The sequence below is a fragment of the Colius striatus genome, chromosome 3, assembly GCF_028858725.1.
Source record: "Colius striatus isolate bColStr4 chromosome 3, bColStr4.1.hap1, whole genome shotgun sequence".
NCBI classification, from domain to species: domain Eukaryota; kingdom Metazoa; phylum Chordata; class Aves; order Coliiformes; family Coliidae; genus Colius; species Colius striatus.
The window spans coordinates 29,481,253-29,553,341 of NC_084761.1; the positions used below are offsets into that span (position 1 = coordinate 29,481,253).

Genomic DNA, 72,089 nt, shown 5'->3' on the forward strand with positions numbered 1-72,089 from the left:
CACTTTAATTAACTGTGGTAGAAAGAGTGAACATACTCAGGTGTGGAGAGCAAGTCCCATTTTTCTCTACCCACTCTAAATTAGAGAGGTCAACCAAGTGTGCTTTTATAGTGCCTTTTTTGTACACTTCCTTCCATGCCACTGAAGGAAGATGAATGTGGCAGAGTTGATTATAGAAGCAGTATCTCCAACTATGCAGCTTCTGGCTTTCTGTAGCTCTTTACCAAGTCTATCATCTATTACCACGGGCTATATAGGAACACTTACCTACTTGTTTTTTCTCTGGATTTTCCTGGCAATTTTACAATACAGCTCGATGTAATCTAGATCTCTACTTGCAGATCTCCTAGTAGGCAAGCACAGATTTTCTGTTATGTTCTGGTAAGTAACTAGGTATTCTAAATGGTGCTGCACAATACCATATATCCACATTATCAATGTATTTCTTGGATAGTTGGGGTTTTTTTTATACTTCGATGTTAAAATAACCCTCTGTTATCTTTTAAAGTTACCAGCTGCTTCGTCACCAGATCTATACCTCAGTTGGCATCACTATAAAGGTTTTTCTTCAAAATATGGAAAATCAGTGCAGTTTTATTTGTTGACACTACTATCATATTAAAGCTACCTTTGTGAGTCTACATAACACCTACACATGTATTGTCTTGAACTCACAGTGACGCCAACACAATATCTTTGCTTGCAATTACATTTTGTATAAATGAGTCTGTAACTGGGAAATGAGAGTAAATCCTATTCATGACATCCCAACACAAAGACTCTGTATATCACAATGTAGTAAGTGTCAGACAGTTCAGTGTCTGAGGGTAAAATAAAACAGGAGAGTAGTAAAAAAAACCCTACAAAGTACGCAACAGGACATAAACAGAGGTGTTTCTTCACCAAATAAGGTTAGGTGAGCTGCTGTAAGATCTGAGCTCTTCCCATCCAGATACAGTCTCCAAATCGTAGTCACTTAAAGACAATTGGAATTGTAAATCCACTATTTTTAAAGGTAGCTTTCTTTCTCTATCAAAGTGAAGAGGATTCGGTTGTTCAAAAGAAAAAAAAAACAAAACACAAAAGCCAAACCAACAGTGTCTTATCTGCATATAGCTGAGAACAATCCTCTAAGAAATATTCCTTTAACTATAAAATGAAACTAGAGGCATTTTGTATCATTCCAAGCAAGGAACTCTTGCCAAGTGGCTGTCAGATGAGAATACTGTGCAGTATACTTGACAGAAAAGCTACTGTAGTAACAAAAAACAACCTGAGATTTAGTACTGGAATAATTCAGATGTCCCTCAAAGAATCACACAGTAAGTGCACTCTGTAACAGAGATTCTGAGTTTCTTATTCATGAATACCTAGACCTTCACAATTATGATCATGTACCCTATTGTTTCAGGTGCTTCTTAAGCTTAGCTTTAAGAGTTCTACTTAGGCAACCCTGAAAAAAGTAAATAGGTACTTTACGAGTGGAAAAAACAAAACTATGGAAGGAAAAACAACAAAATCAAGTTCTCCTTAAATACTGGGAAGAATAGGACTGTAGAAGTATGAGACACATACTACAGAAGTTCTCTAATCTGCACGATTGACACATTTTTTACAGATTCAAGTCAGTTTTTTCATTTCTAATTCAAGGGCTATCTACAGCACACAATGTAGTTTCTTTCTCCACTTAGGCCTCCTCCCCACTCTGCCAAAGTTGTGAACTAAAGTACAGGCATGATTTATTTAATTACCAGGATTAGTCATTCTGATGCATACTGTTTTGCAGCGTACTGTTATTAAATAAATGCATTTTTATTAATGCAAATGTTTTAGTTGAGACATGCTATAAACTGAAAGGAAAACAAACATTTCAGTGATTAGAGCAACAAAATATCTAAAGGTGAGGTGTTAAATACAAGAAGACCAAAGAAGGAAGTCAAATTAGCTTAAGGGCTTAACTACACCCCTGGAATGAAGTATTCATTGTTGGGAATACAGAGCAGTCTGACAGGTCTAATGTATAAAATTCTTGTATTTTACAATAGATATTTAAACTATTCCTACTCAGCAGGCCCAAAACGATTTCACTGGGGGGTACAGACGCTATTGAGCTGAAACAGCAGCTGTTTTGCTCAGCTCGCTTCACACCATACCAGAATCCCGGGGAGTATTGTACTTGCATGTTAGCACCCCCCTCACACCTCCCTACCTAAAAGTAAACTTAATTGTAATATCCAAGTGAATAACTCAGGAAACAGTTTGCATCTCCATGTGCACCATTTAGCCAACTTTCAAAGATACTAAAATGGGCTTTGAGGTCTACTTTCCCCCCTCCAGTGTTGCCCAGGCACACACCAGTGAAGTACAACCTCCACACATTCACAAATTCCCATATTCATAACTACTAAAATTAAGGTCTATAAAGAAGACAGTTTCACGTTTAAGTTTCCATATGCCTATCGAACCTTTTCTGAACCCTGTAAAAACTGCTAAACTAAGTCAGGTCATCTGAAGTTTATTAAGGCATTTGTGCATTTCTGCACTGAGTTCACGAATCTTGAATACAACATTATTCAGACAATTTAACAAGATTAGCCAGACTGCTTTTTCCACTTTCTGTCATTTCTTCTTCCATAACAAGCTAGCTTGTAGCTAAGGGGAGCCAAGCTCTTTCAAAGCTTTATTCTTTCACAGCTAGAAAAGTACAGCATTTACAATTGGGAGCTATCATGTCAGAAGCACAGTAGTTTCTCACGGGTCATTCAAAGTGTGCTACACAAACCAAAAACAAGAAAATAGAAAGGAGACAGACTGGGAAGAAAAAAGGCAAATTAACAATTCTAAGTTTTAGTTAAACTCTGTTCAACCTTCTGCTTCTCAGATCCAGTCAGACAGCTAATAAGCCTCATGGAATTCTGGTTCTTTAATTAACACACAATTATTTCTTCAGAAGGATTAGAAGTGTCACCAAATGCTCAAGAAGTCAGTTTCTACACTCAAATTAGATTACTGCCTACATTTAGGAGCAAGGGTTACTGCTCCTTATTCTATTTGTAACAGATTTTTTTTAGTGCGATCACATCTTTAAAAGAGATAAAGGATACCTGCATTTTCATTGCAACAAGCTGTTCTCTACATGTCTACTTAACACTCCCGGCCACTAATTCAGTCACTTGACATGAAAAGATAACAGCCATTAACATAAGCATCCCAGTTACTCATTAACTGTTTGAAAGCAGAACAATCTGTGAGCAACCACCTCTCTGAATGTTAATCCAACATTTCATAGGCCAAGGTCTGATATTCATTGCTCCCTGGCAAGGAGTTGATCATCACAAGCAAAATGCTAAACAATGCAAAACCAGTTGCACCAGCAGCTTACACCATTAACTTGCAGGACCAGGAAAAAAGTACTGTGAATAGTCTTAGTCATGTAGATTTCCTCTTCGGAGTGGAGTATCACAACCATCTTCTCTCCTCTAAGCAAGCTAGCTTTCTTCTTCTCCTTCCAATCACAACTTTGTCAAGAAAAGCAGCTCCATGCTGCAAACTAATATGCATTATCTCAATATATCATATAGGGAATTAGAGTGCACTATGCTAGAAAGGCTTTAGGAGATTGACAAATCAGGCTAGCTTTAAACTTTAAACCAAAACAGCACCAAGTACACTCAATGGCAGTAACATGCTAATGTTTAGTCCTTACATCTTGTTAATCATTTTCACTGCATGCAAAACTGTTAGCCTTTTACATCTCCATCCTAAACAAGCTGTGAGCCGCACTATATAGCTGACAGCATTTCCTCATTGCATTGCTGAACAGAATCAGACCTGACTGACAGCTCCTCAGCTAGGAAAGCCAGGGCTGAGACAAACTTACCTTCTCTGCCTTTCTTCTTCCTTAAGGTTTCTGTTTAACTTGCTTCCCCCCACTGCCCTCCTCCCCAAAGAAAGGCTCATCAGCTTCCAACAATTCTTATGCTGGGTTTGCCACTGGGCATTTATCTTGCAACATTTTGTTACTTAGATATTTATGTACAAATACAGTAATCTTTTTTTCCCCTTTGGCAGACACATTGGTTATATGTTCTATATAGCTATGCCACCAGTGCTATAAAATATTCACATACTGGTTTCTGTTAACCGTCTTAGCATACTTTTATTTCTGCTTGCAGCAAGCTAACATTAATTACATCCTGATTAACACACTTGTGTCAAACTTTTGCTTTACCTACACCTGGATATAAAACTCTCAGTCTAAATAGGTGTTCTTTTGCCTGTGGTGGTAAGGAATTTCTTCTACAACCTATGCTATACATAGCTTATCTTCATAACAGAGAAAGTTTAATATATGGGTAAAAGTTATAATAACCAGAGTACAAAAAGGGGAAAAATATTTTTCCCCCCAGAAGTTAAAAGATCCCAAAGATAACTTCAAAAGCCATGTTATCTCTGATAATGAAATCTAGATAAAAAGCAAGTTTTCTCTACTGTATTTATACTATCAATAGTCAAGAGTTCTTCCTGCCTAGCACTGATTCTGTCTGCTATTTTATACTACTACCTCCCATTATTCCATCCACAGATATTCTTCAAATCCATAAAATATAGTAATAATAATTTGTCTAGTATATTTTCATTTTGACTTACTGTGATGACATCAACTGTAAGCAAATACACAAATAGTCCTTTCTACTATTTGTACTTTGATATCAGTTGTTTTTCCTCTTGCTAATTTCCCACATCTGTAAACATTTTATAAACACAGCTCTTACTAAAGAAAAAAGAACAAGTCTTTGGCCCATATTTTGAAGGCTGATGTTTATTCCTACCACTCACACAGAGAATACAGGCATGGAGTCTAGATAACTTTGAATGTTTAAAATAAATTAGATATATTTTCCATATTTTATTATCTGGGTGTCATAGAAACCATTAATTTAAAGCTACATACATTTTCATTAACATTACACCAACTTCATTGTGGCCTGCCAACAAATTTTCAAGCTTAAAGTCCTGAACCTTGTTGAGTTTGCCCAGAAAAACATCTCAAGACTGATGAAGGCACAGAAACAAAATTTTTTACCTGAGTCTAATATTCCAGTTGTGGAGGCTCTAGCAAAAATGCACCGAAAGAGATATATAAGTAAAAAGTAACTGCTTTGATGTTAGCTTATTTCAAAATAAGCTGATAAATGTACTTAAAATGTCCCTGTAAAATGAAGGCTTTCACTCCAAACAAAACTCAACACTTACTCCACTCAAGCCTCTACACAGAAACAGTTGCCCATGTAATTAAAAAAGCCAACATACACAATCAATCAATCATCTAAGTTTGCCATAAAAGTACAGTGTAACTTATATCCCCTAAGCCCACCCTTAGATCTCTGTTGCATCTCAGTCCCTGACCCTGCTAAATCAGGTGCTGATGCCACCAGAGATGGCCACCGACTTCTGTGAATATAATTCCAGCCAGCTGAAGTTATAGTCTGGGAGTCCTGGGCACATGGAAAGGCAGATTAAAAGGTCTTCTACCAGCTCAGTGCCTGGAGGAGTCTTGTAACCAAGTCTATAGACTGTACATCTACCTCCAAAATCATCAGCCTGGTTCCTGAAGTCAGGAATGATGCCTCCAGGCAACACTCTGACACTCCTGGGGGTTGAGCCTCAAGTTCTCATGATCCCACCACAAGTATTTGTATATCAATTCTGCCTCAGTTTCTGATGTTTGGTAATCTACCAAACCCAGAAAGTACATGGATCAAGCCCAACAATCAACTGAAGGAATTATATAAATCCATTCACTCATTTTCAAGCTCTCTGAACCCCACTAAATACAAGAACTTCCCACATACCATGGTGGAGAAACGGTCTGCCTTCCTGCACCCCATGGCAGCATGTTCACAGACAGCAGGGCCTGTTACTGTGGCTGTGCATCCTCTGAGGTCTTCACTGTGGCCATCGAGCTCTTCTGGCGCCAGCACAAGGCTAGAGGAGGGACACAAGGGATTTCTATAAGGAGTAGAACTCACCTTAACCTGCATCAGTTATTTTTAGGGTAGGGAGAAGGAAACACATTAAAAGTCTCAATGTAACAAAATTCTTTTTGTATGATAGCTCTATAGCTTTAGTAACTTGAAGTCAGTCCTGTGGCTCACCCTTGGAAAACCCCATTTTCCTCCTCCTCCACTTTCTGCTCAGCTTCACAGAGACAGCAAGAAGGATCATTTTGGCTGAGAGTAAGAGCCCCTAAGCCAGTTACTAGACCTGGGCTCAAAGCTCCTGTGCATCCAACAGGGACTGATAAGCCTTCAACTGACAGAGGGCCCAGGCCACCCATAGGGAGGACAGAACACCTGCAAGTAGCAAAGTAGGGATGAGTATTGCCATGGCACTGGGTTTCATTACAGTTCTATCTTGACTGCTGTTAGCCCCTGGCTTCCCAGGGTGCTCTTACCTCTCAACCAGATACACAGAAACAAAGACATCAACATAAAGAAACATATAAGCATAAAAAAAATCCAAAACAACAATAAGAAAAACACACAAATCAAACATACCAGGAAACCTAGCTAGCACAAAGAACTATCAGATGAGGTGGCCAGTACCAAAAGAATTAATGAAAGGCAGCAATATCAAGAATTTGCTTCAGGAAGTCCCTAATACCAAACCTCCCCCCTCCTCAAAACTTATGCCCCAACTGGGGCTGTTTAGTCTAGAGAAAAGGGTATCTCATTAATATTTACAAGTTTATAAATGTTGGGTGTCAGGAGATTGGAGCATCCCTTTTTTCTATAGTAGCTAGCAACAGGACAAGGGGTAATGGGATGAAGCTGGAACACAAAAAGTTCCATTTAAACATAAGAAAAAACTATTTTACTGTAAGGGTGACAGAGCCCTGGCACAGGCTGTCCAGGGAGGGTGTGGAGTCTCCTTCCTTGGAGGTCTTCAAGACTCGCCTGGACATATTCCTATGTGACCTGATCTAGGTGGACCTACTTCTGCAAGGGGATTGGATTAGATGATCTCTAAAGGTCCCTTCCAATCCCTACCATTCTATGATTCTATAGAGAGTAAAGCCTCTCTAGCTGCTTTATTAGAGGTGGAGCCCTAGCAGCTTGTTAAATTCTAGCTTCATTTCACATGGGTTGATCAATAAATAATTGCTTTATGCTTTCATGCTGTGTATATCCAACTTGCGGAGCATTTTTGTACCTGACTACAGGCACTCAAATAAACTAGCCCAGAATGGGAGTGATAACCACTTACCTGTAGTCAGGTGTTAAAAAAAGCCACTTTCCCTGAGACAGGAATTGTGTTTAGCCACCAGCTTTCTATTATCTCCATTAGGTATCACTATACCATTCGGAGATATAAGGCACAGCTGAGCTCTGATAGGCCATCACAGCATTTCACTTAGCTGTAAGATAGGGCCCACCAGTGTTGGTCCTGGTATTGCTTGCCATGTGAAAGCAGGGTACCAGATTCCCCTGCAGCTCAGGTGCCTGCCTAGTCATGGATGCTACTACAACACTGGACAGTCATAAAAACAAATGAACCATCCACCTGGAGGCATGTGTAATTTAGCCACTGAGTTTGAAGGTGTGAAGGATCATGGACATGGTTGCTACAGTTGTCACACTAAATAGAAATAACTACTGTGAGCTGAAGGCTGCTCCAGGATTTTTTTTAAATTGTAGTGGTTTAGCCCGATGTCCACCAAGTCATAAAAATCACTCCCCTTCCTAAACTGGACAGGAGAGAGACAGAAATATAACAAACAGCTTGTAAGTTGAGATAAGAACAGAGAGATAGCTCAGCAATTAGCATCATGGGCAAAATAGACTCAGCTTAGGGAGAAAAAGGTTTGATTTATTAAAGGAACAATAAGAGCAGGGAGATGAGAAATAAAATTGAATCTTAAAACACCTACTCCCACCCCTTCCTCTTCCCAGGACTCTCCTTCCTTCCCCGGACTCTCCTTCCTTCCCTCTAGTGGCACAGGGGATGGGGGGATGGGAGTTATGGTCAGTTCATTACAGATGGACTTTGCTGCTGCTCCTTCTCAGGTGGAGGTGTCATCACACTTCCCACTGCTACACTGTGTGTTCCCTCCCAGAGGAGACAGTCCCTCACAAACTTCTCCAGTGTGGGTCGTTCCCATGGGCTGCAGCTCCTCACAAACTGCTCCAGCATGGGACCTCCCACAGGGGCAGCACCTCACATCCTGCCCCAACATGGGTCACCCACCGGGAGAACAGTCCTTCAGGTACTGACTGCTCCAGCCTGAGTCCCTCACAGGATCACAAGTCCTGACAGCAAACCTGCTCCAGTGTGGGCTCCTCTCTCCCCGCAGATTCCCAGGTCCTGCTAGGAACTTGCTCCAGGGCAGGCTTTCCAGAGTCACAGCCTTCTTCAGGCATCCGCCTGCTCCAGTGTGGGGTCCTCCACCGACTGTGAGTGAATCTCTGCTCCATGATAGCCCCCGCCATGGACTGCAGGGAGACAACCTGCTTCACCATGGTCCTCACCACAGATCACAGGCGAGTCTTTCTTCCAGGGCTTAAGCACCCTCCTCCCCCTCCTTCTCCACTGACCTTGGTGTCTGCAGAGATGTTCTCACATCCTCACTCCCTGTTGCTGCTGCAGTTTTGCAACTGTGCAGCAACTTCTTCCCCTTCTCAAATATGTTATTCAGAGGCGTTACCTCCATGACTACATGGCCAGGCCTGAGTCAGGTTGCAGGGTCCAGCTTAGAATTGACTGGCCCTAGCCCTATGAGCTACAGGGGAAGCTTCTGGCAACTTTTTGTTTAAAGAAGCCACCTCTGTAGCCCTCACACTACCAAAAACCCAGCCCAGGCCAAAACCACTAAAAAAATAATAATTAAAAAAACACGCAAACTAATCTCATCTTCTGGTTCTTTATTTCTAAATATTGACCATTACCTTTATTTAATTCTATATTTCCTCAAAATATTGCACATGAAAACTTATAAAGTTTCTGTAGTACCTTGTGGGTGCCTCCCCATTATCATTTCTTAGACTTTAAATAAAAATTTGATTTATGGCCTTATTCTACAGCCACCCACCGGAGAGATTTTGAATTCACTGAGAAAATCTGCAGCAGTAAATGTTATTAATGTACATTAGTGGTTTCTAAGTCAGGCAATTAACTTATAAATGTTTGCAGGCTCTTTTGTCACTTGTTTCATACCATAGTCAGGCACAGCATTAATATCCAGTACCAAGTCTAATAAGATTTTCATTACCTTCTGGGGTTAATAATGAACACAGCAGGGACAAAATCAGTATCACTGTATTAACTATCATTAAATAGGGTATCTAAGCATCAGCATCATAGCGAGTGAAATGCTTAGTATATATAAAAATTTGTATTTGTCTACTTATCTCATTCAAATTCTAACTTTAATGTTAAGCCTTGGATTTTAAAATTAGTAACATGCAAATACATTGTGCATGGTCAATTAAACTGAACTTTACTGTTTCACATAATTGCAGAAACTGTGAAAACCAGAAGTAAACTTATTTTCAGACAATTTCAAATAAGTATTTTGGGTTCTTTTTCATTAATGAAAAAAAAAAAAAGAATCATTTAGTTTTAAATACAGAATTCTCTGAAGACTTTGACTCTACATGTGATCATTTCAACTTAAAAACTGAAATCACACTACATACTATGATAATAAAATAAAATGTTATTGTTTCATTAGCAACATGCATCTATGTAATTAAAAATACTTACAGTTATAAAATCTGAGGCATGTATTATGCCTTGTGTAACACACGGAAGGCTGTGGTTGAAGGTTCAAGGCATATTCTCCACTGGCTAACCTTGGGTGCTTAATTTAAGTGTTTGTGTGGACAAGGAGGCTTCATATAACCTGTCACGCCAACAAAGAGAGACAAACTGAAACCACCATTTGGTGGAAGGAAAAAGAAAATGTGTCTTTGTTTAGGAGGAAGTCAATAAAAGAGAAACGGGAGAGGACATACAAGTGATCCCAGCTCCCCTTGTGCTCTGGTGAATGAACCTGCCGTAGCACTCTGATGATCTCATCTGGAATACTCTGGGTGAAATGGAGAAGGACAGAGCTAACGTCTCCTGCAGTCTTCTCCCACTAAGGACTCAAGATACAGGTAAAAGCATGAGCCCACAGGCTGCACAGGGCAGACACAATCCAAACTCTAGATGATGGTTATGCATGGCTCTTCTCTGTACTCTTCTCTGTTAAAACCTTGATGATGGAAAGAGATATACCACACAAGCACTGAATAACGTCAAAATACACAAGTTTGCACAGGTTTTGTCTGAGAAAGTTGATTTATGGCCAACCCCTACTTGAGAAGATCCGGTTACCTAGTCATACTGTTGCAACAGACTGCAGCCACTCCAGTTTAAAAAGTAATATTGCTGTTCTTAATGTGAACCACACACCAACACCATAATGACTACTAGTGGGCATTTATTAGCAGATTGAGAAACAAGACAGTCTATAGGCTTAAAACACGCGACTTCTTAAGGCAGACTTCTTCAGAAAAAAATGAGGTATTACAACAGGGAAATACAATAAGATCTCTCTTGCAGCTTCGTAATCTGTATTTTTCGAGATTGGATTCACAGGTGAAATATACAGAGCAGTAAGATAAACTTTCTAGGTCTAAACCTCAAGCATCCTTGAAAAGTAAACATCTTTAAAATACACAAACCCAAATAGTTTCATAAGTATCACAATTTATCTTCCCACATAAATGAGAACAAAATTAGTTTTAAATATCTCAGAAGTAATTTTTTTCCTCCTTCAGAATCAAATGAGGCTGGGGACTTTCTGAACAAAGAAAGTGAATGACAGAGAATACCTACAAGCATCTATAGCCACATGCATTTCTCATTTACATCTTTCTTTTTCTCCTTCTTCCTCAAAGTAATTAAAATCTTCCTTTTGCTGGAAGGCCCAAGAGGAATCATCACAGGGGAGTTTCTCTTGAGAGACAGCAAGGGCCTGAAGTGAAGCAGTTTCCTCTGGGTATTCAGTTAGCATCATCTCTCCTATACTACTGGCAGTGCAGGGCTCCTGCTAAAACTTTTTTGGCGTTGCCTCAGAAAGCACTTGTGGCAGGTGGAAATGCAGTTTCCGTTGCTCGACAGACTGAATCTAGGTTTGTGCCTCTGCCCAAGGACTGACTCACTCGACTGATTTCCACCCTGACTGACCTAGCCTCATTTTGTCTGCAAAAGTCAAATTGTACTTTAGGTAAGTACAGCTCAATTTGGGAGATGGTAATTTTATTTCTGCACATCCACTCAATTAATCTGTTCCTGGATTGTCAGTGATAATAATTCTCCAAGAATTACTGATTAAGTCATGCACTTAAAACTTCCTGTTGTCATCTGAGAATTTTGACAGTGACTCTTGTCATTATGGCTTGTTACCCTTTAGCATCACCACATCCAAAATAAAGATTTTGGTTTTGCTTGTTCATTCACAGGACTATATATATAGTAGAGGGACTACCACTTCATATTCTTCTTCTTATTTGTTAGAACTTTCTCTACCTAATTTTCGTTCTGGGACCTTTACAAACATGCATTGCCCCTGGTATTTATGGTATTTTCTGCAATTCCTCCTCATCTGCAGTATTACTGATGAAACTATACACTGTCTTTCCATTTTGTAAAAACCTTTAAATCCTTCCCCAACCCAAACTGTTTAAGAGCTTTCACTTCTGGTTAAATCAGATAGGCTAAAGCTCCGGTTTTCTATTTTGTTTAATCCTAATTAAACTCCTATCTCACATACAAATTATGCCTTTGCTTTTGACTAATCTAGAAATACTCATTTTCCTATATATTTTGTTCTGAAGGAAGCTGTCTTTAAAGGTGAGCAACTTTGCTCTTCAAACACTTTATCAATGAATACCACGCAGAGATGTAATCTGCTTTCATATAGCCCCGCTTGCATCAATCCAGGACGAGGCGTTTTGTACTACCTACAAACTGGAAGATTATTTATGACCATTTAACCACTACAGAACATAAATATTCAGATTAGAAAATTTAAAAAGTGAATTGAGAAGATTAAAAAAAAAAAACCTCCAAGGTGGAAAATTAATCTTGATGTAAAGCTTGCTAGTTAAGCTGTGTTCTTGCTATATAGCCATCATTAGCCAACCCCTGCAGTTTCCAGATGTTTATTACAGGATATGCCTGGACAAATCTTCTTTCATAAAAGCTCTTTGACACAAAGACATTAAACTTTAAGTACCTTAACACAAAAGCAGAGCTTTAAAAGCAGAGGATTTACTTGAACTTTTTTATATACAAAAACAGCTGGAAAGGGAATAGAATGGCAATGAAGTAAAACAATACTTAAAGACAACCAGTTAGTAAATCTCCATTTTCTTCTCTCTTAGGCAAAAAAGTGAACTCTATACACCACCAGGACCGTGTACACAATAGTCTTATTAAGCTCACCATTTTCCAGAAGATTAAGGATCTGATCAAAAGAACACTGAAATCACTGGAAATCTCACTATTTGCTTGAACAGCTTTGGATCTGGTCCATACTGACTCCATAAGAATAACTGCTTCTAACAACTCAGCTTAGAGCTCTAAGAAAACAACTCTGGTTATAACCTCCATAAAAATACAGTAAAAAGGAACACATGCTTTCTTTCAATTTACTTTACTTTCCATAATTTTTAAAATGGAAACTGCTAGCATTTTGCTCCACAATATAATCCAACTCATTTGGTCTGAGGAAGCAAAAGAAAAATACAACAAGGCAGAGAAGTTTGGTTCCCTATTCTGAGATGTATCATTATTGTGAAAATAACCACTATTTTATCACTCAGTTTCGGAACAAAAAAATATTTCCCAAAAATTGGAGGGACAGTGGGACGTACTTTTTATTTCTAGAATATGCTCTGTGTATTTCTGGGTTCCAGGGTCCTAGTTCTGCATTTCTTCCATGTCTAAACTACCTACGGGCTTTTCATCACAATTTCACATGTTCATGAAATGCAAGGTCAGATTTCTGTAGACAACTGTTTTACTTTCACTAGTATGCATACATGTATGTGCATATATGTACAATACATATATATTGTACAGAAAGGCCAAAAACTAAACATAGCATCAAATAATAAAAACAACAAACACAGTTCCAAAACATTTTAGCTAAAACTTATGCTTCTTGGTTACCAACCATTCCTAAATTCAGGCAAGGTTTTTATTTGCAGTAACTGCCACAGAAGATATGTTTCTATTGTTCCTTTAAGAAAACAAACAAATTAACAACAACAAAAAAAAAAACCCCACGTGATCAAAGAACAGCTGTCCACTGCCTGACAAACACATGCAAATTTGTAAGACAAATGAAACCATGTCTACAAGCAGGACCTCATCTTACACCAAGTGCAAAACTCTGTGTCAAAAACTCCAGTGTTTTAAGTGGACTAGAACAGATGCTAAAGTTATAATGGTCTTATAGCCAGAAAGGTTAAAGCATTTTGTATTTTTTTTTTACCATTCTCAGAGATTGAAAGCTATTATTGCCTGATGCAACATTTGGCAGCCAGATGGTACTGAGGAAACCTCTATTCTAATTCTATAGGTATTTTAATATATTTATGCTAGGCTTTTTAGATTGCTAATACATGATTAGCACCTTCTATACATTACTAGATAGATTATACCATATACATGCTGTTAGATTACCCAGCAATAACAAGCTGAATCAGGTTGAAGGAGATCAGACAATCACAATCCTAATAGATTAGATAAATCAAGCAATATGAAACATCTACTGACTTCTTCCAAGTCAAGACAGATGTTACAGGGGGCAAGCAGTAAACTTGCCACTACAAAAATGATATCTATATATTCTGAAGACATTTGAATAAGCCAAATGTCCTTATATTAGGCTGTATTTTGACTGTGCCCACAGCACTTTTCATGCAGTGCTGGAAGCTTTAAGACTGCATTTATCATTCTGCCAAACCACACCAGGTTCTTACAAAAAGTTATGAAACTTCTGCTCTTAGGATGCCCAAAGAAGATACTTCTACTTCCATTCTCATTTCTTACAGAAAATCCTGTTCTAATTAGACTCGTGTGCAGTAATGAAGTAAAATTCCTCTACAGGACCTTCTTACTCATGGATCTAATTCATTTTTTTCATAGGAGAAAAAAAAATATAAATATAAAAAATATATACATATATAAAGATTGAAGCATGGAAAAATAAAGCAGTTCTTCCAAATCACTACCACTAGCAAAGCAAGAACACAGTCTTGTCTCATAATTTTGGTACTACACCAAATGTCAATTTTTGCCATTCCCTAAAGCGCATAAGCTCTGGAAACTGTCTTATTGCAGCAATTGCCTCTAGGAATGTTCAGAACCAAATTATTACCCAGAAAGCTCATTTTGGCAGGAAAAAATAAAGTTGGATACAAATTTTCTTTCTAGCCGCATTTTTTGTGATTTCTCAGATTAGAATATCAATCAGGTATTATCTTCTTTCTTCCCACAGAGACCATAACACAAGGTGTTTATTTATTACCTACTGAAAATTTGAAAAAAGAGTATTAAAATTTACAGTTTTATATATACAGTTCTGTAGCTAAAGGACTTCTGATGATGTTATAATTTTGTGAATTCTGGTCAAGGATTTTCAGTTACTATTTTTCAATACTGCTTTGTACGCCTATAGTTACATTGCAAAATCAATGTGTACAACTATTATTTGGTTTTTCTTTCTTTACTTGCAACAACAACTGCATTTCTAAGACTATTTATTAGCACTTTGGTAATGCCATAAAAGCTATTTCTTCCTTCCTAATTGTGTTTTTGTTCCTTTGTGTGCTGAGCAAAATATGACAAAGGGTCAAAAGTATATATACTGTCTTTCCAGCAAATTGAATGTTATAAAAGAATTTCCAGGTTACCTCCAGATTCTTAGAAACTACAGAGTGGTGGAAAGTGGGGGACACAAGTGCTTCCCAGATCCCTGATGACCAACATTAAAGTAGCATGGGAGAGCTGCAGTCAGCTTTCTAACACATTCCTACAGAAGAGGCTGTCGCAATTAATGCAAATAGTAGACTATAACCAGTACTAATGGTAAGTTGTTCCAAAATGTTCCCACTCTGCTCTTGACACTGCCTTTTACAGGAAACAACAATCCCCTTTCACCAAGTTTCCCCCGATTGCAGGGAAATCTGTGACAGGAAAATCACTGAAAGCCAGCAAACTCTCAAACGCTTTTCAAAGCTTAGAAAATCCAAGCCTTCCTACAAGATTTCTACCATCTTCCCACTGCACCCTAAATCACATTTATATGACTCATTTTTCTATTTTACACTTCCCACAACTTGGGTCCTTCCTGCCTTGTCTCCCTCTTCCCTCCTTTCCCTGAAAATCTCTTTACTTTCACACTTAACTCATAGTTATCGCAGAGCCTGTGTTATACTTTTCTTCTCTAAACCGATTACTTCTCTAAGTCAGCTCTCTGCCTTCTAGAGTGAGACGCTCCTCTCATGACTGCACAGCAGCACAGATTACTACACCACAGTACACTCCATCATTACTTTCATTTGTCATAAGTACAGCTCCTCTGTTTGCATGGGCATTACATTGCTTTTTTTGCAGCTCAGCTGCAGCTTCCCACAGCTGTAGGATTTGCCGGACCATCCCTTTGAAGCAGCAGCTGCTGCAGCTCACAGCTCTCTGGGAGTGCCAAGCACAGCAGGGCTGCAGAAAGGCTGCTGCTGGGGAAAGGATGTTCTCCCTCCTCCGGTGCCTTGCACTGGTACTTGCTTGGGAGCTGGGATGAGCAGCCACCGAGGCCATCAAGCTGCCATGCTGAGCTCTGCCACTGCAGGGTGACCCTGCCAGTCATGGGGGTAATGTTTTACTGTTTTGCTTGGAGTTGGTCTGCCTCTCCCTAGAGCTTGGAAGTGCATTGAATTAAAAGACGTTGCCTTTCACTAGAGGCGGGATCAGTTTGTATTGGCCATCGCTCCTGCTGAAGTCGATTGCAGCTGCATTCCCCTCTCCTCCCCACAGGCACATCCTGCAGCACTGTCATTTCTTTCCAAGCTCAACATCAAGGTTCATGCAATTACATATAAGCATATGCATAAGATTGTATATGCATGCATTATTTGAAAAAAAAAAAATTGCATAGTAAAGCCTGCAAAATGAGAAAATACCAGTATTAAAGGAAGCAGGTGTGATTCAGCAGCTTGCTATGAGCATGTTAGGAGACAATCACATGTGGCTGCAGACTTCTTTAGAGCATATTGTGTCAACTATCCACTTCCTATAAAATTGTCATCACCTCCAGAGCTCTCCTCGTCATACCAAGTGCTTCACAAGTATTCATCCATTCATGTCAAAATACACTTGGCAATACTTTTATAGCCCTTCTTAAAATGGAAGGATGGGGGCATACGTTGCATATGTGAACACACAATAGCATATGGCATTCAACATATTTGATTACAAGATCTTCCTTGTGCATTGTATTCTGTGACAGAAGCTGAAATCCTGCAGGTACTAACCAGCTCTGATCAGCACTGCTCATTATGTACACTGTTCAAACTTGGAGAAATATTCTTGGAAAAAATCTTGTCCCAGAATAAAAATGAGGTACCATTCGAGTCCCTCATTCCAATGAACAAAATTGCAGGACTGATGGGCAGTTGACAGAGATCTTTTAGTAACAGCAGACAGGCATGTTGCACAGCAATATCATGAGTAACTTTGAAATATTTCTTTAGTCTGGTGATGCAACGCATATACTTTGTTAGCAATTTTTCCAAAGTTTTGCTGAGTGAGGAGTATCATCCCCGTCACCCATAGTTGCAAGATCCTGTTGATCTGAGCAACCTCTCAGCTGCATGAGGCAGTGGCTGCCAGGCCGACACAGCCCTCAGAGACCCCAAGTTTAGCATAGTCTTCTGTGGAGAGAGACAATCTTTTGGTTTGATTTCTTAATTGAAAAACTGTAATTGTAGCAACACCAGGCCCCAACTTGCATAATGAATAGACTGTGGACTGTTGAGATCTACAGCACAGACTACTCCAACTTCACCTAAGTAATAGCGAGCAGTTGTCAGCTTTTTCATTTGCATATGTAAAGCCTGCTGATAAAAGGGAAAAGAGAACACACAGCTTTTTTGTTGTTGTTAGGCTGCAGGAACTTAGGAAACCGCTGAAAAGTCTTGTAGGATGTTTAGCTTTGTGGTTACAGTCTGATTGCTTTTGCTTTTGAGTCTAAATACTTTTTTTTGGTCTCATCATTTGTTTTGCTGCATTTTTACTTTTATATTAATTTCTGTAGTAGTTATGGCCCCCTTCTTCTGCTATTCTGTATGTTGTTCTAAATGCATGCTTTTCTTTCTCTACTTCCTCCTGATTCCCTACCACCAGTGGGAGTAGTAAGTGTATGGATTATAAGTGTACATGTGCTTCAAATCTATATCCAGCTCTATATACAGAGAAGCCTGCAGAACCCTGGTAATAATTATTCTGAGGGGAAAAAAAAAAAAAATGGTGCTCATTCTCCACAGTAATTGTGTGGAACATATGAACTTGCACAGTTTCCATCATGCAGTCTAGCCACTAAGCAGGAGTTGTGAGAGGAGATGTCTAGTACAGATTTTTCAAGGACAAACTTAGAAATTTCTAAGAGTGTGTAAGCCGAGGCTTTTTGAGGCCTCATCACTTTGGTGTATCTTCCTAAGAATGGCAAAAGGCATTCTTGAGACTTCCATCTGCTAAAGCCACTCTTCCAAAATGTGGAGGTGGTAAAATTTTTCAATTGAATATTGGAATATTTTCAGCATAGACAAAATAATGTGTTTTCCTTGATTATTGCCCCATAAATGACTAAACAGCTTTCCAGATGGAACTTCTTCAATATTTAAATTGAGGTGGGTAACACTACAGAAAAGCTGGCACTAGCCAGGTTCAAACTGAATAAGCAAGTACCTGAATATAGAGTCTTATCAGACGACTCAAATAGCAAAAATGCAGTCTTAAGTACTGGAAGTGAAAGTACTTCTCACTAGAACAGGTATAAAAATACAGATGTGCATTCTCTTCCTACACGACTACTATATAACATTGTTTTTCACATCTTTCTTCTTTCCCTTTCTAGTCAGTGCTACTGTTACCTGCTGTGTAGCTGGTATGATGACTCAGATGACAGAAGTATGCTGGAGATTATATATACATGGAACACTGAGGCCCAAGAATGCGATTCTTCTAGGCAGACAATCTAGGGTTTGGCTTTTATTATTCTGCCAAGCACTACACATGCAGTATTATAAGAACAAAAGTTTCGTATTTTTAGCTACTACTTTCAAGCTGAATCTCAAAACAAGCTATGCTTTAGTTCAAGGCTTGAACTTGCTATTGAAAAGGAAATCAACAGAGTAATTTTCTTTATCATGAGTAACTACATCTACCTACGGCTTTGAGTATATAGTAAGAAGTTTATCAGAGTCACAAGCAACTGGAGTTTCCCACTGCAATTCTGTCCTCATTTATTCTAGTAATCATTCAAGCTTAGCAGTGTTTGTTAAATTCAGATGCAGGTCAATGAAGTTCAAAGAAATGGGTGCAGTCGATTGAGTCATAACATTAAAAAAAAAGTAAAAAAGAAATGTATACAGAAAATAGTGGATTGATGATGCTTCTCATGATAAATGTGACAATATTTTGCTTCTCGGCTGATGCAACAACAAGTTTCTATCTATGGAGTACACTGTCTTTCTGAAAATTCTAGTTAGATGAAAAATAACTTGTCTATTGGAAAGTATTTTGTCAAGAAATATCTTCCATGAGGTAAATTAGATACAAATATCAGCTCTCATCCGCAATTCAACAGTTAATTTTAAAGGATTGTGCATTTTTGAGTGACTACCTTGGGTAAAATAATTTTGTTGGTTTATGATGTATCCGCAGTACTGAAATATGTGTTCAGTTCAAGATTGTCAAATTTGCCACTAATTAACAGATTAAAAATAATGGGACATGAGGCAAGCTTGGTCTCAATGTATTGTTGGTTAGTGTACATGCATACAAAAACGAGGGTTTTGAAGTGATCAGGATCTTGGCTGATCTGAGCTGGTCGGAGTTGCTAGAAATTGTTAAGAGCTTAACCATGAAAAAAATAGAATTTTCTTATAATTATTTCTATATAGACTTGAATCAGCTAAAAGCACAAGTCATTGAAATAGGCTGAGATTTTTTTTTAAAATTGTTTTCTTTTTTTCAACAAACCTTATGATGGACTCTGACAGCTGGAGATGGTAGGATAATAGCAATGGGCTGCATCAACTCACTGTTTCCCACTGAACAGGCTCTTGCTGTTTCAGTGGTCTCCCTGAAATCTGTATGAATGTTTGGGGGCAAGGACAAAGAGGCAGAAGCTGGCCTTAAGAAACCCCTGTAGGGTGCAGCCACTGCAATTCTGTTCTGGAGTTCAGTGCATCTACTGCAATTCCTATTCAGAAAGACTCCCAGCACCTTCTGTAGAGGCTCCATCATATCTGATCGCTAGTGCAGTACGGAGCATGTAATGAAGTAATACTTTATCTTCATTTATTAAAACAGCTGTCTAAGGTCATAAATACGATGAGTTGTTTTTATCACCAGGAGCCCTCCCATGAGCATGAGGATGATGATTAACATCATATCTCCAGTTCTGCTTGCATTTGTAGCCTCACAGCAGATGCTCGGCTCGGGTGCTGTTTAAAAGCCATCAGAAAATGTCTTGATCACTAGTGACCTCTGCAAGAACTTTGGTGGCTGCTACATCGATCTGACCCAAGGAGTGATCCTCAGGCAAACGTGAAGGGAGGATTTTTTTATTGATTAGCCAAATGGTCTAGCCTTCTTGTTTTGTCTCCTCATTGGCAATTAAGAGTGAAATCCACTGAGGGACTGGTGGCAGTGAACCTTTTCCTCTGACACAAATAACCTTAATCAGGCCTCTTAGTTAATTTCTGAAATTGTTCTGTATCGACTTCTGTTTGAAGCAGGATTTTCATTCTATGGCCCAATCAGTAAAACGTACACTGTTAGCAAAGCAGACTTTTTCTAAGGGTGACATCTTTTACTTCTTACTTACATTCCTAATCACATCACTGATTCCAGTAATCTTTCCTGCACTAAGAGCTGATATTGTCTCAAAGGAGAACCTGGTGGGTTTTGTCAGGGATTTTTTTTTTAAACGTAGATAATTAAAATTAAAGCAAGTAATGACAATCTAGGAGATTTCAGGGAGGACAGGTCCAATTCTCAATGTGTTTTTAACATGCAGACAATAAAGAAGCCACAATGTTACTCAGTCTAAAACTAAGACTGATACTTAAAATAGAAACAGAAGATCAATCTGGTGACTCAACTAAATAATGGAGATTAGCTTTCTACACCCAAAGCTATGATTGTCCAGGTTAGGAAAGCAATTGTTTAATCTGAAACACAGTATTTGTGCACTTCCTTACCTTTTGAGATTCCCTTTGTATCTGAAAAATGCAAATACTAGACTTCAGTATGAGAAATTAAGCATTTCCTCCCTCTTCCCCAATAACTGCTGATTTAACCCCTCCTCAAATGAATGTACTAATCCTTTACCTCCATCTTCCCCATCTCTGTTTTATACTCTTTCAGAATTTGTTTGTCCTTCTTAACATTGAGTGATATTTTGGACTAGAAATCATTGAGATAATTGGGAATGTTCTTAGCTTATGTCACTATGACTTCATTGCTGCTCTGTGATGAAGGGTAAGAGAGTTTCATTGTGAGAGAGGGGAAGCCCTGGCCTTGGGACAAGAATGCAGGCTGAATCTAAGGGTAAGACCCATCCCTGTCTGACAGCTCTTGCTTCCCTTACACAGATGCACTCAGGTTTTCATGTTCATTCAATCTCCCAGTGCAGGGGTGTTAAATGCAAAATTTTTAATCTTTAAGATGATCTGTGATATTTGGTAAATGGTGATGCTAGGGAAGTTCTGGATGAATGTTATTTATCATCTGTTCTCCTTGCAAGAAAATGCCCCTTTGTACTTGGGATGCCAAAGAGCATTTTGGCAGGGAGGAAAGGTTTGACTTACCCAGGTGCTATCTTCGTCAGCATGGTGAATTTAAACCTGATGTCATCTATTTACATTTCTAAATGGCAGCATGGAGTAAAATGCAGCAATATGAAAGATTAGTCTTCATTTCGCAAAGTAACTGCCAAATTAAATGATGACAGATGGAAAAACTAAAAGCCACAGTGTCAGGGGTCTGATGATAGCCCTCTGCTTTAGCAAGAGGTAAATATATAAACCTCAGCTGGTGCCTGCAGATGATACATGTCCAGTGTAAAGACAGCCCTCGGACTTTTGATTTAATCAATACCCCCTATTGAAGAGAGCAGCATACGGCATTAGAACTAAAGCAGTGTTATTAGAAAATGATATACTGCCCATTAGGATGTATAATTCACGTCGCCTTCATTGCTCAGACCGTCGTGAAAATCCATAAATCATTTTCTCGTTCATGTATTGCCTAAGTGCAATTTGTCATTTTGCATTAGAGGAGCTGTCTCAGATCACCGATGCTTTTCATTCACAGCTCGAGCTTTAACACCACGCGGAGCCGGCGGAGGAACCCGCTGCTGCCTCTATGAATCTCACCCAAAATGGAGACCCCGGTGCGCCTTGAAACGTGGGGAGATGCGTGAGGGAAAAGGGGGTAGCACCGCAAGCTGCGGCCGTCACAGAGTGAGCCGCGAGGAGGGAGGGAGGCGTCTCCCCCTGCGCCTATACTTGTATATGAACACATATATGTGTCAATTCCCGCGTGGTTATTGCCCCCTGAAGCAGTCCGTCTTTACAGAAGCGTTGCGTGGGTGTCGCGCCTCGAGCGCGTGTAGGGAGCGCCCCGACGCCGCTTTCGCGCTGAGGCAAGGACGTGCCGCGCCTGCAGCCCGGACCCCCTCCAATCCTTCGCCCGCCCCGCTGCCTCCCCCCTTACCTCCGGTTCCCGGAGGCGGGCTCGGTCGCGGCCCTGGGAGAGCGGGCGGGTACCCCTTCGCTTCCGAGGTTTCCCCCCACGGGTTTCGCCTGTCGCGCCCGGCGGCCCGAGTCTCTCGAAGGCGAGAGCGATTGCCGCTTCAGGGGCTCCGGCGGTGGGGAGGGTTTAGAAACTGGTTGCTTCGGGTTATGTTAAGTCACAAGCAGTGGTCGTTGCTCTAAGGGCAGGTGAACGCACCGGGGCTCCCGAGGTGCAAGAAGGGGACAAACTCTGTGATCTGTGTTTGAAGTTGGTGGCAGCGCAGGGGAAGATGAACGGACGAGCTTCTAGATGTGAAGGAAAGGCAGCGAGCCCCGCAAACCAGAGCAGCCAGGGTGGGTTTTTTTTCTGACGAAATCCATTTTACTGGAAAACACCCACCGAAATCGACCCGCCAGCTGTACTTAGATCTGCCATAAGCGCTGAGAGGTGGGCGGGGGGTGTGGGGGAGAAGGAAGCTGCGGAGGACGGGATGTTTTTTGGTGTGGCATTTCCATGCCTGCCGCGCCGGCGGGCGGCAGCGGTGGCTCTCCCGCACACACACAAACAGTTGCTGCTTTCCTGCCCTTCCCTCGCAGCACCACCCCACCACCCCCACCACGCGAAGAGGCAGCACCTTGTGCCGTTACATCGGGCTCCAAAGCCGCAGCAGCCGCCTGCGGATGTGAGCGCGGTAACGGGAGAGCTGCGGTTGGCATGGCTGGCCGGCGGGTGAGCGGAAGTGGGGGAGATGAGCGAGGGGCGGCCGGAGAAAGGGGCTCAAATGCCCAGGCGCGCGGAGGTGCCGTGGCAGAGACGAAAGCCCCGGTCTCCCGGTGGGAGCGGAGGCGGTGCTGCCGCCCAGCCGCAGTGTGCAACGGCTGCCGCTAGGGGGCGCCCGCCGCCCGCGATCGCAGCCTCTGGCCGGGGGCGGGGCGGGGGCCGCCGCGGACTCCCAGGGGCGCCGCCGTCTGCGCGTGGCGGGGGGGGCCAGTAGCCCCGGCACAGAGTCGCCACCGCCGCCACGCTGGACGCCGAGTCCGCCGCCCCAAGCACAGCGCGGGGCAGCGCAGCTGTGCCCCAGGGGGAAGCTGCGCATCGATTGGCCCGTGGCGGCCGCAGACGGGCACGCCGTAAACCGCTTGGCACCGGCCGGACCGGCACCAGCACCCTCCCCCGCCCCCCGACGGCGTGACGCCGAGATGCGTTTGGCGGCGGCGTGAGCTTGGCTGTGCCGACGTCTCGGCTTACCGCGGGTGGGCGCGCGGTGGCCCCGGGACGCCCTCCTTGGGGAGGGCGAGGGCAGGAGGGGGCGAGCAGCAGCGTCCACGAAGGCGATGGTGGTTTTGATACACGCACAAGTTCGGAAATAAGAAGTCCAGCCTTTCTGTAGCGGGAAACACGTTCATTGAAATGTATGAAAGGGAGCCACTGCTTACAGACGAGTTAAAAATGGGGAGGTGACAGCAGAGGCTGCTCATACCTGCTCTTTAAAAACAAATAACATGTCGGCGGGGGGGTGGGGGGAAGAAGAATTACAAATATCTAATCCACGTGAGCCTTAATTTCTTCGTTTTGTAAAGTTACGGACGTGGATCTGCAGATATAAAATGCCAGGGGGGTAGCACGGGACAGTAACACAGCTGCCGGTTGGGTCTGTGAACAAAACGTGCCCCTGGCTGCTAAGTCCTCTCTTCAGCGCCAGTGTCACGTCACGGTCGAATGCATTGATCAGAAACGTGTTAGTCGAGCACTTGATGTGCTATACACACTATTGGTAGAATCAACTTTATATAGCATGGAGCTGTCTTATCACAGTCGGAGGGAAAAAAGGGAAGGAAAACGTCCCGTTGCCGTGCCAGGCGGAAATATGCGCGCCCTGAGTTAACAAAATATGTGGGAAACCGCAAGCCCGAGATTCGGCGGCAGCTGCCAACGCCGGCTTTAAGCCCCCGGTGAAGCCCCCTGAGCCTCCAGCGCCGTTACTGATAGGGAAAACACGGATAGAGCGAGCATCAACACCCAGTATCGGAGCATTTCGCTTGGAAATAAACAGATTAGCGGCAAGTAAGCCTCTGCTGCTTGCCCCCAGCCCAATGATGTCCTCCTGTTGCATTAGTGGAAATTCCAAAGTGTAAATCGTGAAAACAGAAGCAGACTCATGATACTTTAAATTGGCTGGCGCTGGAAACATTATACAGATACAAAGTGGAAAGCTGCACTTTCTCCGGTGTCCAACAATCAAATTATCTATGAAGGGTGATAATAACTCGAAGTTTCCCATTTATGCTAAAAACGTTACTGTGCCTGGCCTAGAGTAGGAAAGTTAGCTGGTGGAAACTCCCTCTCTAAGGAGATGGTTGTTTATGATTACCTGTGTGTGTGCGCACCGATGACGAGCGGTGATTTCCCTACCCAGCGACTGCGGCGGGGGGAACAGCCACTCTCGGGGGCAGGTAGGGGAGTATGTAAGGGAGGCGGGCAAGAGGAAGGGCCGGCCTGCCTGCCTGCCTGCCTGCCTGCCTGCCTGCCTGCCTGCCTGCCTGCCTGCCTGCCTGCCTGCCTGCCTGCCTGCCTGCCTGCCTGCCTGCCTGCCTGCCTGCCTGCCTGCCTGCCTGCCTGCCTGCCTGCCTGCCTGCCTGCGCGCTCGCCCGTTTCTGACGCAACCTACTTGACGTGCGGCGCGGCCAATAGGGTACCGCCCCCGGGGGCGTTGCTGCTTCCTGATTGGTTGGCAGGAGCAGAGCGCTGCGCAAAAACAGAAAAGCCGAGCGCTGCCGGCTCAGAAACTGCCGGCAGAGATCAGAGGAGCCAGGGCCGGGACTGGAGCCGGAGCCGGAGCCGGAGCCGGGACGGGAGGCGAGCAGCGGCAGCAGCAGCGGCGGCAACAGCAGCAAGCAGACAGAAACAGGAGAGGGGCTAGACGCAAAAGCAGCAAGAGAGAAAAAAACTGATGAGCACATCCATAAAAAGCAGAATGATGATGATGAATATAATAACAATAAAAGAAGACAATGAAAGACTGTTAATAGAAGAGAAAAAATTCTAATATCTTTAAATAAAAATTCCAGAGAAAGCAGGGAATGAAAGTTTTGAGTAGCAAAGCTGTTCTCTGCCTTTTTTTTAATATGAAATCATTTTGCGGGTTATTTTTTTTTTCAGTTTCGCGGGTTTCTATGTTTTCTTGCATCTAAGGAGGGCATGTCCACCGGCTCTTCCAGCAGCATCTACCCCTCCAGCTCTCACCAGGAAGACAAACCGAGGACAATCTTGAAATATAAAAATTTCCTCCTTGGGATTTGCTGCTGCTGCTGCCTCCGCCGCCACTGCTGCTGCCGCGGTGCAGTGCCAAGACTCTCGGAATAAATAAAAGCGGGCTTCTGTGTATCTCTAGATACACTCAGCTAATAGCTATTATTAGTTGGCCATTTATTTCGAAGATCACAGATGAAGTGGGGACGTCCGTCTTCTTCATTTGGTCAGCGTGTGAAACAATAATACTCGTAACAACAAGGAGGGAGATGGGGGACGAAAAAATCCTAACATGAATCAGAAGAAATAATATCTAGCACACTCCCCCCAAAAAATATCAACCTCTTCCTTCCCCCCTCCCCTGATCCCTCTCTCTCCACACGCTCGCGGGCGCGCACACAGACACACACACAGACACGCAAAGGCACACACACATACACTGTACTGTGTGTTTTCGGAGGAGGAGGTGGTAGTGGTGGCTTTCCGAAGAGGAGGAAGAGGTGGTGTTGGGGAGGGGGGATCTCTTTCCCCATTTGGAGATGATTGTGCTATTCCTCATTGCCTTGCTCTGGATGGTGGAGGGGGCCCTTTGCCAGCTCCATTACACGGTGCAAGAAGAGCAGGAGCATGGCACGTTCGTGGGGAATATTGCCGAGGATCTGGGCTTGGACATTACAAAACTTTCGGCTCGCCGCTTCCAGACGGCGCCCAACTCCCGCAGCCCTTACCTGGAGCTCAACCTGGAAACCGGTGTGCTCTACGTAAATGAGAAGATAGACCGGGAACAGATCTGCAAGCAGAGCCCCTCCTGTCTGCTGCACCTGGAGGTCTTCCTGGAGAACCCCCTGGAGCTGTTCCGGGTGGAGATCGAGGTGCTGGACATCAACGACAATCCGCCCTCCTTCCCGGAGCCCGACCTGACCGTGGAGATCTCGGAGAGTGCCACACCAGGCACCCGCTTTCCCCTGGAGAGCGCCTTCGACCCCGACGTGGGCACCAACTCTCTGCGCACCTACGAGATCACCCCCAATAGCTACTTCTCCCTCGACGTGCAGACGCAGGGGGACGGCAACCGCTTTGCAGAGCTAGTGCTGGACAAACCCCTGGACCGGGAGCAGCAAGCGGTGCACCGCTACGTGCTGACAGCTGTGGACGGCGGGCAGCCCCAGCAGCGCACCGGCACCGCCCTGCTCACCATCAGGGTGCTGGACTCCAATGACAACGTCCCCGCCTTCGAGCAGCCCGTTTACACCGTCTCGCTGCCGGAGAACTCGCCGCCGGGTACCCTGGTGCTGCAACTCAACGCCACCGACCCCGACGAGGGCCAAAACGGCGAGGTCATCTACTCCTTCAGCAGCCACATCTCAGCCCGCGCCCGAGAGCTCTTCGGCATCGCGCCGCGCACCGGGCGGCTGGAGGTGAGCGGCGAGCTGGACTATGAGGAGAGCAGCGTGTACCAGGTATACGTGCAAGCCAAGGACCTGGGGCCCAATGCCGTGCCGGCGCACTGCAAGGTTCTGGTGCGGGTACTGGACGCCAACGACAACGCGCCCGAAATCAGCTTCTCCACCGTCAAGGAGGCGGTGAGCGAGGCAGCGGCGCCGGGCACCGTGGTGGCCCTCTTCAGCGTCTCGGACCGCGACTCGGAGGAAAACGGGCAGGTGCAGTGCGAGTTGTTGCAGGGCGATGCGCCCTTCCGCCTCAAGAGCTCCTTCAAGAACTACTACACCATCGTCACCGAGGGGCCCCTGGACCGAGAGCAGCCAGGTGGCGACGCCTACACCCTCACCGTGGTGGCCCGGGACCGCGGCGAGCCGCCGCTGAGCACCAGCAAGTCCATCCAGGTGCGGGTGAGCGACGTGAACGACAACGCGCCGCGCTTCAGCCAGCCCGTCTACCAGGTCTACGTGAGCGAGAACAACGTGCCCGGCGCCTACATCTACGCCGTCAGCGCCACCGACCGGGACCAGGGCGCCAACGCCCAGCTAGCCTACTCCATCCTGGAGAGCCAGATCCAGGGCATGTCCGTCTTCACCTACGTCTCCATCAACTCCGAGAACGGCTTCCTCTACGCCCTCCGCTCCTTCGACTACGAGCAGCTCAAGGAGTTCAGCTTCCAAGTGGAGGCCCGCGACGCTGGCGAGGAGCCGCAGCCGCTGGCCGGCAATGCCACCGTCAACATCATCGTGGTGGACCAGAACGACAACGCGCCGGCCATCGTCAGCCCCCTGCCGGGCCGCAACGGCACCCCAGCGCGGGAGGTGCTGCCCCGCGGCGCCGAGCCGGGCTATCTGGTGAGCCGTGTGGCGGCCGTGGACGCCGACGACGGGGAGAACGCCCGCCTCACGTACAGCATCGTTCGGGGCAATGAAGCCAGCCTCTTCCGCATGGACTGGCGCACCGGGGAGCTCCGGACGGCCCGCAGGGTGCCGGCCAAGCGCGATCCCCAGCGCCCCTACGAGCTGGTCATCGAGGTGCGCGATCACGGGCAGCCGCCGCTTTCCTCCACTGCCGCCATCCAGGTGGTGCTGGTGGACGGCGCGGCCGAGCGGCCCGGCGGCGGCGGCGGCGGCCTGGGCGCGGGGGCGGGCGCGGGGGGCGGTGGCGGCGGGGGCTCCGGCGAGCATCGCCCCAGCCGCTCCGGGGGGGACACCTCGCTTGACCTCACCCTCATCCTCATCATCGCCCTGGGCTCCGTCTCCTTCATCTTCCTGCTGGCCATGATCGTCCTGGCCGTGCGCTGCCAGAAGGAGAAGAAGCTCAACATCTACACCTGTCTGGCCAGCGACTGCTGCCTGGGCTGCTGCTGCTGCTGCCCCTGCTGTAGTCGCCAGGCGCGGGCCCGCAAGAAGAAACTCAGCAAGTCGGACATCATGCTGGTACAGAGCTCCAACGTGCCCAGCAACCCAGCGCAGGTACCTGTGGAGGAGTCGGGCAGCTTCGGCTCGCATCACCACAACCAGAACTACTGCTACCAGGTCTGCCTCACTCCCGAGTCCGCCAAGACCGACCTGATGTTCCTCAAACCCTGCAGCCCCTCCCGCAGCACCGACGCCGAGCACAACCCCTGCGGGGCCATCGTCACCGGCTACGCTGACCAGCAGCCCGACATCATCTCCAACGGCAGCATTTTGTCCAGCGAGGTAAGGCCCTGGCGTCCGGCACCCCCGTCAACCCACCCACACCCCCAGCACCTCCGTGCCGGGCCGTCGGGCTCCGGCCGTGCCCCGCCGCTGCACTGCGGGCTTTTCCCAAGCACCGAGTAGCTTTCCCGTTGTCTCCCAAAGCTCTTGCCCCTCCTCTCCCTGCGGGGAAGGCGCTTTACTTTTCCTTTCATCTTTCTTTTTCCCTTTAATTCATTCATCCGCCGCCTCTAACTCCTCGTTGTCCGCTAATATTTGGAAGTCTTTGAGAGGTGAGTGCGGGACAGGCTTCCCCCGCTCACCTCGTCCGTCCACGGGCTTTGGTCACCGGGCCCAGAAACTCTTGCAAGCCAAGCGTGTGTTTGTGTCCCCGTCCCACCCCCAGGGCCCGAAGCTGTCCCCGGCAGGGCAGAGATCCTCCGGGGCCATTAGCTCCAAGCGGATCGCCTGTGGCTTGGGACGAGGGGGGAGTGGGGGCGAGGTGGCGAGGTGGCGGTGGTCGTACTGTACTGCGAAAGTCACTACTGCTGACAGTAATGAAGTGACATGAGGCATCATCACAGGGGTTTCTGAAGCAAGATTTTCAAACTGTGTCTTTTTATTCTTCCTGAAATCTTTGTATGTTCAACTAAGGCTTTGGAGGAACCCCCCTCTGGGGCTGTGGCAATCTCTACAGTTAGCAGGAACTGTAATTAATTTGTGAATTAGTGTTTTTTAATTGACTTGACTTTACTCTATCTGAACAGCTCTTTATAACCAAAGCTGAGTTCACAAAGGAAAAGCATCAAGAACGAGTTTCCATGAAATTGCATGCAGAGACTTAACGTCCTGTAGAACATGTTGCCTATATTGTATTATCTAGTGTGTGGAGAATTTCCATCAAAGCATACACCGTGCCATAATACTCCCTCATTAATCTTTTTTCTGCTGGGTTAGCTCATACACACTCTCAGTACTGCTCTGCCTGTGTGAAAACAACATATTCTCTCTTCACATGAAAACTGAATACTGTCCAGTCTGGCAAAGGCAGTTGAGTAAAATTTTCTAAAGCATTAAGATTTGCAGTGACATTTCAAACATTGGTTTGTAAGATTGGCCTTTCTTCAAAACATGTATGGAATTCTGTCTTCTGTCGCCTTTTTAAAGACTCAAGGGTTTCCCAATATATTTTCTTCCCGAGGGTACAGTAACTGTACTGACTCTCCCTATTTTTATACGCTGTAATTAGAAACAGACTGAAAGCTAGATTACAATAAGTTTGTGGTTTTTTTCTCAGACTAAGTAGTACACAACTCTAGAAATAGTCCTGTTGATTTTTTGTGCGAGTCCTTGTGATGCTTGACAGCGTGCACTTTGAGAAAACGTGTCAGAATCTCATCTCAAAACACTCAGGAAAAAAATCCCTCATGTCTTCCCATCTGTGCAAATAAGAATAAGAGATGAGTTTGTTCCCCTTACATCCTAGGAGCAGATTGTGTAGGCCTACTTGCAGCTAAACATTACCATTTATAGTAAATATGGTGAGCTGCTCTCATGTCTCTTCTGATGCTGGTTATAGAAATAACAAAAGTTAAAATATTTCCTCATATTTATTTTCCTAGACAAAACATCAGCGTGCAGAGCTCAGTTATCTAGTTGACAGACCCCGACGAGTAAACAGGTATGACCTTCTTAGCCTTGTTTTTCTCATACATGCTTTAACAATTCTGAATGGTGGCAGAAATGTGTTTACTGCAGATGTAAAATAGCAAAGCAATGGAAAATTCAGAGTATTTAGATGTATTAAATAAAACATCATCGAGTAAATGAATTTGAATTGCAGCTTTTCTGAACTGCCTTCAAAACCACATGAAAAGAGAAACAAAAGCTTGTTTTATATTAGTCTAAAACGTGGTTTAAATACGTATATATACTTCTGTAGGGTCTTTCAGAAAACATTGGTCTCCCTGAGTTTAAATGTACCTATCCAGCTTAAGTAAATGCTGCCAAATTATTTGTAGCGATTACATGAAAACCAGGCAGAGTAATACTGCTTACTGTCCGTTTCAGCTAAGACTGCCAAGGTCTGAAAATGCCAGATTTGTTTCTGGTGGACAGAGCACCTCTGCAGAAGTGGTGCAGTAGGCCAGGAGTGGGTGAATGCAGCACCGTCTTTGGCCATGTGATGGCAGAAGAATGTTTTATGAGTTCCTCTTTCATGTTTATTCTAATGTGAAGATGTTTCTGTGTCTAGTTCTGCATTCCAGGAAGCAGACATAGTAAGCTCTAAGGACAGTGGTCATGGGGACAGTGAGCAAGGAGACAGTGATCATGATGCCACTAATCGAGGTCAATCCTCTGGTAAGTCTGATAAGAGAATGGAAATAGTAGATCTTTAAGTAGAGAGACTAGAAAGTTACTTGTTGGAATATGAGTGGTGTGAATAACGTGAACCTATTGTATGTAAGACTGGGTTTAAGTCAACTTGCTACTACAGTTACCTGGCCGAGGAGATAACTTTGAACCCCTTTCATTCATGGGACAGTTTATTTTATTAATTTGGAGCGGGGTGAGGGGGGCGGTGGGTGGGGGTGGTTGTATGTTATTCTCCATCCTCTACTGTGGCAAAACTTCCTGCACACTAAAACAAAGTTGCTGGTACATTTTATCATGCATATTCTTCCACATCAGATTTCCAGAGCTTCAAAGCATTGGGCAATCTTGTTTAGTAGACACTTCAGCTGGCATGCCAGTGTGAAGTGGAAGCAGGGGGAGTTCCCAAGGGAAAGAATGAACCCAGTGATTGAATGACAACCAGACTGTGAGGATTTTTGCTGGGGATCAGTGGAAACACATTGGATACTCTGAATGTGTAATTCCTTTGCAATTTTTGAGGATTGTTTTTTAATTCAAATTGGGGCACTGTGTAGTATAACTGATCTCAGTGTTACTAAGGCTTAAATACATTTCTTACGAGACTGGGATTTGGATCACCTAGAAAATACATGCATTGCAATGTTATTCCCATGTGTATGGCTTGCTGTCTTTGCTCTCATACTGTCAGTTTCCTTCTGAAAGGGACATTTGTTTAGAGCCTATGCATTAGAATTCCTTCTCACCCTTGCACTGTATTTTAGTCACAAATGCTTGTGTTTCCTTCCCTGCTACAGTCTCCAAAGGTCTACTATGTCTTGAGTCAATACAGTGATTTCTTTGTCTTTTTTCCTCTGTGGTCTATCATATATAAGGATTTACTACATTGTATGTCATACAAAATACTACCAGTCTTTCCAGTCATAAATTTTCTCCCCCCGACCCCCACCTTAGAAGACACCGGGGCAAGCATCTCAGTAGTGTCATAGCAGTACTGCCTCACCCGCGTGTTCTGCTAACATCCTCTATTCTCTCACTGCTTTAGTCACTGTGCCCCTAACGATGGAAAACCCAGGCACCACGGGAAGAGGAGGCTGCTACAGGGCTCCTTTATATTGCTGCAAGTCATTAATATGCAGACCTAATGAGACTCGAGAAGAGCCAAGAGTCTCCGGAGCTCCCCGATTCTTGCAGGGCTTCATGCTAAGTGAACAGAGTGTCTATTTTGTGTCTGGGAACCTGACAACAGACCAGGTCTTGCCAGAAGTTTACATCTGAACACAGAGTCTCTTTCATTTTTGGCCTATATATGGCGTATGATTTATTGTTGTTTTAAAAAGCTATGTATTTAGTCTCCCCCCACCCTTTCTTTCACACTGTTTCTGATGCAGCAATCAGTGCTACAGAGTTATAAAAAGCTCCCTCTCCTCCTGTCCTCCCTGCATTCCTTTTTTTTTTCTTTTACGCATTTTACTGCAGCAGTCATCTCAATGAACATTTCAATCAGCTTAGTCCCTCAACATAATGAACCATAATAACCAAACAGAAGTGAAAAGAATAAACATCTGCAGAAAGGGCTGGATTTGACTGATGGTGGGAATATAATCATATAGTTGCACGTCAACTGAAAGCTATTTTCTTTTAGATGCATTCAGTACTGTTATTGTTGTGCCTCTGCTCTTTATTCTTTCTCTCCATTTTAAAAAGTAGCCTATCTCAGATATCAACACTGGAACTACTGTAAAACTTGGCATCAGTCCTTAGCTGGATAAATTCTTCATTTTAATGATTTAAAACTAGGGGAAAAATTATATTCTATACTTTAAAGTAATTTCAAATAATTTAAGAATCTGATGTGATTTATGAACTGCTGTGCTCACAGTTAACAGTTTGATCTTAAACCTCAAGTACACAGAACTTCCCATTTAATATATTGGTGCTGTGATTTGAGAATGACTTTCATGCACAGTTTTCTAAATGTTAGTTCCAAATAGATATTTAAATACAAATCTCTGTAGAAACAGCTTTGAGCTGAAAACATCCAGTATAATTTTCCTGTAAGCTTTGGGCTGAATTCTGGTGGCGTGATGCTAAGAACGTGTCCCTTGACCTCAGCAATGACAAGATATTTTGATGTAAAAACTAAAACTTTACCGTTGTTATTAGTTTTTGGTGATGAATTTTACAGAAAAAAATTTTTAAAAAAGGAGCATAAATCTTGTTTGATCTTGACTAGCTAGAGGAAATACCTGAGGGAATGCCTTTTCAGTTTTTCAGTCGTTTTGGTGCTCAGTAATCAAGCCTTTCTAAATTATTGAAGGAAAACACACTGGTTGATAACATGGTAGAAATTTGGACTGGGTTTTTTTTTCAAGATGTTACCTGGTACCATGCAGCATCATCTTTGTTTTCAAAAGGACTGTATTTACATCCAAAAATATTTAGCAGATAATTTCCATTGACAAAACTCTCTCACAACTAATTTTAGTCAGTAGCATGTTTAGAGCATGTACTGTTCTGTACATGACTTCTGTTACTGTCAACAGTGAACTGTCATGTAGCACACAAGGAGCTATTCTGTAGTAGTTCATTGCTTGCCAAGCTGACTGTCAGTAGTCATGGTCAATTATTATATGGAAAGGAAAAAATGCAGGATGAAAGTTTAGCACTGTGTCATAGATTTCTCCAGCACAATTGTTTAGTGAAAATTCTGAACTAATCTGTTCTATGTATCAAAATGTTTTATTGTGTTTTGAAGTAAGATTCTGTTTCATTTTTTCATGAAACAGATTTTCTTAGTAGTGATTTAATCCTGGTTTCAGATGTGCTGGAATGTATGAAAGGGATGCATTCATATTGCTCCCATTAAAGTACTACCTGAACACCTCACAATTATCCACATTCTTATCTATCTTAACATCCATGAAATTCAAAAAGTATTGTCATGTGCATGTATAGGGGAACAGAAAGTGGTGGGATACTCAAAAGCCTCATTGTCATGGATAGGATTTAATGGATTTGTTTCATTGACTGGGATATTGTTCTGAGTTTTTTGGAAAACAACTTTCCAAAGGTGAAGAAGCTCAAGAAGTTTTTGGCAAACAGTGCAAGGGTTTCACAAACCCCAAGTGCATGTTGTAATTACTTCTGCTCTTTGAAAATCATTGAGACAAAAGCTGCTATTTGTTGTAGAACAAATGCAACCAATCCAACACTACTACCTATTATTAACACACTGTATTTCAATCTTGTTCTGTAGGAGTAATTTCTAAGCATGAGGTTAGTTTATTTCCCATGGTTGATTAAATTCTTGGCCTCCCTCATGAAATTGCCAACTTGGGTGCCAATTAATACTCTGCATGTGCGTATGTTTAAATTGTATGATTAGACACCTGTCCTCTAAGATTTGGACTCATGCCATCAACTTATTTCATATGGTTGCTCACCAGCTACTCAGCTTTCTCAAGCGAAACATGCAGAGCTCTTCACAATATTAGCTTTGTTTCACCTTTTTCACTGGGCTGGCATGATCTGTCAGATGCATTTCAGGAAGGAATATCCAAGTTGTGAAGCTATACTGTCATGTGTCTACTCTGAAATGTTTCATGTTTTTTGATAATCTGTGCAGTACTGGACAGTATGCATTGACGACCAGCTGAAATCTAAAACGAGGCTTCCACTAGTGGACTTGATGAAGGGAATTCATAGGAGTCTAATACAAAGGCACAGGGTGAAACATTGCCTCACACCTTTTCAGTTCAGATTAGGTAAATTCCAAGAGGATTAGTGTGCATTATTGCAGAAGAGCTATGATAGTTCAGTGTCCATAAGCAGAAAAATTTGAGAAGCCTGAAGAATTTTAGTGATAAAGGGACAGAACAAACTAGTTTTCCTTCAGAACCTATGCAGACTGACAGCTAAATCCTATTTTGGAGGTCACTTGGGCTGTCTACTTTGAATAAAGTGTGAATGAACATGGAAATGGTTTAGAAAAGTGCTTTAACTCAAGCTGAAGGCAGTTCCTTTTTCCTTTTTTTTTCCCCCCTCTCTTCTTTCCTCGGACTGCATTCTTAATAATGTTCACATATCAATGGTCAAGTAGGGCTTCGAGGTTGAGATTTGGAACAGCTAAATATTGAGGATGTTTGAGTTCTGATTCATGTTCTCATACAGATGAAGTCAGCTTTATCCAAGGCACTACACCAATTACCAAAAAATAATAATAGTAACAACTCTGTTTCATAGAGTACAGTTCTTCAGTAGGTAGTGTCTTCTACAAAAGAGATTAACATCACTATATTTCCAAACACGAATCATAGGGAAATAAGTAACTTGCTGAAGGAGATCCTAACCAAAGAGATGGTTGTTCTGATAATGGAGCTCTGAAAAGGAGGCCTGGTTCCCTACTTCACACCTATCTCGCATCTAACTAGTTTTTTTTTGAAAGATAAACTACAACAGAAGAAGTCAAAATTACAATTTAATTCCAAGTAAAAGCCAAAGTTATAAAAATGTCATAAGTTTCAATAATGGTTCTGGGCCCCTTAGTTCAAAAAGGACAGGGAGCTGCTTGAGAGAGTTTAGTGCAGGGCCACAAAGATGATGGAGTGGAGAATCTCCCTTATGATGAAAGGCTGAGGGAGCTGGGGCTCTTTAGCTTGGGGGAGACTGAGGGGTGACCTCATTAATGTTTACAAATACATAAAGGGCGGGTGTCAGGAGGATGGAGTCAGGCTCTTCTCAATGATGCCCAACGATAGGACAAGGGGCAATGAGTATAAGATGGAACATAAGAGGTTCCAAAGAAACACAAGGTAGAATTTCTTCACTGTGAAGGTGAAAGAGCACTGGAACAGTCTGCCTAGATGGATTGTGGAGTCTCCTCCTCTGGAAACCCACCTAGATGAGTTCCTATGTAACCTGCTCTAGGTGGTTCTGCTCTAGCAGGGGAGTTGGACTCCATCTTTCACGGTCCCTTCCAACCCTTAAGATTCTGTGATGCTTCAAAAATATTTTGTCAACGTTTAATTTTTATTTTTGCTTTTTATTACATCATTTACTCAGTAATACAAATGTGTTCTCTTATTGATCTAAAGACTTGGTGCATGGCTCTTCTCTCTTAATTAAATTAAGGAGAATATATTATTTTAAAGTGGTTTTAGGACTAATTTTTGCTTTGATCCATACTGTCTTTCAAACCAATTAGAATGCATGCACATAGTTTTGATTTTTCTCCTTTTGAAATACGAAAAATTGGGAATATACGTCAGAAATACACCACTACTGGCACCTGATTCAAAGCACCTGAGTTCAGATGCAGATATCAAGTTTAATATTTAACTCCTTTTCCTATTTTTTATTGCCTTTGAAGGAAGGGTAGGGCCGTGTTTTCTTTCAAAATCTGCAAAGTTACAGTTGTGTGACAGCCCATACTGACCACTGGCCTATCTAGTAATAAGGCTTGAACAAATAGAAATGAACTAGTGGCCTTTACCATGAGCTTTTATATATGTACTGTATTTGGAATAGTGCAATGCTTATTATTTTGTAGCACTTCAGTGCACTGTACTATCTATTTGTATCAGCAAAGGACATTTGAAATTCATAATTCAGAGTCACCTTTGAAATCTCAGTGTATCTGCATGCAGGATCTAATATGATAACTAAATGAAAAATAAAGCATTTTTCTTTAGTGTGGATTTGCAAATATAATGGATAGTTTAGTTCTGAAGGATCATATATACATATATATATAACCAGGTTTATGAGGGAGATGAGATGGAAGTGTTATATTGCTGAATATTTCTTTTAGTTATAAATCAAAAACATGATTCTTGATGTATGAAGGAGTTCTGTGCTGTATGTCTGTGCTTCGTTTACCGTGGTATATCCTTCCTTCTTGGAAAATGCCAAATAGCCTTCCCCTCTGGCTTTGTTTTTAATATTTTTCAATTAGAAATAGAGAATTCTATAACATGACTCATGGGAAGCAAGTGGAGGAAGAGTAGCCAGCATTCATATCACAGTCAGTATAAATATACATAGATGCCCAGGGATTTGAAAATCAGACTGCTGATTTCAATTTATTTTCTGCCAAAATACTAAGGGCTTGGTTCTGCACCTATTAAACCCTTAGGGAATGTTGTGATTGATTCAAGTAGGAAAAAAACCTGACCCATGCCTCTGTGAACAGTTTGTTCCCATCCTAAACAAGAACTTACATTCTAGCTGTGTATTCCAGTAATGTATATTAAGATTGCAATGTGTGTGTGTGTGTATATATAAATGTATGTATGTTTTTTCTTCAAGGAGGGAAAAGTTTTGTCTTACAAACTTATATTTTATACTCCCCACATCCATTACTTTGTTTATTCAAAATCCTGATTTATAGTGGCTATAACATCTCTTTTATAATAAACTGTTACATAATACTATTCAGTGCACTACAGCAGACAAGCAGAATTCAAATGGGAACTAAAGAAATAATATTTGGATAGATACATTGTGCAGTTTAGTAGCTGATGTGAAAACAAAATAGTAAAATGGAGAGTAATTTTCCAGGGGAAATAAAAACCCATGAAGGGAAAGAAAGAGTCTCTCTTTGAATATATATCTTAAAGTCAATATTATAATACCTCTCTCCCCACTGACTAAAGAATATTTATCCATAAGGTCTTTCTCCTGCTGTCTTTCAGGAAATGTTGAATGAATATGGTCATCGATACACTGTTAGCAAAAAGTCACTGTAATCTTTTTCCTTTTAAAAGTAGGGTTATTTATTGTTTACATGTAACTTTGCTAGGAAGTCTGAAAATTGAAATATCCATTTTCTGCTAATTGTCACTTAAATCTTCTGAATGGCAAAAAGTTAGATTCATAAAATACATCATTTCTTGCCTAAGAGATATTTTTGTGCAGACCTTTCAATACATAAGATATACACACTCAGACACATGGTTTTATAGACATTATTATATATTAATTTATTTCTGGGAAGCCTGCATCTAAAACTTTCTTTTCAGTCCTTGATAACTACTACCACTATGAATTTTAGAACCATACAATATGTACACCTTGCCTGGTCATCTTATTCGTTAATCATATCTGCACTTCACATTTGCATTCTTCAACAGTGAACCGATCAGTAATTTGAAACTTTTGCATGCCAATTAGCAATGCCAGGTTCTAATCAAAACTGAACCTAGCATTGTGTACTACTTAATTTAAAATTTAAAAATTGTTATAAGGTGAGAATCTGAGATAAAAAGCTTTTCTATCTGTCTTGGTATTTTTTTCTAAGTGACTCTAATACTAAAGCACTTGTCGATGACTCAGAAGGAGTCTTGCTTACTGAAGAGACTGGGTTTTGTGGTGTGAGATATCAGATAAATGTTACTAATATAAGACAAATTATGGTTCAAAACAGTGGTAGGATACTTAATACTAATCCTCACACTAGAGATCAAGCTAATCCAGTTCTTTACAAACTTGGCCGATGAATAAGCTACATTATATGAATCATATTACAGTGGTTTAAAATTTTTTCCTATTTCCTTTGCAAGTAATGTCATTTTTTGTAATTCTAATGTAATGCTTGTAAATGCAATGTTTGTAACAGATTTAGTTCAGTTTTGACATACAAATGTTCTAAGACACTCAGTTCTCTTTAAAAATACAAGAAAAAGATATTTCCTTACTGTTCTGCTTTTCTGTATAATGTTGAACATCAACTTGGAGATGCTGGTATTTATTTTACTCTATGCCTATCATCTCATACACCATTCCTCTCAAAACAAGCATAATCCAACAATTTAGTGACTCACAGTCAGGAAATATTCTTTTGGAGGGCCAATGTGAAGCGAGTCAATAGAAGCATAGCTTGTCATTTGAAATCTTAATAGCATTAAAGGATTTGTAAGCAAACAGTTCTGTGTTGGCAGGGACAAGTGTTTGCTTAAATAGGGGAAGCATTAACAATTTTGTCAATAGTATACACAGCCATGTCACACCGGACTACAGCTACCTTTGTATGACTAATTACAGTAATTTATTATGGGATTCTGTCCCGTTATTTGGATGACTTGATGATAGTAAGGACTGCTGCAGTAGTAATGGAAACTGTCTCTGAAAGAATGATGTAACAATTGATTAAATAAGCTGTCCCGATCCCTTGAAAACTGAATTCCTACATTGTAAGGCCTGCTTTTAATATGAATAGGCTCTATCTGTATACTAATGTATGTTCTGTAATGTAATGTATGAGTCCTTTATAGGACTCATTAATATTTAATTTTCATAAATGAAATCTGTGATTTCTCCGTCAGGATATTTAATTCCTTTTGGTCAGGGAGGCATTTATGTAGAAACAATTCCTTCACGTTCTTAATAAGTATTTTCAACTGGTGGACTACAGACATCAACCTACAAGTGGAACTGAACCTTATTTGAACAGGTTCTAAACAGTGAGATCTGCACATAGTTTTGTGAGACAGAACCACCAATACACTTCTTCTTGTGATATTTTTGCATATGCGTGATGTTCTGGCATCTAGTTATGGTTATTAAATGGTGTCTTCGACTTCTGAAGGCTGGACAATCAGATTTTTTTTTTCTTGAGGAGATGAAAGTAGTGGAAGAAGTTCTTAGAACACTTCTCTTTCCACTTCACTCTTTTGTTGACATAATCTTTCTTATCTGTCAGCAGCTATTCAAGATGCTGAAGCTTATATCTGTAGTTTCTTTTTCTCTCATGCTTGCAGGCATGGATCTCTTCTCCAATTGCACGGAGGAATGTAAAGCACTGGGCCACTCAGATCGGTGCTGGATGCCTTCCTTTGTCGCATCTGATGGACGCCAAGCTGCAGATTACCGCAGCAATCTGCATGTACCTGGCATGGACTCTGTTCCAGACACTGAAGTGTTTGAAACACCTGAAGCCCAGCCAGGGGCAGAAAGATCCTTCTCCACCTTCGGCAAAGAGAAGGCCCTTCACAACACTCTGGAGAGGAAGGAGTTGGATGGACTGCTGTCTAATACACGAGCGCCTTACAAACCACCATATTTGAGTAAGTACTGTTCAAAAAGCTTTATGAGAGAGTTCCCTTTGCGGGAATAAAAATTAGCTCTTTCTACTGTTCATAGTAGGAATACAGACACCGTTTTAGGATCAATGGGGAAAAATGGCTTCTCTCGGATTCAGACACCACTGAATAAGCATTATTCAATGCTTTAAAAAAAGACAAAACCTTGATTGTTTTTAGTATGGTGTGATTGTCAACAACAAAAATATAATCTCAAATAAGTGGGAAAGTTGCTCAGTTTTGTTTTCTGATTTTAGATTATTTTCCAACTTTTCATGGACAGATGGTTTAAACATTGACATCGCCAGGCTAACATTTTTTAAGACTAAAATTAAGTCGGGAGAACTGTCCTAGGAGCTTCTTTTGATGATTAAGCGGTGTTCTATAGATAAATAGAATGTGTATTACTTTGAAGTAACTATTTATGTAGTTAACATTAAGGGTTTGGAAGGAAGAAGACTAACTTTTTACCTTCAGTCTGATCATCTTTCAGCCTGCATAGTATTGACTTTTGTCAACACTCCTCTGTACCTTATGTCTATTCCAAAATCTTGCTTTTCTTTAGTCACCTTTTGACTGTGATTGGGTGGCATGGAAGACTGTGATAGATTTCAAAAAGACCTTCATAATTCCTTTTGGAGTCTGAGCCAATTGTAGAACTCTTTAGTAGTACTTTGATCTAATATGTCTTTTAATTCTACTTAACAGCCTTCTGTATTTTATTAGAGATTGTTATCTCTTTGACTTCAAGGGTTTATGATGTTTATCTCACCCAAATAAGACAAAGATATTAATATTGCAATACCAACTCTTTTTAAGGCAACAGAAGTCTTTTAGGACAGCAGATAGGGATAGAAGAAGAATCTCACTGAATGGTATTAATTAATTTATTTTTATAAAGCATTTAGAATGTTATTGCACTGGCAGTCCTTGCAACAAATCATCCTCAACAGAGACAGCTCAGTTCTCCCTTTTTAATTGTTTGTCCAGATATTTCAGTCCTTCTGAGAGGTCTTTTTACCACTTCACTCTTTAGATTTGCTTTCCTGAAAGCTTCTAAATTTTCATACCAATTCTGATTTGTGAATGCCATTCCTAAAAATCCTGTCCCAAGACAATTAGCCTATTTTGTGTAGGCTAAAATGTCAGGTGTCAATCTTCTGATCATACTCTTAAGACCTATGTGAAATTTTACTTAGCTATGACCTAAGAACTCGTAACTCTGTCTTTCCCTAACTGGTCTTTCACCATTTACCTCTTAGAAACATTGTTTAGTACTGGGCTTTAACTTAGTGGTACTAATTTACTCTCTGTCACTTGAGTTAAAAATTTGAGTTTTGTAGCACTGGTGGTCTAATCACAACAGTGCTGTGACCCAGTGTGTGCATTACAACGATGATTATATCTGGTGACACCACAATGGTACTTCAATTCTTTTCTTTTCAGGCCTGGGAGTTTTATTTCAAACAAAAATTTCATTTATTTTATTGATAGTTTGGGCATTTTCAATTTCGTTTGGCTAACATAAGTGGTATTTTTGAACAGTGTGTTATATATATACATTGGTCACATTTTTCACTTTTCTGGTATAAGAGCATAAAAAATTGGAGAGAAAATGTCGGAAGTAAACAAGGTAAAGGAGTAGTATTATGTAATCCACAATTGAGAATCCAGATTTAGTTTTTACCTTTTTTTTCGAATCTCAAAGCTAAAACTGCTACAAAACAAGAGTAATATTTCTCTGTTTTATTTTTTTCTTATTTACTATTTTATTTAGTAAAACTTCAGATTGTAGTTGTGGAGCGAATAACAGGAGCAAAGAAAAGAAAGGGAGCACAATAGCTATAGCGATGAATAAATAATTTATTAGTAATGTATTCAATGAATAAAGCAAGAGGAGTGCATAAGAGGAAGTTGACTCAGGAAGGAACTTTAGTCAAACCACTAGGTAATTGCAATTGTAACAAAATAAAATTCAACTTCAAGAAGATAGTATCAAAATTAGTTTTTCAGTAAATTTTTTTTTAAAGAAGTGATTAAAATCTATGCAGCAGAACCTCTCATATTCAGCAAAAATCCTGTATTAAATTTGCAGCAAGTATGAAAAGAATAATCAGAAAAATCAGTAAAGAAAGAAAAGATCAGCAAAGAAGAAAAAGTATGTTGCAGAACAAAACCTATTTGAACTACAAGGTCTCTTTAAAAAGGTTCTTAAATAAAATGATAAAAAAGAGCACAAGTTCTAGCAAGTAAACTTTAGGATAGTAATTAATGTAGATAAAATGGACTTCTTAGAGCAAATAGCCAAAGGCATACAAATAAATATAGACAACTTTTAAGAAGTCAAATGTAGCAAGTTAGGAGAGAATTGGTGGGTCTCTTGAGCTGTGATTAATGAGGACAAGGACGTTGAAGAGATTCTAAACTGTTTCTTCTCATTTGTGTTTACCAGAGGAGGGGTGGAGAAAGACAGACAGGCATATTCCCAGGTAATCATTTCAAATACATGTGCAAGACTGAGTCATGGAAGACGATGTTGAAAAAATAAACTAAAACAGATAGAAGAACATCCACGGATTTTATGTTTCTTTAATTTTCAATTTATAACCAAAAAATGTCAGAAGTTGTGTTTACTGTTAAAAAAAATGTACTAGAAAATCTTGTATATTAGAGACCACTGAGAAACCTTAGCATAGGACATAAAATTGAGACTTGGGGCATTTTAGGAATAAGATAGCTGTCATCTGTCCAGGAAAATTGCACAGAACGATTGTTGATCTATTAGAATTTTGCTAGAATGGGTGACAATCAATCAATATAGTGTATTTGAAATGTCAGAAAAAAAAAAACCCACCCTTTAGCATAGCTGTGGTGTAGTAGAAAAAGCTACTAAAGTCAGCGTTGTCACAGGACAAAGCATTACCGTATTCTCTGTTCCTAAGAGAAAAAAAATGTTCGGGATAAATGGAACATTTTAGCAGAAGCAGAGCTCCCCAAATGTCTCTGCAGAGATCCATGGAGTTAAAAAAAATCATTATCTAGAAACAGAAATGAGAAGAAAGGATGATATTTGCAGATGACACAGAATGATTTAGGTCAGTCTCGTCTCTAACAATGTATGCACATGTTGTGCAGTGAAGCATGGGCCAGAAAACCCAATCTGCCTCTGCCCTAGCTTGCTCTGTAATGGAAAACTGCAAAGCAGTGTCAGCACAATGGAATAGCTGAACAAACTTAGCCACTAGAGCTATGCTATTAGCACAATAGCTACTAATGTAAACTGGTAGCTCTACCAGTACTCTACTGTACTCTACCAATACGGAGATCTCCCTGTGTTGTATGAGTGGATCTACTCAAGTTTGTGTCTGCTTGGTGGTCCTTGCATGGTGTTCCAAGGGTTACATTCAGTGCAGAACCTTAGAAAAGGTAAATGAGGAAAACTATGTATATTATCATGAGAAATTTGAACTCTTCTTGAGGAAAAAAGACCATGGAATAATTCTCTGAAAAGTGTCCCCCAGTGTACAGAGCCAGCAAGAAGGAAATAAAATGGCAGTCTGTAAAAAGGAATTGTATTGACAATGCACTAAAAAAGTATTAAAAGACTCTTCCACACAATGTATCACTGTGTTGCACTAGCCAGGCTGTCTGTTCCACAGAAATACATAGCTTAAGAGAAAAAACAACAAATATTTCCATGCAAAGCCACGTCAAAAGCTTAGTATAAATTAATTTACACACGCTTTGATAGGGACATGGAGTAGACAGGAGACTCCATGAAAACAGAGAACGTAGGGTGGACACTTTTGTTTGCCATTCTCAATAACAAGAGAGACTCAAGGGAGCAAAACAACTGAAGGACAACCAGGTCATGAACTGGTTCATACACATCTGATGAAACCAGATCATACACATCTGATGAAATGATACACACTTGACACATAATACAGTAATCTGTTAAATTTATGATTATGAGGTATGATTGAAACCAAAGGCTTAATAGTGGGGATTTGGGTGTTTGCTTCTTTGTTGTTTGAGGTTTAGGTCATTGCATGGATAAGTGAAAAAGCAGCAGTGATATTACAGGTTATAATGTAGAAAAAGACACGATTCCTTATACTCAAAAGTGTTTCTTTATGTCCTGATATCAAATTTTCATTTTACTGTTCTAAGCCATTAGACTTAATCATACACCAATTTCCACATAAACGTACATATTCTGTATATTACTGTGAGTGAAATACACCAATAGCATATCTCTCAATACTCAAATAATACATTTCAGAGAATATATTTTGACATATGTTTTAAGTATTTATTATGGATACAAATTATAAAATTGTGATTGGATCAATAAATTGTAGGAGTTTGTCCCCAGAATTCTTCTAACTTACGTATACTTACTGTACAATTTGCACTTATTTCTTCTTATTTGGACACTGTCTTTCTGCAAACAGTTAAGAAATTTTCATAATAACTTGATGTTCATAAAGCGTGAAAGAGATTCTGAACTTGACTGGAGAAAATAAAATAATTAAATTAACATCGGTGAGGAAAATAAAATGTAGCTTGTGAGCAATTCCTGTATTTTAAAAATAGATTCTAACCGTTTCTATCTATTTGTTTCATTCAGCGGTGGCTATATTGGATGATATTTTTTTAAGTATTTTCACTGTAGTGACTAAAAGCCCTAATCCAAAATTCAAACTCTGTTGTAGTAGATTGTGTAGATTTCTAACAGAATCTATTCTCAGTGGATACCTGATCAGTCTGATTCTGATCTATTTCTAGTACTTTAGACCAAGTCCTGAAATAGTAACAGTTGGAATAACAGCATTACATCCATCTACGTAGTGTGTGAGTCTATAATTGATGATACGAAGTAGCTTTAATCTCCCTGCCCTGTAATTCTGGATCATTCTTAGATGTGCATTTCTTTTATAATACTTCATAGCTTTCCTAAAGTTGCATACTGACATTAGTTATACTTTCTTTTTCATCTCATTAAGAGGTTTGGATGTTCTTTTTTATATGAAAATAGTCAAGTAGTACCATACTACCTTAACTTGCTTTGTAGAAATGCTCATTTAGCTCTAAAAAATCTCAAACAACACTGTGGCATAGCTTAATCTACTTCGGAAGAATAGTAAAATAAACTACATGAAGACACAATTTACTAAACAGAATAACAGTATTTATACAGGGAGATATTCTGGAATAATTATTGTGTTTTAAAGTAGCCCCTAATTACCTGTGCAATATTTTCTACATAGACACAGGCATCTTTGTTTATACTGATGAAACTGTATCATTATCATCGTAATTATTGCCAACATGATCAACATATTTTATGTAGGAATCAGGATTTTATTGTGTTAGGTATGACATATACATAGAGAGAGATTAAAAAAAAACCCTGGTCTTTTCCCCAAAGAGCTGTCACTGAAGCAAGGTGAATTGGAAGGGAAGAAAATCCTTTTCTTCGACTGACTGTTTTGTGTGGCGTGGTTACTAAACATCAGTGCTACCTTTGATAGATACACATAGGTCTAGGCTTGCAGAGTCAAATAATTGCATGAGACTTGTTTGTATCATCCAAAAATTTAAACATAAACTTATCCTCATTCCGTGCCTCTGTTTCTTTGCCTGGATAGTTATTGACTCTGCAGTAGAGGTAAAATGAAGGTCTGTATACAAATAGGAAGATGAGACTTGTGCTGAGCACAAGTCCCTGGGTTTGTGTAAAAATAGACATGTAGTCCAAGGTTCTCTTTCTACTAAATATTTGTCACCTGCCGCCACTTGACCTATCCAAGTTGAGCTGGTTTACAAATGAAATTAAAAAGCTCGCAAAAGTCTTTGCACAGTTGAATGTTTAGGAATTGGACTATCAATTTATTTCAAATAACAGAACTAGCACAAAGAACAGTTCCACTTACAAATGTTATCCATCTCCCTGATTTAGATTAAAACAAATGACCTAGAGGAGAAAAATATTGCTGTCTTTTTACTAGATCTGGAGGTGTCTCACAATCCCTTGATTGTTTTTCAAAGGAATTTTAAAAGTGCATGTAAATTTTTTGGGTATTTTTGTGCAGTTAGGATCATAAAGGCCTGTTTCTGTATGGCAGGATATGTTTTATGCCAGTGTTTAACATCACTATATGAAAAACTGTTTGAAGAAAGGAGTCTTTACTTTTTAAAAAAAAATAAGAGAACGGAGAAGGAAATACAATTTTGTACATTTGAGATGATGGAAGAAGAAATTTTTTTTTTGTTTGTTTAGTAACATCTCATTTCTGGAAAATATTTGTGTACTTTTTCATAGCTGTGATAGTTATATTTGCATAAACATAAATAACAGCTATGGTTACTTGATTTATTTTTTTAAACTGAGACCTTTCTTTTTTGCTGTTTGCTTTTTAAAAAAAGCCTACTTGTTTTCTAATACAAATCAGGAAAATCTGTGAGTTGTCTGATCATTTCATTAATCATTTTTAACTCAATTTGTGATTTTCACACATACTTGAAGTAAAAATGCATAGAAGTGAAAGGAAACAAATTAGCATCAATAGGTTTCATGTACGTGTTACAGTTCTGGCTGTAAGAAGAAAGAAAACGTAATGCTAGATTTTTTTAAATTAATTTTTTATTGATGTTAAAAAGCAAATGATATGTGCATAGTGGAAGAGTTGTTCCTTTGTGAATAGTTTTGTGCTCATAAAGAATGTTAAAATTGTATCTTTCAACTTGAAATATCAACTTTGGCATAGCCAAATATCCTACACATTCTGTCACAGACAGTGAAACTTATCACTGATCAGGAATTTCTCTCTGGGACAGGATACAGCTCTAATTTCTACACAAATGAGAATTACTTTGTACATGGAAAATTGCTCAGCAAAAATGGAACCTCAGTTCAAAAGGAAATGTCCAATAATGCTGAGAAACCTAATTCAACACTATTCTGAAAAGTCTAATAGATCATTCCCATTTTTTTCTGTATCCAAATGCTAAGAGATTTATTCACTTCTGCCTCAAGTCTGGTACTTCAGATATATAATCTCTATTAGGTAAATAAAATTTGCAAAAAGAACCCCAAAGCTGAAATGAAAATTAAACAGATAATACTTATTAAAGTATCATAAGGGGAGAGCAAGTCTATGATGTGTTTTCACGCATTATTGTAGATACTGTATGATCTTGAGTTACCCACTGATGATGATTCATTATTCAATCATTATTGCATAACTTCTGAAAGGTATTTTTATCTCTCATTCACAACTGGTTTGCATTCTTCATCTGAAAGTAGTCCTCTTGCAGCTATTGCTCCATGGGAGGAACACCTCTAGAGTATTACTCCAATAATAGAAAGGAAATGGATAATTCAGAATGCAAAATTAGAAAGGAATATATAAATATGCAAAGATAGCTTGGCTGTAGTCCAATAAAACTTGTAAATTACATTAATGTAATATTTTTTTCTGAAAATAATGAGTATAAGAAAAATAATATAAAAAATAAATAAGCATTCTTATTTTAAAGCACAGGTGTTAGCTGCTATATTTAAATACTATTTGCTCAACTCTCTAATTTTTCCGGTACTGATAAAATACTGATAAAAAAATTTACCCATTATTAGGTTTACATAGTATCTTTTATCTAAGATTACTCAAGAGCTCTTTGCAACTAAAGTGCAGGAAAATAATTGAAAAAGCTAAAAGAACTTGAGTAACTTTTATTTGAAAGAAAAAATTTCTTTTATTTTGTCTTAAAAATGCATTATTTTAACTATCTCTTTTCCTCTAATAGCTGTGAAAGTCTTTATTTGCTAGTTGTGACTGAAACACATGGAAGTCTTTTTGTATATCCAGTTATCTCAGACTAATGCTATTTTTATTCATTTATGTCAATTTTGAGATTGCTTATGTCCGCCATGAATATACCATCTGTGGATTTTTATTTAAAATAATGAAATACCTTTTTTTCTGGATTTGTACCAGTGGAACGTGAAAAAAACCACCAACAAAAAACCCGGCAGAAAGATTGCTTGAAATTTCAGGGGTAATTTTTTAGATTACAGTGTTAAACTGGTTTAAAATTCCAAAATGTATTTTGTCCTATAAATTTAAATCCTATGTCAAAAATAATTTATCCCCTTACAGATATGAGTCTCTTTGGAAAGCAATGAGATGTTTGCAGTTAAAATTTTCAAAGGCACTAAAGTTATTTATTTTTGATAGGCAATTTCCATTCATTATGAATAAATGCTATTCTTAAACATACAAGCCTCCTTATAGTGACAGTCAAGAGCTGAAGCATTGAGTGTATGCCTACTCTTAGGTCTACATGCAACAAAGTCTTTTCCTCTCTGCTTTCCTGTATCTGAGTAACTCTTTGGCTTGCACAACAGAAGAAATTATTCTTGTTTCTAGCTCTTTTGTAATTTCCATTGCTTTAATTTTTCCTTATTTCCCTTGTTGTTCCTTGACTAAAAGAGGAAAAATAGGGAAAACCATTTAAAAAATGCATCAAATAGCCAGGAGGGAAGGAACTGCATCTGTTTAGCATGTTTGGACAGGTGCACTAGTAGGGTTTGGTGTTGCTATTTATTTGGCAAGCCTGTAAACAGCTCTATTTGTACACTAGCCACTGAGAATCCAGTTTCATGCTAGCAGTAGGACAACTGCTGCTGGGATGCTGTTGTCAATATATTTAATTTGTTTTAGAAACATAGTATGGGGAAGTTAGAAGAGTGAAAAATGATGTATTTGGTACCTTTTTGTAAAAGAGAAAATAGGAGATACAGACAATTAGAATTTTTGTTTCACTTCAAGACCTAATAAATTGTTGCAAGAATTAAATATGATGATCATCATCAATGTGGATTCACTGAAAATCCAAACTTCCCTAAGGTAATTAAATTTCTTTCTTTGATAAAATAATAGCCTTAATTGGTTGAAGAAAATATTTTGGATATGGGGAGGCAAATCTTCAGAACTTGCTTCCTGAATTCTGACTGAAAACTATGTGCATGTACGAGTTGCAAGAGTAAATCTGTATTTCTTGCATACACGTGACTATTTCATGTCTGTAAATGATGTTGTTTTACATGCCATTTTCACAAGTTATCAGGAGTAATGTGGATTAGAAAGGAAAACAAAACAAAAAAAAGACTGCAGAGTAGATTCACCAAAGAAGTTACAAGGATGAAAGATTCCTGTTTTAGTGAGTGACCCACATCCTCTCACTTTTTCCACCTCCAGCATCATGGCTGCATTCAGCATTGGAAAAGGATTCATTATGAAACTGCTGGAATGCAACCTTTATTTATTCATAAGGAATTTTATAGATGCTGATACTATAGATTTATATTATGTCAGAGTAAAATTGTCACTTTGTGACTTTTTTAGTTGCCTATTTGTTCTTGAGTTTGACGTCCATCTATTCTCCACTGAAATGTAGGTGACAATTGAATGTAGTTGCACACAGCAGTGGTTATGGATAGGAACTGAAATCTAAAAGTTCTTGCTTACAATTGAGATGCAGTAATAACTTTTTTCTGCTCTGCTTGAGATGAAGTGCTATGTGCTTTGTATGTGCAGTGTGCTTTGTCCAGTATGTTACATTATGTAGTTTTACACTCTTTCATCTGACTTTAGCCAGTGCCAACTAGCTTTCTGCCCTACTAAGTCCTGGATATGGTGTGTGTCAGAACATGGGCCAAGGACCATTCCTGAAAGCAGACTGAATATGACACTATATGTCCCCCAACCATTTCTCAATATGGCTAGGAAATTTTTAAAATGTGGATATAAATCATTCCATTCTGTAGTTCGTGACAAAGTGTGGGCAGATTTCATTCATGGACAGAAGCTGAGTGAATATCTCTTTTTGAATAAGAGAAGTTTTGAAAGGATTGTGAGAAATTTATATGCTACTCTTAAGTATGTTAACTTAGTAAACTGGGAATGACTCTGAAATCTGAGTGTATGCTGCTTATGAAAAACAACATTAAGTACTGTGCTTTAGAAATCAAAAATAAAACACTCACGTAAAGAGAGGAGACATATCTGCTAGATCCTAATGCCACCTAATCCCTGCTAGGAGAGAGGAGTGGTGGAAAAACCTTCACAGCAAAGATAGATTGGATAGGAAAACACAGTGTGGTGCTGATGTGATACTGTAATGCATGTTATGTTACCTCATATAGGAACAAGTGAATTTATTTCAGACCGAATCCAGCATGTTTAATTTAGGCACCTTCAAAGGCTACCAAACATTGACTTAAACATGTCAGCTTCTCCTATAGGGAACTTAGGCACTTAAGAGCACTTAAGAGGAATGGTTCATATCCCTCCTCTTCTCAGGATTTTAAGTCATATTGTAGCCAGCCTTTAGTGTATTCTGCATTGGTTAACTCCCAGACTGATATGTTCATTTTCAAGCTTGTCAGCTTTAAGAGCAGTATTTTGTAGATTTCAGAAGAGTGCAAGAAAATAGTGAATTTAAAAAAAAAAAAACCAACATAATACCACAAAACTACATTGAAAAAGGAGAAAAAAAGATTGAGGGGGAGAAATGATTGTTGTATACAAATATATAAGCAATTTTTATAAAAAGAGAAGCAAATTAAATACCGATATTGCTAAGGATAGTATCAAAATTATTAGCGTACATGGAATCGGGATGAATGTGAATTTGCTACTGGAACATGCATGTGATTAGGATATTGGTGGAGAATTTGGAATTATTCTATGATTCTATGATTCTTTGGGAATATGCTTTGTGCTATCAGGAATATTTTAGGAGTTATTTAATTGATCTTAATGCAGTACCTAATGATAAGAACTCCTGAAAGTTAAATATTCCATGATTCTCTGAATATAATGGTGATGTATTATCTTTAGTGTTTCTAGGTAGATAATGCAGTTATAATACCAGATGAGGATGAAAATTCTTTCTTCTGCTCAGTGTATCTTGTAGGAAAACTGTCTGTGGTATTTTTATGGTACATTATAGAATATAGCTTAGCACTTTCTGTGCTGAATTGCAGTAACTAAAAGCATTGTTTCTATAGTAAATAATGGCAACCAGAGATAAATCAAAACTGACATGTATTATGCCACTGGGCTGTTGCTGGCAGTGAAAAAAAAAATTGTCAGCATTTAGAAGAGCAAATCAAATGCACATAAAAAGTATCTTACATGCCACAGAACATTGACCACAAAATCCAGGACTTTATTCAAAAGAAAATCCTTCTTAGTCATATGTTTAATATAAAGCACATGTTGATTAAGGTCAGTACTTAAACTTAAGCCTATGCTTGAGGATAGTCCTGAACAGAGAGAAATTTTATCTGGTACTTACATGGACTGGGACTTGAATACTTAGGAACTGAAATGCATTTTTTTTTTTCCAGAGGATCAGCTAAGTCCAGGTAGAATATAAATCTCAGAACACTCAATAGCACCAGAAAAACATTATTTCAGTGACTGTCATGATGTGTAAACATTTGTATCAGGTATCCTGCTTGCCATATGAAAATATTTAAGAAGACATGTTCAAAACATTAAAAATATATTCAAGTATGTATTTTCTGGTCTTGAAATGAAGGTAATTGAGGTGGCAATATGTGTCAGTCAGAAATTTGGTCAATAAACTTTTTTCAAAAAAGATTGATAATCTGTTTAAGTTGTTAGTACAGAATGAAACACTATGGTCAAATTTTAAAAATTGGCAATTTTGTACTTAAGTGCAAAGGATAAACCCCATTCCCCCTTTTCATGGATTAGGTAACACTACTTGTCATGTTCACTAGATTAACAGTCAGTGGAGAGTCCCCACTGTGAAATTTTTACTTGGCTGAGAATCAGTTTCTTGAAGTGATTTAAATGAATATAGACATGGAAATGTATGGACTTAACGCAAGACAAAAAGAAAGGACAATATATGTAGTTATATTATTTATATAAAAGATCATCTTTGTTCTAGAACTAAAGATGTAGTCGCAAAGAAAGGAAAGATTTTCATGGTCTGTGGTGTTTATTTCTTTAGCTAATAGCAAGTCTCTTTCTAGAAAAGATCCAGTGTAAGAATTACAAACTTTTGCATTTTGACATACTTTGTTTATTCACAGTCTGAAGACCTAATGCTCTTTCTTTTGTTTTGTTTTGTTTCACATGAAATCTGGGTAATTGCACCCAGATGTTGTTCGTTTATTTTAGAAACAATATTTATATCTGGTGTTTTGCAGATCTCAGAAAGAACATTTCAGTCATACTGAGTTCCATATCTTTATTAGGGATAAATTCTGCATTGGTGCAACTTACATGTTCACATGCGTGAACTTCTCCTGCCTTCCCTATTTTGTAACCTACCAGAAATGGCCAGATAGAATGTGTTCTCATTCTTACCTAACCCTAGTAATGATTTTTAGGAAATTTCAGACATATACATAAGCACTTAAGCAGTGGCCACCAAAGACAACTGGCTAAATTTAGGAGAAAATTGCCCTTTTTTAATTATTCTTTTTTTTTTAAGTACAAAAGTATGTTCCATCTTCCTTCTTTTAACTATTTGTTCTAACACAGAGTTAACAAAACTACATTCTGTCAAATGTAACATGGGCATCTGGAATGCAAGCTCTTTTATCCAAGTGTGCTCTACAGAGTATGTAGACTTGAAGCACAAAATCCCTTAACTAAAGCCTTGAAAGAAAAGAAAACAGAACAGAACATTCCGGTTCAATTAATTAATGAAAAAAAATATATAAGAAAAATATTGCTTTCATATTTGTGTACCAATGTTTATCTGACTGGATAAAACAATCTCTTTTATAATGCTATTAGCATAATTTTTGTAAAATATTGTTAACAATACTTTAAAAAAGACTTCTTTAAGTAATAGCTCATTAAAAAAAAATATGGATTGCAAAAGATACTGAATTGACACCTGCAGTGACTGGAATACTTTTTTATCCACAGAACATGGGTGGCAGCAGAGTAATCCCCATCCTACATCCCCCAGCCCCAGCCCCAGCCGTGTGTCTCACCCTTTACCTGGATGCACCACTACAAAGGGTGAGGGAGCTATGGTAGTTTACTCTGCATTCCCATTCACTTGTTTACTTCTTTCCAACAATATAGTTCCTGATAGCTGATATAGATCTCCAGGTTAGCTGAAACAGACAGGTTATTTAATGCAGAATGCCTTCCACCACTGTTTAAGTCTGGTCTCTTCAATTGGGCTGAGAGAAAACAAGAATGCTGAATTTCCAGTCTGTTAGTTGTCATTAGAATTATCCATTCATAGCTCTGTCAAATCTAATGGGACTTAGTGAAGGGCAGTATTTGATCTGCTACAGTTAACATATAGACTGTAAAGTAACCCGTAAAATATAGAGTTAAAATTAATAATGCAAATTTAAAACCAATATTGCTATAATGTATATGAGGTAATTAACTCCCTTTTAAGTTATTGTTCACTACTACAAGTGAAAGCCATTCGCTATTAAGCCTGAGTAGTTAGGATATTTCTGAGTAGAATACAAGAGATTTCAGCCTTCTGCAATCTCTGTATCACTTGCAGTGTTGCGTGGGCATCACTTGATCTGCAAAAATGCAGTGTGGTGAGACCTACATTTTTTATATGGGGCTCACAAGAACAAACAATGTATTGAATGCTTGCATAGAAGCCCGTATCTGAAAGCCTCTATGAAGACAAACATTTCTTGGATTTTGTGAAAACTTACAGATTTTAATTTGAAATAACAAATTGACAATTTACATACTGGCTTTTCCCCCTGTTCTTCTATTGCATAGCTTGCTTTGATTTAAAAGAGGTTTCTAGGCTCAAGCACCTTCTTTCTCCTAAGTGAAGGGGGATCAGCAATATTTTGTTACCAGCAGCAGCACCATGCCTGGAATTTGGTATTTTTTTGAAATTTAATTATCTAGGGGTTCATTTGAATCGTTCGACTGTTGGCACTTGCGGCAACTCAGCATTCATTCCGTTACACCAGATATAATGCTGTGGGGGTTTATGGAGCTCTTAAATATAGAGTGAAAGTGCCAGCAGTTATAAAAGGCAAAGGTTGTGTTTTCTTTTGCTGCTGTGAAAGGAAGTAGTGGACCATCTCTCTGTCCTAATTAGACTAACTAGCAATACTAATCAGGAGAAAATTTTTATTCTGAAAGTTTGAAGGTCTTCCAAGTACAGGCAATCTCTTCTAGGGTTTGCCAAAAGAGGAAATGTATATGACTGTATTCGTATGGCTGTAAAGTAGTAGTGTGACATCAAGTTTGGATGCAATAGGATGATTCACAACAGGGTGAACGAAGCATTTATTAAAGAGACTAGGACTTCACAGTATTTTCTGTTCATTTCTGATTCATAAGCTAGGAAAAATCATTGCATGTTTTATTTTCTCTTTTATGTTTCTTACGTTAGTGTGTTTAATTTCTTTTTCCGTTCATCTATCACAGATGTCTTTACTTGTCTTCTCTCATCAGAATTAGCTCATTGTGAATGGGAGGCTTAGTAATGTGTGCTGGGGAACAAATGAATCTTAATATATCTTTGCTGGATTTTATTTCCAGTTTTTATCGCAAGTCCATATAAATTTTATGCATTAGGCACTCCTACTGTAACACCCAAATCTTTGAGAGGCCGCTGAGGAAGCACTCAGTATGGCACAAAAAGTGTACCCTAAGAATTTTAATTTGAATACTTGTGGTTCTTCAGTCATCTTGTTCACCTCAAACACTGTTAGAATATATGTACAAATATTATAATTACATTAACAGAATTATGAAACTGCTTATTGTTAAACCCTTCTTTTTAATTAGTCCCTATACTCAGACAGACTTGAAGCTTCCCTATGCACTAGTTTGAGAGTTTGAAACAGGAGATAAAGTAGGGATGAGAGAGCTGTGATGTTAGAGGAGATATTAGGCACCAGAAATGATGGTGTTCTTGTTCCAGCTCTTACACTGACTCTGATACTTCCATTTCTATAGCACTTGCCATCTCTGGATCTCAAAGTGGATTATAAAGAATAGTGATTTAAACCTTCCAGCACCTCTAGGAGATAGGTAAGCAATATTATTCCCATTTTACAGATGGAGAAACTGTGATACAGAGAGGCTTAGTGTTTCTTATTACAGTTTATTTATGAATACACATGCATGCACACATACAGAGCCAGAAACAGATATCAGAACTTTCATTGCCCTTTCTTTTAAGCTAGGACCATTCTCCTTTCCATTTAACCTCTCTGATTTATATTCCCCATCTGTAAAAAGAAGGAAACTGGCATAGATGTGGAGAGATTTGCTTGCACATAGATTTTTGTGCAAATACAGGAAAAAAAACTGACAGAAGACAAAAGTTGCCTTTGAAATCCAATGCATCTTATGTATTGGCAGAGGATATGTTAGGATTTGGGACAAGGATTTTTGTAGGTGGGCACAGCTTCAGGAGTTTTGTATCTATAAAATGGCTATAAAATGTCCTGTTTATTTTGCAATATAAGCATATTAACTAAAGTTTACAAATTTTAAAATTTTAATATTTTTTAACATGGCAAAGGACTAAACACAGCCTGTAATTCAGTCTCTGCATTATCTGACATAATATTGTTACAGATTTTGCTGTATGCCAAAAGTGCCACATCAACACCCCCAATATACTGTGTCAGACAGGAGTAGGACAGTAGTGCCACATATCTGTATAGTTTTCTCCCATGAAAGTCCTGCTATGTCTGTACTGTAGTGTGAGTTCCTCAGTGGCAAATAGTAATCTAGACTACTGTACTTACATATGGAAAAAACATTGAAATTACTAGTGAACTTTTGGAAATAAACTTTTAAGATCAAGTATAAGTCTTGTTATTACTATTCTTTGAATTATTGTTGGTGGTAATATTTAAAAATATATTTTGAAAGATACCTAGGAACATGACTGGTCTGATCATATTCTGCATCCAAACATCATGAAGATTCTGATCTCATTAATCTTAACTACAACGTTAAAAATTGCACCTTGCGGAAGCCTTTAAAAATCCTTCCTAATGTAATACAGAATTGAAATAGACAAAAATAATATATTAGATGTTTTAATTTTAATGTTAATAACGTGTCTGGCAATTGTGTGTGTGTTGAACAGATAGCTTACACATAAATGTTTTTCACATTTTTCTGTGTGCATCCTGTGGCGTAGGCGGCCTAGATTAGACCAACATACAACACCCTTGCTATCATTTTTCTGTAAGTAATCTAACTTCCCTGTGATACAGTACATACATCTCATGTGTTTCCTAGTGAATATATATAGTGAATAAGTATGGCTAATGTATATATTTATGTTAAATGGAATGGAGACTGGATGTGTTTGTGTATCAGCATGCAAGCATCAACATGCATATATGGATGGCTTGATTCCAAGTTTCAGTCTAAAGTTAAGATTCCTTTTTGGTTTAGTTGTAACACTTCATGCACAAAAATATACTGAATTTCAGATGGGGATTTAGTTGACTTGGAGCTAAGGTAAACCCTGATTTTATCATTACAAGCTTTACTAAACAATAATGGTGCCAATGATGCTGATAATAATAATGATAATACTTCAGCAAGTGAGTTAGTTCCCTGTCTCAACTTCATGTGTGACTGAGATCAGAATTTAATCCAGGCTCTTCTTGAAAGCTAGTACAAATCATTTGTTACCTTTGCTCCCAATTATAGTTAAAATAGCCAGTGTCTTGAGGTAATAGAGCTACCACAGCTGGTGGATTAGGATATGAGTTTGCTAATGCATTGACCTTCTTCATCTGAGTAACACAAGTTAATTTCCAGCCCGACAGTAAATGCTGAAATTTGAATTGCAGCACTAATGCACCATTTTTACGTCTCTGTCAGACCAGACTAAAGGGTCATTTGGTGATGAGGCTAATGGTTCACTTTGAAAGAGAAGGAATCTTATGAATCATTGTGGGATTCTAGATCTTACTTCAAAAAACAAGCAGAACTAGGAAAAAATAGGCTTGGAAATTCCAGTAATATTGAACATGCAAGTCTGTTTGCCTTGTTCTTATACTGATTCTGTATAGGCACATTGGAATCCTTGCCATGTCATGTTAGACAGAAAAATAAAACATCATCTGAAGTTTGGGTTTCGAGCTATCAGACCTCAAAAAGACTTTTCTCTGAGAAGTGAATCAACATTAAACTGTTGGCTACAATGGGAATTTTAAGTGATGGTGACAAGTTTTGATTGTTTCTCTACCCTCTAAGAAGCACTAAACCTAGGAACTATTGGAGATTGATTTTTTTTTTTTTTTTCTCTCAGAAGTGTCTTTCTTTCTTTCCTGCAGCACGGAAAAGGATATGCTAGTCACTTCTACAGGACTTACCTGAAGCAGCATGATTTGCACAAAAGTCGACCAACAAAAAGCATCAACTTTCAACTTCATTATCTTGGCCATCCAGTTCTGTGTAACTGAAGGATTTGTGTGCTGTTGGAGACATCATGGCCAACAATAGGACCTAATTGCTCTCAGCAGGCCTGAGAAATGAGTTGAAATGTGTAGAACTGTAGAAACTTCAGAGGCAACTGATCTTGCCTCTCTGATCAGTGTGTGCCTGTTTACAGCACTATATATCTTTCTCGCTCCAAAATGTCACTGAGCCCTTTAGATGTTTATATTCACCACAAGAAGCCAATCGTACAGATAAAAGAAATGTGCATTATAAATGCAATATCACTGTTTTAAACTTGACTGTTTTATATTATTTTTGTGTGATCAAGTGTTCCCAAACTATTCCAACTTTACAAGAGAGATTGTGATCATATTCTTTTCACCTGTGGGTCATAAAAATGTTGTTAATCTGAAGACCCACAAAATTATCAAAGACATTCTGTAGTTTATACACCGTGTTGCAAAGTGTTTACTGTACTATTTCAAAGCTTCTAAATAAATATAATATATATATTATATTATATATAATTTTCCGAAAAACGTGGTACAACTTAGTTGATTTTTAAATGGATTCATACAGTCACCATACACTAAAGTGAGAAGGTAATTCAGGGTTCCTAAGCTATCCTTGCTAAAAACAAAAATAAAATAAACCTTTAATAGTACTTCCCCAATATTTGTATTTTGGTCAATCCTGTTTTTCTTGTTTGTTTTTTTTGTTTTTTTGGTTTTTTTTTAAAAAGCTGTAAGCAACAACATTTTGTCTAAAAGTTGTAATGAATTTTCAATGCCAAAGATGCAGCTGTCAATATTACCTGAATGAGCGCTATGTACTATCAGAGGTAAAAATCACTCTCCATTATTTTGATTATATTTCTATGGTTTTTAATTTGGAATCATAAGATCTTTTATAAGGCTCTATAAACTCACATGTATATGTTGTTAAAATGAACACTGGGTGTCTGTACATTTTGCAATGTAAGATATAATGTAAGTGAAGTTAAGTATTTTAAGAAAATCATCCCAAACTCATAAATACACATACATGCATACGTATTACACACACACAAACACCCACACATCTCTCTCTGACATAGTTTTGTGAAACTATACAAATATATTGCCTAAAAATATTTCTCTTGTGGCTAGGAATAGTTGTTAATAGAATTCAAATTACAAAGGCAAAATATATGCCAAACTAATGACTCTTTTATCACAAAGGAGATTTGAAATTAGGATCATGGCACATTCTCAGCTGACCCTTCTCCCATTGGAGTAAACAGGGGGTAGCTACCATCTTTGTTGGGAAAAGGATTAAGTCGTTACATATAGTCTTTATGTTCTGTAATAATTCTGTGGTCTGAAACGGTATCTTAGAGCATTTCTTTTCTATGAAATATTGAAAAAGGTAAAATTTCAAAGGTAAAGTTTAAAGTTACTTTCATGTCCATGGAGTTTAAGTACTATTTACTAAATGTAAAAATCTAGTAAAATGTTTTTTTCTTTTTTTTTCTTTTTGTATTGTGTTTCTTTCCCCACTGTATGTCAAATATTGAAAACAAGTGAGAAAACACTATCAACCAATGTCTAGTCAAATTTGAACAAACTCAATATTAAGTAAGATAAGAGAAAACCTCTCATTCATTGTAGTGAAATTTGGATCATGTCATTACATAGAAGCTCTGATATTCCCACCAATGCTGCCACAGGATGAATGTTTGAGATGCTGAATTTAGCCACTTCTATGCTATACTGGAGTTAGGGTTTTTTCCCTTTCTTGTTTTTGTTTATTTGTTTGTAATGACAGTTTCTATTAGATAGAAGTACATAAATAATCTGTATGGAAAGCATCTTGCTATTCATCCAAACAAGACTCCTTTTTACTCCTGTAAAAACAACTGCTGGACTGAGCCCTGAAGTTGTTGATTTAATACTCCAAATGAACAAAAAAAATTGCGTGTTAAATACTTTTAATACATAAATCTAGCACATTTGTAGAACTAAAAACATTTTGTGTATAAATGTGTATATTATACAATACACAATCAAAAAAACCCTACCATCAATAGCTCTTGATTTGTGCAAACACAACAGTGAAATGTTTCTCTAGCTGTAGTTAGCGGGACTTTTAGTCACCCACAGGCTTTGTTAATTTTATGAAGAAATGCAATGAAATTTGTAACAACTATTTAATTTAAAAGAGTTAGTTAAATTCTTGTTTCTGCTGCAAAAAAATCCTTGCCCTTCTAAGAAGCATTTTTTTTCTTTATTTCCAAGTATCTCTTAAGCATTAGACATGTACTGTAAATTAAGGTTGATTTTAGTGTTTGGGAGAAGAAGGAGATGCTTTTCCTTTCTATTTCATGGACAGTTGAAGTGTTTTTTGCATACTATTTTTTTATGAAAAACTTAACCATATCATATGCTGTAATTCATTTCCATAGGTGAGCTCTCTCCATGAACATACCCATTTATTTCATTATTTTATTTTTTGTTTTTAATGTTAAATAGACATTGGTCCACATCTGCACAGAAATCCCTCGGAGTTCATTGGGAGAGTCCCAGAGGGAACTACTACAGAATGCATAACTGTTGAGGAAAAGAAATTTTTGAAGTACTACAGCCTGACCTCCCAAAATATTTAAAGACATAGCTTTTGCTGATTTCTCTAGCTCACTGTGAATTTCAGCGTGATCACTGTTGATGGCACAAGCTCTAGGACAAATTAAAAACCAGTACATAGCTGCTGTGTTCCTGGAGAAATGCTGAGAAGTATATTGAGCAGTACAGAAGCTCAATTTCTCCCATTTCTTTCTTTTAGTGGGGAAGGTAACCTGTTGCATCCAGACAGCTCCCATTGAAATTGTCTTGTTCAGCATGTCTCACACATTGGATTCATGCTACTAGGTGCCTATCTGCAGTGATAGGTATGTAAATGCCTTTAAACACTAGTTTTTGTATTTGCCTCTTTAAGCATATATGATGCAAATGTGTGAGGACTCTGATTTGCATATTTATCACAAAAGTAAACTCAAGTAGACAGAAAATGTTTAGATTGGATGTTAAGGAGAAATTTCAGTACTCGTAAGCTGAGATAAAGAAGGTTCTGAAATCTCCTTCATTATAGATTTTCAAAAATGGTTCAAAAAATACCTGTCAGGGATGATTTAAGTGTACTTAAACTTGCCTCAGAGAAAAAGCATGGACGAACCTCTCAGTCCTGTTGTTCTCTAATCTTCCTAGTAGGGCATGCCAGTCTTTGGAGGATGTGATCTGTACACAGCTGTAGGAATAACAATGTTCTATCCTTCAATTAGGTATCAGAAGCAATATTTAGTGTTTAAATTTACAATTTATGAGCATAATAGAAAAAGCTGTCTGTGTGAAAACTGTCTTTGGATTACAGTTCCAGCACAGAAGATGGGATGTTGTACAGAATAACAAAATGGAATCAGACTTTTTTTTCTTTCTTTTTTTTTTTTAAATGCAAGTCCTGATTTAGATACATAGCAATGGATTTCTAAGTAGCTAACATATTCTGAACCACACTTTAGTTTCTTCCAGATGGGTTCTTCCAAAACTTAGAAATAGTTAAACATTTCACTATTGAAATAAAATTCCAATTATTGAAAGTTTTTACTAAGCTGCCTGAAGGAAGGAAGGAAGGAAGGAAGGACGGTATTTCCATTAATATGCTCTCAACTGATTTGAATAGGTGTAGTAGTTTTTCAACAGTATTTTTGCAGAATTATGTAGAATGACAATGCCCAGATAAATACAATTTGTAAACACGATTCTTCCTGGTTTTTAGTCACTATATGTGTGTGGGGATGGAGATAACATGCTTGTGTGTATAATAATAGTTGAAAATCTGGCAAATTGCCACTGGATTTTTTCTTACAGGAATACACATCTAGCAGTAAATGCAAAGAGGTGGACAGAAATGCATTTATGGCACTACAAAGTTAGACTTGTTCCTTAGTATAGAATGGAGTTTGGAGATTTGAGTTCAGTCCCTTCTTCATATATTAAACCCACAATGAAGCATGCATTTCAGTATTTGAATTTCAAAATTTTACCTGCTCATAGCAGGATTCTTTTTCCTTTTTTTAAGTACTCTCATTCCTCAGGGTAAAGAGTGGATAACTAGATAGTCTTCCTAGGTTGATAAATTGTCATTGTAGTTTTGCAAGGCTGTTGAATATTTGTATGTCTTACATGGAGAAAGCTGATCATATCCTGCCATTGTTCTGTGTTCAAGTCTCAAGTTTTATGGCATTGGGACTTTTGAATTAAAACCTATTTCAAGGTGTAGGGGCCAAAATAAGCATCTTTGATAGACATCTAGTTATAGCAATTTGAAAAAACATTAGCATCAGATGCCTATAAAGAATACAAAGTAGTTTATTTTATTTGCAGTAAGTAATGTAAAAGACAGTCAGTGAGACTTTATTATAATAAATAAAGGAAAAGTCTGAAACTGTGAGTTAAATCCGTTGCACTGATCCCTACAATCAAAGCTCAAACTCTTCTTAAAGAGCTCCTGCATTTTATTTTGTCTTTGATCTGCTAATCTGTCTTGATATGAAATGGATATATATATATATATATATATAAACAAATACATCCATTAAAATCCATTGTTGAGCATCTATGTTTTTGTAGATATCCTCATATGTGAGAAATGAGCAAGAACTAACTTGGATAGCTTTCTTGAATTTAAATTGTTTTTGAATTTGAATTTGTTAATAAAGTTCATGATATTGACAGACATCAGGAAAAATGAAATCTATGTGGGTGTAGTTCTCCAGAAGGCAAATGCTTCATTTAGAAAACATCCTGTCAAAAATGTGTAAATGTGAGTGATGGAAATCTTGCTGAGTCAAGATGAAACATACTGTGCTAAAGCTTTCTTGTTCACTATGTCAGCACTAATTAAAGTGCCCTCTGGATGTTAACCAATTTAGTCAATCATTTTAGTAAAATATTTTAGTCAAAAGTGTTAAACAGGTTCAGGTAATTTTTACTGTTCTCACTAAAGAGACCTGAAAGACAAAAAGTGAATATATACTGAAGCATTTATGTATATTCTACAACATGGAAAATTCAGTTAAGCCAAACAAGTAATGAAACAGTATGTTTCCAAATAAATGCACTTCAAAGCTTAAAGTTCATCTGATGCTCATCTTAAAAGCGTATTTTGAATAACTCATCTTTGAGTTGCACTAATAATGGAGAGTAATGTATTGTGTAACAAAGCCTTATGACAACATGATAAAGGGAATGTAACCAAACCAACCTTAAGTTTTAAAAGTCTTGGATCCAAACATTCAGGTTGCAAAACTGAACTGTATTTTATATGCATCAGAGCCTAATTCCATTAAAGGCAATGGCCCACAGTGATTTGAAGGAAAGCAAAAGGAAGTTTTCATTTCTTTCTTTATGCACATGCATTTTTAAGCAAGAGCAGCCTACAATGAAATTATTTGACACCAGAGAAAGGGAAACTTCACTAGATGTGGTTTTACCAAGCTTGGCAATCAAGTTTGGAAATTTGGACGTGGCTATGTTTCAGTTTACAACAGATATGATTCTAGTATTTTTATCTCAAAGCAAAATAACACAGGAAGTTAAATGATATCGCTATTCAGATTTTCTAAGAAGACGAAGACAGAAAGGCAGTCATGAAAAGATAGGTTCATGTTTTTACTATGCAGAAGGGCAGAGAATTAAAAATTCATTGGAGCAGAGTATTCTTGCACTGCTATATCTGTTGGTTGAAAATATGAGCAAACCAAACAGAAAATAGTAGCGTCAACAATGAATGTTTCAGCAAGTTTTGCTTTGGAAGGTAACAGATCCTATGCACATTATCACCTCTCAGATACAGACTGAAAGATGTTTCCTATTATTTTTTCTTGTCTAGTTTTCACCTCAGTGTGGATGATATTCCCATTTGATGAGAATATAACAGCAAAAAGACCTAGATGAAGTCTGATGTCAGAATTACCTACTAATTCCATCCCCATTACCACACCTTTTCTAGACAAGTATCAGAATAATTTAGAGCAGAAACTTTATAGGATGCTGCCAGAAGTCAAGAAAAAGGAAAAAAAAAAAGGAGAGAGAAGGTTCTCTGCTTTTCCTAGTCTTACAGATTACATTAATTGGTACTTAAATAGTACTTTGTTCAGGAACATAAATATCATGAAAGATTTCACCATGGGAGCAATATATTTGTTGTGGCTTATGTTATCCGCAAAAAAAAATGATTAAGGCAAGCAAACATCCTCCTACTCAGCCCCCTGAAGATGAGGCTGAATGATGCCCTTGGAGCTCACGGCCATTCAGTTTTTGTAAGAGGCTTGGTATGATTTATACTCTTACTGTCATCAAAGAAAGAGAAGAGAGAGAGAGCTGAAGTAAAAGATGGTTAATTAAGATAACCTAGGGAGAAAATGCAATATACCCTGTAATGATATCGTTAAACCTTACTGAGCTTCTGGAAACGATCTATTAAAAATTAAACAAACAAACAAAACCCCTCAAAAAATAAATCCAATTCTTGACACTCCAAGTACAGATTTAAATTGGATCAATCACAGATGAGTTGAAAAATAATGGCATGTAAATTATCATATTCTTTCTTACATCTGTTTCCAGGAGACAGTGGAGGACTGGCTCAGCATTCAGCACCTCCCTGGGCCCTGGCTAGCATGGCAGGGAGCCTCACAGCTCTTGACAGGATGGGGGCACCCTTGGTTGCACTGGTGCCAAGACAGCCCTGAGCCCCTCAAATCAAACCCCTTCTGTACCAGATATTATATTCTGCTTCAAACGCTACATTTTAATGGATGCTACTTCATTGTGCTTTTGACCATTTATGTCAGCAGTTTTTTTGGGGTTCCTGGCATCACATACAGTAAAGTAATAGATATACCAATCTAACTTTTAAATTGTACCTTTATAAATGGAGTTCAGTTAGCCCTTAATTAATTAATTAAATAATTAATATTAAGGCCTCCAGGTTTAATTTTTCTACTTTAATTCCTGTTGTCACTTCCTGTGTGACAACATAAGAATGAATTTCATTATTAATGAAATAAAATTTTTGTTTATTTAGCAAATCTAATCCAAGAAGTACCACTTATCCAGAAAAAAAAAATCCAGACAAAAGCAGGTACTTTACTTTTTTGGTTTTTTAACATAAATGATTTCCAGGCTTCCCACTCTTCAGGGATAAAAGCATGAAAGGCAGTATCAGAAAATAAATCTGTAGTAAACTGAAAATCACTGTTTACTTGTTAGATATTTAATTCTTTATTTGCAGTGAAACCTACAATTTCATTGAACAGGTTGTTAATATTCACAGATTTAATTTTGTTTCTAGAGAAAACAAAACCAAACTCAAAAATCTTACTATTCTCATCCAAAGAATAATCTTGAGCACTGGAAAACCTATTCATAATCAGGGACTGAAAACTATCTGTTTTAAAGTTAGATTTATATTTACTGCTGTTCTGTGCACTTTACATCTTTTATTAGAAAGCAAAATCCACTCCAGTGTTATGACAGATGTCTGTATCACTATCCTTATTTTACTGAAGCATAATTGAGAAATTTCATAATACAATTTATTGCAGAGGTGAGAATAGAACCCAGTTTCCAAATCAAAATAATTAGAAAAAAAACACCACCACAACAGTGATTATAATATAAAATGATGGAAAACCACATGGGTGCTACAATACTGAGATCTCCCTCCATACAGATTAATGAGCTAACTAGTAGTCTAGAGAGCAATATGTATTTTGGTGCCCTTGGTCTCTCTGTCAAAAGAATACATAATTATTCTTTGCAAAATGGGACAGCTTCAAAGAGAAACGTAAAGAACTCTTCATCTTTCCACTCAGAGCCTAAATCCTTTTGGATTTGATGATTATGGAGGGTTGGGGAAGGAAAATTGGGTCTAGATCACATCATATAAAAGAATTTGTCCTCCGTAGCCAACATGATAGGCAAATACTATGATCAGTATGGTATAAAAAGGGCCTCTATCAGCATTTCTTTCCCTTGTAGTTTTCTATTCAATACGTCTTCCCAGAACACCTAAAAATAGGATTCTATTTTGTTAAGATTTTAAAGACTAAATACCTAAGGTTTCCAGAGCATATGGTATGAGTTTGGGAATATATTTTCAGAGAAATCTGTATTCAGTTCTGTCCATCTCAGACAATTTCTGCATCAACTTAGAAGAGTTTATAAAACAGCAAGTTGGAGGATTATCTCCTGTTTTGCTATTCTACTCTACAAAAGCATTTAGAGATATCTCAGTCCAGGAACTAGGTACATATGTCACCTTCTACAGCTAATCACTGATAAAATATTGACTCATTCACTTCCTTTCCAATGAGTATTTAGTATAAAAAATTTTGCTCAGTAGGTATTTGTAGATGGCACACAGAGTGATACCAGGCATATAACAGAACCATTATAGAGCTTGCTCTCTTACTAAAGGGAGAGATCAAGAGAGCAAACCATACCTCACATGTTAGTTATATAGATGAACGTATTATCAGAAAATATTCAGATAAAACGGTAGTAAGGGTAGTCTAAAAATTATACACTAACAGAGTGCAGTACTGGGAAGGATTTACCTGGTATTGATCTGGCAGAAGTTGAAAAGTTCAGAGATTCTGGACAACTGGATAAATTTCCTGAAGGTAAATCTTTCCTAAGTCATCTGATTGATGACAACAGAATTACTGTTCCAGTTAAGTTCTTAAGTTAAAATAAACTTTTCTGTTTCCCTGGGATAAGTTCTTGCACACTGGCATTACAAACCAGAAAGAAAGAGAAAAATTAAAAGAAGAATATAGCTTACAGGATTGTTGGAATAATAAAAAAAAAGGATTTACTCTCAAAATAAAAATAAAATATTCCTTTTTCCAGCCTCTTTGGAATTTCTCTTTTACTCGCTCCTCTGATTCCCTTGGACTCCTTTGATGGCCTCAGACATCCTGGGGCTGCATCTCACACTGTTTCCCCTCACCAGGCCTGATGCTGACCTCCACCTGTGGGCCAATGTTTCAGCAATTCCTCAGCCCAGCCTTGTCCCCAGGGAGGTGCTCAGTGCGCGGTACTAGGATTGTCTCCAGCCACTCTCTGCCTGCCTTCCTCCTGACTGGGATAGTGGGATGGGCCCTGCTCTGATGCCCCCAGGGAGTGCCCAGTCCCAAGGAATCCCCTAGCCCCTCAGTACCCTGACATTGAGAGGTGATAATTTCCAATTCTTCTGCCTTGCTGCGAGATCAGCACATTGAGTGCCACTACCAACACATGTTTACCCATCCTTACAGTTCTTACTGTACTAATGCTGTTGTAAAAGAGAGGTTCCAAAGTGGATGGAAAAAAGAATATTTCATTTTGAGTTGTATTGATAATTTTATTTCATCGATGTTATGTTGTTGTAAAATACTAGAGTATTTAGATTGCAGAACAATGGCTGTTTCAAATAAATCAAACAAGAACATTTCCTGTGCATATGTTGTCACTAATGTTATTCAAGGTCCTTGTTTTATCTTCTTAGTCTTAATTTGCTCTTACAAAGAAAAATTGTGCACCTATAACAGTTCTGTCTCTCTCCCCAATCTCCTCCTCCTTTAAGACATTTAACTTGTCCTGCCAGTGCCTTGAACAAGTAAGATAGTGAAAAAAAATGCAGGAGACATATGAAAATAAATTTATTTGAAGAATTTTTTATGCTTGTTGGGTGCAGGTAAATTGTACTTCAACAGCAGTTTAGTCTAAATAAACAAGGAGAATAAAGGTAGCTTAGTGTGTATTTGTATAATTCCAGTCTACCACAGGTGAACATCTTGCCCTGCCAGGTCCATTGTAAAGAATGTAAATTGACCCATTCATTAAAATATCAAACATCTATGTAGAGCTACAATTTTATAGCTGAGTGAGTATACATAAATAATCAATGAATGCAAACTGAGTTAAAAAGTGAGATACAGACTTGTCCTCTTAAAGTCATAGCAAAGAACTCAGAACTTAAGAAGAAATGAGATAATGTAAATTGGTATATGAACTATCACTCTGCGCTCATTATATAAGCCAATTACACCCAAAGTTTGTCAATTTTTTTCAGCAGCTATCCAGACTATATTGCTTCTAGACTATATTGCTAGAAATAAAGATCTCTCCTCGTTCCCATTTTATTCCCACGATTTGTGTTTCCTTAGGGCTTTTGAAGAAGAAAGAGGAGAGGGAGAGACTGTTCTGCCGTGCTACTGGTGAGAATACCTCTCTGGATTGATCTTGTATTTTAACACCCTGTGTATTCCCCCTGCACTTATTCAACACACAGAAGCTAAACTGGGAGAAAATTACTTTCTTAAAAGATCAAAATCTCAGAAGGCTTTGAAACCTTAAATAATATGGAAGATCACAAGAAGCCTATTCAAGTTAGAGGAATATTCTCATCACTTTGAATTATATCAGTACCATCCTTCTCTTTATTGCCCTTAGAATACGTGGAGTAGAAGACAAAATGGCATAACAAATGACACTCTGTGGCCTGCTAATTTCTGGCTGCCATTTGTATGTTAAAATCACCAGCAGCTGTCACAGACAGAAAAAGAGGTAGTGTTGGAGGAGGTAAACATTCACAAGGAAAAATGAGAGCTTGATTCCTCAGAGGATGAAAACAAAACAAAATAGAAATGGAGTGGTATAGACAATACAAGTGGTGAATGAGTAACTCACAATGTTGCAAAAGAAATATGTAAGTGCCTTATAAGGATCACTTACATATCTTAGTACTTCTGCCTGAATTTGTGTTATGTATTGACTCTCAAAAAGTGAATGGAAAACATTTTTAAATGTCAGGCTTTTTTTTTTTTGTTAGGATTGTTTACATGTGTTTGTGTCCTACAATAATTAATACAACAAGCAAAAGTTTAGAGTTTCAGATGGTAACAACTGACTCTCACATTTGGGGAATGACACCATCTGCTTCTTAGCACAGTGAGCTCACTTCACTGGGACTTGACCATGGAGATACTTTTTGGTTACCTTTCTCTGAATGAACTGGGAAGCAGGCCATTCCTATGGAACTGTTACTTGGTCTGTACTTGGGCTGAAGAGTGGTTCCTTCACAACAAGAGAAAATAAATTAGTTGTTAAATATTTTTTTTAATTTAAAAATATTTTATGTCTCCAAAGACTGATTTAAAAAATTTCTAAGCAACCAGAGATCAAAGGGTGTCAGATATATGCAACATTTTTCAGAAATCAGTACATTAAAAAAGAGCCCAGATGCAGTATTTCCATTATCCTTATTTCCATCTTTATTCCCATGCTTTCTTTGTTCAACAAACACAGGACACATTTACAAATGTCTGTTGGGAAGATACTGTGAATTTTTCTTCCTCCCTTAGTTGCCTATTTATGCAATCCATGCTGAGTACTGTTTTACAGGTAGAATCTTATGCATGAAACAGCGTCAAATTCCTCTTGCTTGTAGATTGGGTACCTTTCAACAGATTGATTCTCACCTGCTACATCTGTGAGCACTTCACTGGAAAGTGTTTTTCCTTGATGGCTTGTCATTCTTCAAGAAAGATCTTTCCCTTTTGTTCCTAATCTCTGCACAGTATTGCTTTCACTTTGTTAGGCGGATCACTTCTCCAGAATTCACAATCTTTCTTTAATAAACACATCATCGACAAAATGCTTTCATCTAATCTTTAGATTTTGTAGAGTCTCAAGAAATTATTTTACTTCTTCTACGTGTTTTGCATAAACTTATCAGCAAATCTGTTTACCTATCTCTCAGGCAACTGAAGTTTTAACTTTTTATAAAATCTTTGTTCTTCTCTCAGGTCAGTAACTACTCATCAGGTAGCCTGGACTCTTTGGTAGTGATTTTTTTAACCACTCACCATGACAATGAAAATGATCCTACACAAGCCCAGGGCTCGAACATCGCACTAGTATCCATGTCAAAGAAAAATCTAAGATCTGAAGTTTTATTATACAAATATCTGCACAAGAGTCTTGAATTTTTAAGTTTTAAACTAATTGACACCATCTAATGTCCCTATGCAAAGATACTCGACATTCTGTATTGTGTATAAAAAAGTCACTTGCATGTATCAAAAAAATTCTGGTTCATATTATACGTTATTTGCTGATCAATGAAGTGCATGCAATCTAGCAATATAAAGACAAAATACCTTTTCTTATACTCAGGTTTGGACATCAGATCTTTATTCATCAGTACTGGTAAAACAATCTCACATGGGAGAATCATTTGTAGGCAGAGCCTCTTGTACTAGTGAATACACAAACACACCAATAAAAGATGTCCTCACCCTAACAATCTTAGAGTTTTATTATTAAAGTCACAAGCATATTTAGACAAAAAAAACCAGAGGGAAACAAGGGAAAGTACTCAACAATGAGAAGTGAGAACCTAACCTATACAGTACTGAAATTCAGTTGTATTGCACCAAAGACATGTAGGAAATATGACCTGTTGGCAGAGGATGAGCAAGGATGAATGAAGTTGAAAATTAGAGCTTTTCTTCAAGGAAATATTAAGCTTAGAATTTCAGTACTTGCATAAGACCAAAGATCTGTTTGGAGATTCACAGCCTTCAGAACTAATGAAGACAAAATGCTGAAGTTAAGGTGCAGATGACCTTTTGGAAATTCACAAGTTTGAATTGTGGTGGCGTGTCATAGCCCAGCTCAATCTCATCCAAGTTTAGACATCGACATTAAGTGACCTCATTAGGGTACAGAAGTAAGGTGCTAAATAATACAAGAGAAGGGGGAAGAGTATCAGGGGAAGCTGAAATTGAAGTAGCACTGAAATGACTGCTGGTCCTGCACACCTGGACAAAAGGGAGCTAAAGATCACTGTGCTCCTAATTTTGATGCTTCATTCAAGTACTGAAACTTCAATACAATAAACAGTATAGTAGAAGCCCCATCTTCCTAAGTCCCAAGACAGAGAGTCCCATTCAGTAGCTGTATATTAACCAGAGAAAACTGCATTTTAAAAATTTTGGCTTAAACAAGTAATCGTGTCCTTACATATTGTTCAAAAATTGGTGCCAAGGTTAGACTTCTTACATACCTGGCATGCCTATAGTTTCCCTCCATCCACAGCCCTGGCTGGTTTTCTTCATGTTGCTATTGTGTGTGCAAGGCACATGAGGTGAGAAGTACTGCATGATGGCCTGGTTTGGAGTTCGGTGAACTACATTTAATCACTCTTCTCTCACGGGGATGCACAAGTATCTCTCAGATAATACCTAGACAGCCAGTAGTACTTGAAACTATAATCTGTTGGGGGGCTACTAACAATGAAGATGGAGCTTTTTTACCAGTATTATTTTTTTTTAAATACATTTTAATACTGCTCACCAGTTTTTTAACAGAAGACGGCAGCTAAAGTTTTAAATCAACAACAGAAACTCAAATAGTTACTGCAGTTCATTATTAGCTTGGAAGAAAACAGAGCAGCGATTATTTCCCTAATTGTCCTTAAAGTCGTTATTACATATGCAAGTACAATTTGGTACTCTCCAGAGTCTTTCCCTCATTACACTGTGTGATTCACTAAATTACACGATTGTGATTAGTGCGGCAATCGGTGTCCAAGTGGTATCAGGCAGCTACTGGACGCCTTTTGCAGAGGTCAATTTAATTACATTGTGCATGACAGAAACCAGGCCAACTGAGTATCGCCTTTGCCACCAGCAATTGACACCTGAGTGTTAATGAGCTGGTAATTAAGAGTTGGCACAGACAGGCACATTTTAGTGTTTGGGACTGGGATTACCATATGCTTCAATGCCTCTACCTAAAGGCCTGAAGTTATCTATTTTCTAAAATATAGAAGACTTAAAAATAAAGGTAAATTATGGCATTTGCAAATAAAAAGAAGAAGACACCTTTAATCAGGACTGAATGCTGTCTCTCGTGAACTTCTGAGAAATCCTCTCTTTCTATTTGTAATATTTTTGCTAGCATTTTATTTTTTGTAATGTATGTTCAACAATACATGATCATGCTGGAATTCCCTATAATCAAAAGGATATTTTAAAGTTTGTTTTAAAGTAAACAAATATTGTATTAATTTCACTGTTGTAGTTTGGCCTAGAAATCATAATCAAAACTGAACCCCAATTGAAAAAATCTTTCTTACAATTTAGAAATAAACGCAGAATCTTTCTCAAGAGAAAAACCAAAGTTGGTAAACACTATCAGACATGCATTTTATTACTAAGAAGCTATAAATACAGAAATATTTTTCTTACGTTTCCTGTTTTTTTGCTGATATGCCTAAGTTGTTCCAGTATCTTTGAGGGTCTGGACTTCTGTCATCTGCCATTATTAAAACAAAATCTCATCTTACAGCCTCTTCAAGATATAGCTTTATAGAAAAGTAATATATCTCTGCATTTCTAAACATCGAGGATGCAATTTTTCTAATTGTCAATACTATTTTTAATAGTTTGTGAGGCTCTTCACAGACAAACAATAATTACCAGGCTCTTCCAACAAAAACAGAAAGCTAGGAGTTTGTAGTGTGTCAGCAAAGAAAGGTGAAATAGCTGATTGCCTTTGCAGGAGGCAGCAGGAGAGGTAAAAGGCAGCCTTCATGGTACGAGGGCCTTCATGCTCCTT

At 38.9% G+C, this 72,089-nt stretch overlaps 1 protein-coding gene across 3 annotated transcripts; it reads left to right on the forward strand.

Annotated features, from left to right (window-relative positions):
* The first annotated feature begins 25,532 nt into the window (after positions 1-25,532).
* On the forward strand, positions 25,533-57,703 carry PCDH10 (protocadherin 10). Of its 3 annotated transcripts, XM_061992629.1 has the most exons (7): positions 25,533-28,472; positions 30,074-30,132; positions 30,706-30,812; positions 39,584-39,889; positions 52,891-52,986; positions 54,925-54,999; positions 57,276-57,302. In XM_061992629.1, exons 1-6 carry the CDS (start codon positions 25,869-25,871, stop codon positions 54,957-54,959), a joined length of 3,207 nt encoding a protein of 1,068 aa, XP_061848613.1. In that variant the 5' UTR covers positions 25,533-25,868; the 3' UTR covers positions 54,960-54,999; positions 57,276-57,302. The 3 variants fall into 3 exon arrangements, with proteins under 3 accessions (XP_061848613.1, XP_061848614.1, XP_061848615.1); XM_061992630.1 differs by lacking the exon at positions 52,891-52,986; XM_061992631.1 differs by lacking the exons at positions 52,891-52,986; positions 54,925-54,999 and having other exon boundaries at positions 57,276-57,703.
* Positions 57,704-72,089: the final 14,386 nt, after the last annotated feature.

Excerpts from the sequence above, each read along its gene's own strand:
- PCDH10 (XM_061992629.1), top strand. The coding sequence starts at position 25,869 with ATGATTGTGCTATTCCTCATTGCCTTGCTCTGGATGGTGGAGGGGGCC. Across the intron at positions 30,133-30,705 it reads AGACCCCGACGAGTAAACAG|TTCTGCATTCCAGGAAGCAG; the intron begins GTATGACCTTCT and ends TTCTGTGTCTAG. Across the intron at positions 52,987-54,924 it reads TGGATGCACCACTACAAAGG|CACTTGCCATCTCTGGATCT; the intron begins GTGAGGGAGCTA and ends CCATTTCTATAG.